Genomic DNA, 72,089 nt, shown 5'->3' on the forward strand with positions numbered 1-72,089 from the left:
TCGAGCCAATCAGTAATTATATGCCCAAAAGGCATATAGATGTTGTCGCCGCTCGGTTCGCTATGGGAAATGATAGACATATAGACACTCGACATAATATCAAAATCTAGACGTCGACGTAACCCATAAAGCATCAAACAGTGATATGGTCGAATTTCTGCCAACGGTTTAGAGGTGATAGGTAGAAGACATTGTGTGACAATTTTGAAAAGAATGTAGTCAGGAGCAGAGAGTCTAAGGGCTGCAAATGTAGGAAAGTCGTCATCTAACTCATCTAAACCATCCAGTCTCGGATGACCAAAGAAGTACTCATAGATTGAGTCAGAAGAGACATTAAGAGGATGAGGTACGGGTTCAGGCAAAACAGGATAGATGGAGAACACCGTCCCCGAACACAAACGACAACCTAAATACCCAAAGAAGGCAATTATGTCGAGATCAATGTTTTGCTTAGCCACTCTTGTTCTATGACTACCATCAGGAGTCTGATGAAGGTTGTTATAGAATTCAGATACTAGATCAAAGTTGATGTCCCTTTCTAGAAAAACCAAAGAATCGAGCTTGTAGTAGGCAATGGTTTCTAAAATAGAGGGACAAGATTCCTGCATGAACTTCTTATCAACAGATCGACAAGGGAGTAATTTGAAAGTCCTCTCCTTAAATGATTTTTCAAATTGTTGGTTGGGGAATCTCCCCGAACTAGCTGGTTGAGGTCGGGAGGTAGCAGGAGCTTTGGACTTGGATTTGGATTTCTCGGTTGGTTCCTTAGAGGTACCCTCACCACTAGTGGGTTTCTTCCTAACCATTTGGACAATGAGAAACAAAGAGAGAGCACCGGCCATGGGCAAACCACCAAACACAAACCACAGTCACCGTAAGAAACATGATAACGTGAACTGCCAAAGACAAGTAGAGATCGAGAGATTACCTCGGTGCCATTTTGACCTTCGGCTTTTAGAAGACGATGGGTCGAGAATACGGGAGGAAGAAGGGGGCGTCGGGGCGTCGGTCGGCTAGGGTTGTGAGAAAGAAGTAGATCGGGAAGAGAGGAGATCAGGAGGATTTAATGAGGGGTAGCGCACAGTGTAATCTGATCGGACGGCTGTCCGATCAGGATCGATTTTAACGCACACAAGAAGGGTCTGATCGGTCCCCTTGACCGATCAGGAAACCCTCTGATCGGTGCTCGGATCGATCAGGGGCCTTCCTGCGAACCATAGAGAGCTGATCGGTCCTTGGACCGATCAGAGATCGAACAGAGAGGTGAATCGTCGCGTGAGATCCTCCTGATCGGTCCCTGGACCGATCAGAGAGTCTCCTGATCGGTCCCTGGACCGATCAGAGAGTCTCCTGATCGGTCGTGAGACCGATCAGTGTCTGATAATTTAGATTTCTGATATCTGAATTCGAGCAACTGATTTCGCAGTCGTTTCTCTCGAGAATTCTGAAAATTCAGAACTTCTCAAATTCAGAATACAGAACCTAAACATCTACGAACAAGAACATTTCCTAATTGCAAGCTCTGAAAGTCCTAACATTCTAGTTTTTTTTTATTAAGTTACAAGTTAGTTTCAGACATTTCAGAGTTTCAAAACCTGAAATATCCAACCCTGTCATGTTTAGTTTCAAATTTGTCAAAATATATCCTAAATTACTATTCTTACATTATCAACTCATCTTATCATTAAAGATACCAATCCAAAGTATCAATCAACACATCAATCATGATTAGATAATTTCTAGACAAAAGTCCAACCAAGATTCCTTGGTTGGAATATATGAGTAAGATCTAGGAGTCAAATACACATGAATTATGTAATGACCTTCCCCATACTCAATTTATGTCTCTCCAACCTACTTATTCAAGGGATGCATAGTACATTTTGAATAAATTGGTTGTTCCTAGCATCTCACCCCATTTCTAGCAAACAAAAACAATTTGTTAAACCTTATCGTTTGTGTGAGATGTCCCCAAATTGCCCAAATCAGTTTCCCAATTACTCTTGTCATTTTAATAGTCCTCATTGATCATGGTGAAGTTCTAATGACCTAAGGAGCCAAACACATTCCCAACTCCCTCCTTAAATGACTAAATTCATTCTCCGGAAGGGGTTTTGTGAAGATATCGGCTAGGTTTGACTTTGACTCCACATATGTGAGCACAATGTCACCCATAGCTACGTGATCTCTAATGAAGTGATGACGCACTTCAATGTGCTTGGTCCTAGAATGATGGACTGGATTTTTAGTTAGGTTGATCGTGCTAATGTTGTCACATAGCACTTGTACACCCTTATAAGAAAGTCCATAATCCTCTAGGGTGTGTATCATCCACAACAACTGTGATACACTCTCTCCCATGGTAATATATTCAGCCTCGGTCGTGGAGAGAGCAACACAATGTTGCTTCCGACTTGACCAACTAACTAAACATGAACCTAAAAATTGGCAACCCCCACTCGTACTTTTCCGATCCAATTTGCACCATAATCGGAGTCGGTATAACCTATCAAGTCAAATGATTCGTACGAGGTACCAAGACCTACTCTAATTGTGCCTTTAAGGTATCTCAGAATTCTCTTAACTGCAATTAAGTGAGATTCCTTGGCACAGACTTGATACCTAGCGCACATGCCCACAGCAAAGAGTATGTCCGGTCGACTAGCTGTGAGATATAGAAGACTACCGATCATGCTTCTATATTGCGTTAGATCAACTGATTTTCCACTCTCGTCATTGTCAAGACGAGTGCTCGTCGCCATAGGAGTGGATACTTCCTTAGAATCACTCATTTTGAATTTCTTAAGCATCTCTTGAGTGTATTTTGCTTGATGGACATAAATGCCATCTCTAGTTTGTTTGATTTCTAGTCCAAGGAAGAATGTCAATTCTCCCACAAGACTCATTTCAAACTCACTTTCCATGTGAGTGATAAATTCATTTAAATAGCCCTTGTTATTTGAGCCACAAATTATGTCATCGACATATACTTGGGCTACAAAAATATTTTCACCATCTCGACGAAGAAATAGTGTTGGGTCTATTTGACCCCTTACAAAACCCTTTTCTAATAGATAAGTCGACAACCTTTCGTACCAAGCTCGAGGTGCTTGTTTTAGCCCATAAAGAGCTTTCTTGAGCTTGAACACGTGGTTTGGAGCTTCGGTATTCACAAACCCCGGTGGTTGTTCAACGTAGACTTCTTCTTTAATGAAACCATTTAAGAAGGCCGATTTAACGTCCATTTGATAGAGCTTGAAACCTCTATGTGCAGCAAAAGCTAGCATTGAACGAATGGACTCCAATCGTGCCACAGGAGCATAGGTCTCATCATAATCGAGGCCTTCAACTTGACTATAGCCCTTGGCTACTAGTCTTGCCTTGTTTCTTACTACCTCTCCCTTTTGGTTTAACTTATTTTTGAAGACCCATTTAGTTCCAATAATGGTGGTCTTCTTAGGTCTAGGAACCAAGTCCCACACTTGGCTTCTTTCAAATTGACCTAACTCGTCTTGCATAGCTATGATCCAATCAGGATCGTGCAATGCCTCATCAATTAATTTTGGTTCAATCTCTGAAATCAAAGCGACTTCATTAGACTCATTTCTGAAGAATGACCTAGTCCTAACCCCTTGTTGAATGTCTCCCACAATTTGGTCTTGGGGATGACTAGAGGCTATCCTAGATTGTCTTGGTGTTGATGGTGCCTCATGAGTGGTCTCACTAGGCACAGGCAAGGACTCAATATCTGGCAAAGGATCAGATTGAGTTCTTTGTTGTCTTTGCTCATCAACATCAGAGTCAACTTCGACTCGTTCTTCATTTTGATCATTCAAACTTAGATTTCTAAGTTCAAATTGAATTTCTCCTATAGCCCTTGATTGATCATTTGAGTTAGGGATTTCTTCAAAAGCTACATCAGAGGACTCTTCAATCAATTTAGTCCTATTGTTGTAGACTCGATAGGCTTTGCTGGTGAGCGAGTACCCAACCAGTATCCCCTCATCAGCCTTGGCCGAAAATTTTCCAAGATGGTCCTTGGTATTTAAAATGAACACCTTACAACCAAACACCCTAAGATGTTTAATTGTAGGCGGTTTCCCAAACCAAAGTTCATGGGGAGTCTTTCCTAAAAACCTATGTATCAGAATTCGGTTTTGCACATAGCAAGCTGTATTCACAGCTTCAGCCCATAAGTAGCTCGGTAGGGAGTACTCATGAAGCATGCTTCGTGCAGCCTCTTGTAAGACTCGGTTCTTTCTCTCCACAACCCCATTTTGCTGTGGGGTCCTTGGAGTAGAGAACTCATGCCTATATCCCTTTTCTTGACAAAACTCTAAAAACCTATGATTTTGAAATTCCCCACCATGATCACTTCTAATGGTTTTAATTGTTGTCGATTTTTCATTTTCAGTTCTTCTACAAAAGGAAATAAAAATATCTATAGTTTGGTCCTTATGTTTCAAGAAGAAAGTCCATGTGTATCTAGTAAAATCATCAACGATTACCAAACAATATCTACTTCCATTCAATGATATTACACTACTGCAATCAAAAAGGTCCATGTGCAATAAATCTAAAGCAATAGATGTACTTACATTGCTTTTACCTTTATGGACAGCTTTTGTTTGCTTACCCTTTTGACATGCATCACATAGTTTGGTCTTGTGGAACTTGATGCTTGGTAAGCCTCGCACTAATCCTTGGTTGGCCAACTTCCAGATGTTCTTCATGTTTACATGTGCCAATCTTCTATGCCATAACCAAGACTCTTCTTCTTTCGACATGAAACACTTAATCAAAGCATTAGTAGCACTTTTAAATGATACTTGATAAATATTGTCAACCCTTGTGCCTACTAGTACCAGTGTCAAGTGTGTCAATGTGTTTAACCAAACATTGACTTGAATGAAATTCAATTGTGTAACCCGTATCACACAATTGACTGACACTTAGGAGATTAAAGGTCATCCCCTTGACTAGAAGGACATTCTTGATATGAAGACATTCGGATATTTGAATGTCTCCAATTCCTACAACCTTAAGGCTACCATTATTACCAAAAGACACATTACCTCTACTTTTGTTTTGAATGGTAGTAAACAGTGATTTGTTCCGTCATGTGCTTGGAGCATCCACTATCAACAAACCAAGTTGATAGATGCTCCCCTCGACCAATGCCTACAATACACGAAAAATAGAGGTTTTAGGTACCCAAATCTTGGGACCTAATGCTTCTACAACGAAGACCTAGGAACCCATGCCTTGGTCATACCTTTCCTAGTTCCATGAACTCTAGAAACATGTGATCTACTATTTTGAGTTCTAGACATTAGAGAAATGAAACTCGACTCCTTGGGTTGATACCCTAACCCGGCTTTGTTGTAAACTGCCCTTTGGACATTTAGAATCATGTCTAGAGTCTTAGAGCTAGTTGAGAATTTCTCAAGCATTTTCTTGAGTTTCTCAACCTCACCCTTTAAGGCCTTGTTCTCATCCTCAAGGACTTCTAGATGTAGGTCATCGACCTCATCTTCCCTAAGGGTCCTTAAGGTTTTTACTTCTTCTTTTAACAATTTATTTTCTGTTTTTGACTTTTTAAGCAATGTAGATAAGTGAGTGATAGTTTTATAACACTTTTCTATATGAGAAGAGGTTACCTCTTCATCATCCGAAGATGATGAAGCCGTGGTTGAAGCGCTTGAGTCATCACTCTCGGATTCTGACTCTTCCCTTGCCATGAGTGCCAATTGCCGAGTGCTCTTTTCCATCTTCTCTTCTTCCTCCGATGAGCTTGATGAGGACTCATCCCAAGTGGCCTTGAGAGCCTTCTTCTTCTTGGCTCTTTCCTCCTTCCTTTTGGCTCGTTCCTCCTTCCTCTTTAGTTTTGGACACTCGCTCCGAATGTGTCCTTTCTTGCTACACTCATAACATGTAATATTAGATTTATCAAAATTTTGATCATTAGTTTTACCTTTTCCTTTGTATCTTCGGCTTCTTCTCATAATCCTTCTTACGAAGTTCGCCATCTCACTTGACGATGACCCACTTTCATCATCAGATTCAGAAGAAGAGGTGGATGAGGAAATCTCCTTTTCCTTCTTCTTTTCCTTCTTCCTTCTTCCATCCTTGCTCTTTGGTCCTGCAAATAAAGCAATACCCTTCTCTTTTGTCCTTTGTTAGCAAGCTCATGAAGTTCCATTTCACAGAAAAATTCATCTAGTTTAACAATGGAAAGATCCTTGGATACCTTGTAGGCATCTACCATGGATGACCACAAGGCATTCCTAGGAAAAGATTTAAGAGCGTACCTTACTAGGTCACGGTTTTCTACCCGTTCATCCACGGAGTGGAGACCATTAATGATCTCCTTGAATCTCCCATGAAGTTCACTCACCGTTTCATTGTCCTTCATGGTTAGATTTTGGAGCTGATTCAAGAATAGGTCCCTCTTGGCAATCCGAGAATCTCGAGTTCCCTCTTGGAGCTCGATGAGTTTGTTCCATAGGTCTCTTGCACTTGAGAACGGACCTACCTTGACGAGTTGATCCTTGGCGATTCCACATTGCAAGGTGACCATAGTCTTGGCATCGGCTTGTGCTTTGCGGAGTTGTTCGGTAGACCACTTTGACGACTCGAGTTCCTTACCTTCTTCATCCTTTGGTGGTGTTAAACCTTCCTTGACTGAGAACCACATGGCTATGTCGGTTTTGAGGTAGTACTCCATGCGGCCCTTCCAATATTGAAAATCTGCTCCTTCGAAGTAAGGTGGACGGTTGGTGCTAAATCCCTCCTTCATGGCCATTGTTTTGCTCTTCGGGTTGTTAAGCCGAAATGAAGAGCACCAGGCTCTGATACCACTTGTTGGGACCTTAGATGGCTAGAGGGGGGTGAATAGCCTCTTTGAAAAACACTAAACACAAATTTCTTCAAGAACTTTGTTAGCACAGCGGAATTAGAAAACTAAAACAAGAAAGCACAGCACACTAACTCAGAGATTTACGAGGTTCGGGGATAACTTGCCCCTACTCCTCGGCGTGTCCGTAAGGTGGACGAATCCTCTTGATCTTTCGGTAGATCACACCCCGGAAGCTATCCGGCTAAAGGATTCTCCTTCTCGGTGGAGTAACCTCTCCATAAAGTCTTTAACAGCAGTAAGAAATTAAGCACAAGACTTACAGTAGTGGCTCAAATGAAATGATCAAAGGAAGCTCACAGCCACAATCAGCGAAGAACAAGCACACTGCTTCAATCTTCCAGAGAGTTTTTCTCCACAGTTTTTCACAGCAAGAGCACACAAAATCCTTGTCACGAGAGCCTCTCCTCTCCACCTTCATATGCCTCTCTGCTCTGTAACGGATCTCTGCCAAACCTACAGCAAATCCCTGCAACCGTCCACGACGTCGCCAATCACACTTCTTCCTTGTCTGATTGTCTCAGCTCCCACCAATGGCATCCTCGTTTCCACTGGTACCTCTGAGCTTGAACCTATCAGCACAAGTCAAGCTGATTTCGACCAAACGGCTGCCAGCATATCGCAAACGAGACGTTGCTACCAAAACTGGTTTGTCCGCAGCGAGACACAGCAAAAGCTTTTTGTTGCCTTCTACTAATGATCCTTAATTTGAATTCACCCAACATCGTAATCTGTAACCTGAAACTTCGAGAAAACTTGCAGCAGATGGTTAGAAACGAAATAGGTAAAAGCAATTGCGAATCAGAAACAATAAGAGAAAGCGCATGCAAAACAAGCCATACTGTGGATCGGTCAGCAGACCGATCCACGCTTCTATTTATCGTCACTGATCGGTCTGGGGACCGATCAGGTGCTTGTCTGATCGGTCCCAAGACCGATCCACCCCTTCACGCAAATCTGGTAACGAAGCCTGATCGGTCCAGGGACCGATCAGGACTCAGCTGGATCGGTCCGTAAGACCGATCAGTATCCACTCAGCGCTACTGAGGATCATCTGATCGGTCCCCGGACCGATCAGTATACACTCAGTGTGCTACTGAGTGTTATCTGATCGGTCCCCGGACCGATCAGTATACACTCAGTGTGCTACTGAGTGTTGCCTGATCGGTCCCCAGACCGATCAGGAAACTGGATCGGTCTGCAGACCGATCAGCCGTGCCATTGTGCCACTGGATCGGTCTGCAGACCGATCCAAAACTGTGAGTCTCGAGTCAAGCTTCCAAGCTTGCTGTCCTCACCCCTGACGGTCCAGAGAGCGTGCTACCGAACCCTCTCCGACCATACATGCCAAGCTTCCACACTTGGACTTCCCAATTGCCTGGTTTCACTCACCAGGACTTTCCCGTGCCAAGCTCCTCGCTTGGACTTTTCCCAATCAGGTCAATCAGGTTAACCAAGTCAACCTTGATTAGTAATTAGTCTGAGTTAATTTAATATCTGATTCAAACTTAAATCAGTGTCAACATCAAAACAACATCCAGGTCAGACTGTATCAACACTTTTGACTTCCTTTTGGCTTTCGATGCTCCGATAGCTCGGGTGATTGCGGCCAACCAGAATAGGGTTCACCCGAACCCAATTCTCGGCCTTTTCCTCGAGCAGGCTTCCGTCCCAACTTCTCATCCCTCGAACGCTGCCCGCGTTCTTCTCGTCCACCGGTGTACTCTTCCGCAGCTCTCTCATCCTTCGGGCGCACCAAGCCCGTCGGCTCCCTTCCCGTGTCGTCCTTCTCGCTAGCTGCGTCTTCTGCTCGACTTCCTGCGCTCCTAAGTTCCTACACACTTAGACATAGGGATGAGATAATTAGCAAGATCTAACCTAACTTGGTTGATCACATTAAAACACTCACGGGGTCCAACAGATAATTATTATCAATCCTAGCATGTATAAGAAAATAACAATTTGAATTACATTCAAATTATTATATACCTCCTTTACCCTTGAAACTCCCCCTTGACTTAAGTTTTTTTCTTCTCTCATTTCTTCAAATGCGCTAGCTTCTTGATTTTCCTTTTCTTAGGGCACTTGGTGTGGTAGTGGACTTTCTCCCCACATGTGAAGCACTCAATGCACATTCTCATCATTTTGGCTTTTCCTACAACCCATATTGGTATCTAAAATAACTTGAGTGAGTTTAACATTTACCTTCTTCTTATCCATTGGACACCTACTCTTGTAGTGCCCTTTCTCATTGCAATCGAAGAAAATAATGTGGTCCTTTGACTTGACTTCAATGGAGATGCTTGCAAGGTTGACTTCCAAGACTTCCTCTTTACTTGTCTTGGATTCTTCTTCAACCCTTGAAGATGTGGATGACACTTCCTCATCTTCCTTCTCCTTGGAAGTTGATCATGCGTCACCTTCTGGTTGCTCCTCTTCCACTTGATCCATTACGTCTCTTTCTTCGAACTTTTCTTCTTCATGTGTAGGCTTAGGTTCTTCACTTAGAACCATCTTTGTCTTGCTCCATAAATCATGAATGTTCTCGCACTCACATACATCACTCATCACGTAATTAGGCAAAATATCAATCAAAATAAATATGACCTTCTCATTTGCCTTTGATTATGATGTTTGCTCCTTGGTCCAATAACGTGGTTAGAGTTTCTTTTCTTTCTTATCTCTTGAAGTTTCAAACGGCTCCTTGACAACTATCATGTTGTCCCAATCCGTCACAAAAAAGTTCTCCATTTTCACCATCCAAAAGGTGATATCCCATAGACTTCCCCCTTCATACTTCGGTGGAACAATCAAACCGGACATCCTTAACTTCCTCGACGGTTAGTTTGACAGAGAGCATCCTCACTCTGATACCACTTGTAGAAGATCTTTGGGCTAGCTAGAAGGGGGGGGTTTAAATAGTCGATTATCCCAAATTGTTCGCTTCCTACATATTTATTAGTGCAACGGAATACTAACTAAATACATATACAAAAGCTAAACTAAAAATCGAAGACAAGAAATGCAAATCACAATGACACATCGATTTACGTAGTTCGGAGATAAATCTTCTACTCCATGGTTGTCCATAAGGTGAGTGATCTCTATCTGTCGATGGATTAATCCTCAGAAACTCCGGCTAGCATAATCCTCCTTGCTGGTGAAGAAATCTCACCACAACTCGATCAAGAACACAAGGATTGCTATGAAGGCTTGGAGACTCTAATTAAGGGTTACCCACCACTAATTTTGTTACCAAAGTCAGCCACCCCAAGCTCCATTATATAGAACTTAGGGAAATCAACAAGCTGATTTTACTGTTACCAGTTGACTAGTGCTGGCCAACGATACTCCACAAAATTCATGATTCCACCAACAACTCTTTACCGGTCGACTGTTATATAGTACCAGTCGACTGTTATATAGTACCAGTCGACTGTTATATAGTACCAGTCGACTAGATACAGTACTAGTCAACTGGCTACAATACCAGTCGACTGGTTTTTACAACCGTCGGGCACAGGAACATTCTGCGTCCTACCTTAGTCGACTGGTAAAACCCTAAACCTAGTGTTTCCCTTTCTGAGTACATTTCTCTCCACTTGAACCCTTACGACTCACTTGACTCTTCCTCGCAGCCTTGAACTCTTTCCTTTAAGCCTCCTTCCTTTGTCTCTCATCCGTCAGATGCATTCAAGCCCACGGCTTGTCCCAATGTCATCCTTCGTGTATGCTTCGAAGTGCGCTTCCCTCGACTTGTCCTTACTGCCTTGTCCATAATCCCTCGGATACTCCAGCCTTCATCGGACCCGAAGCCATTAAGCTAAGTCATATGTGTATGCTACAAATCTACACAACTCAAATACACATATCAAATACAAGGGTAAACCTAACTTAAATCCTTTACCCAAACATCAAAACTATTGGTCACACTGGACCCTCAAGATTGCTTCCAACAATCCCTTATAACCTTGACTTGATTCCTAGATTTAGGACTGATTTCATAGTTATATGTAACTCTATGGTATGAAGTTATGCTTTCCTTGGATTTAGGTTTGTATTTCAAACCTTTCTCACCCTTAGATGACTCTTGTCTACCTAAATCTAGATTTTCCTTCTTATACCCTTTAACTTCATTTGTCATTTTCTTAAGAGTATTTTCTAATTGATCAAATTTTAGCTTCAAAACTTGATTTTCAACTTCTAAGGTATTTATTCTTGATTTTTCATGATCGCCTTGGATATTCTTTTTTCTAGGCATGTGTCTAAAATACTTAGGTTCTTATCTAGATTGTTGGCAACTTTTCTATCCTTAGGTAAGATTATTTTAGCATGATATAATTTATAATTGTACTTATAATTATCATGCTTCTTATCTTCGTGATCATAAGCTCTAAATTCATAAGGCTTCTCTAGCATGTTTTTATCCTGATACAAAGAAATTATATTATTAAATATTACCTTAGAATCTCCCCTTGATTTGAGTTCTCTCATTTGTTCTTAGTCGGATTCCTCCCTCTTGGATATTGATTCCAGTAATGTCCTTGTTAATTGAATGAGAAGTATACAATACTCTCCTTGCCCTTTCATATCACGGGGCCGACCTCTTTTGGATTCTCCCTTGCCATTTGTGTCACTTGATCTTTCATCTTGATTAATTGTAGACACTTACTCTTACAGTGTCCTTTGTTCCTACACTCAAATATACCTTCATATTTTGAACTCTCTTGACTTATTGAGGTGACACAATTTTCTTCTTTATTGGATCCGAATGTTGAAGTTTCATTTTGTTTCGATATTGTTGATCTATCCCCTTCAATTCTTAGAGTGGATGTTTCTTCAATATCTTTCTTGGATGTTGAACACCTCTCAACTTTCGAATCCTCAATCTCTTGAGCCAATGAGTATTCCTCCTTGGACCCATCTTCACTTTTGTGGAGATTGGATCTTCATCAAGCTTGACCAATTTACTTTATAATTCCTTGGTATCTTGATATTTGTCTATCTTACACAAAATATTGTTAGGCAAAATATTAACTAAAAATTTAGTTACATTATCATTTGCCTCAAATTTTTAAATTTTCTCCTCATTCCATTTACTCTTCCAAAAAAAGTTTTCCCTTTGTATCTCTAGAGCTTCAATACCTTTCATTATGTAAACCATTGCTCTACATTTATCATCAAGAAGTTCTCTATTTTTTATTTCCATTGAGCAAACCCTCCTACTCCAAAAGAAGGTGGAATTCGAGTGTCGTATCCAAATTCGTACGTCATTGAACTCCATTTGACTCCTTCAAAATCTGAAGTTTTATCTTCTATCTCTAGCTTTGTGCTCCAATGAAGGTTAGTCTAATGAAGGTTAGTCTCACTCTGATACCACGTGTTAGGACCCGTGCGATTTAGAGAGGGGGTGAATAGCTTTGATTGCTTCATCTTGATTGTGTGCTCGTCGTTTGAATGCGCAGTAGAATACTTGATGCCACATACATAACACCTTAGTTTTACTTGGTATCCACCTCTTAAGGCGAATAATCTTAGGCCTAATCTTAGCGATCTGCCACTATTAAATCTTCTCCTTCTCAGATACCTTCTAGAAGTCGAGAAGCCTCTTATAATTCTTTCACAATCAATACAACATGAAAACAAATATACAAAATTAAATACAATGTAAGTAATAACTTTACAAGAATTTTGCTTTTAATCGTTATTGAATGCCTTTTGTTGGTTTGCAAATGCACTAGTACTTCGTCCTTAAATCTCCAAGAATCAACGTTGAAAATCTCTTCGAAATCCCTCTTTTAAAGCCTTTAGGTCGAAGTTAATTTCCACTTATCAGTCGATTGATTTTATCCATCAGTTGATTGATATGGTCTCTTACACTATTCCTACCGTTGAACAACCTCTAAACTTTTTAAAATCTGTCTGATTTTGTTGATAATTCGAACATCAATTGACTGATTCATCTGAGCAATCGACTGAGTCAAATCTCATAGTCGAATCGACCTGCTTCTATTCAACTCCTGATTGACATTAGTTTATTGATATCAACCATTAGTCGATTTGAACATTCGAATCAACTTGCTTCTGTTTGATTCTGATCTACATCAATCGAGTTGAACACTCAAATTCTAAAGCTTTTGGTTACTTTTTGAAGCCCTCAATTGATTGATCAAACACATCATTTGTTTGATCGACTATTACTGTAACAGTACTATAGCAAAACACTGTTTACTATACTGTTGCAATAAATACTATAGTAATATCATAGCAATCGTATTTTTTGAGGTTTTGTATTCATTAGTCGATCAATACACCATATCAATTGACTAATACTCATATTTCAACCTTATCAAAGTCAAATTTCTCATCTTGTCCGGTATCTAGTTGATCTCAACCTATCAAGACTTCCTTTGTCTGATATCCCATCAACCTTGACCTGTTGAGACTTACGGTTGTCTAACATCTGGTCAATCTTGACTTGCCGAGACTTTCTCGTTGCATAATATCCGGTCAATTTTGACATGGCAGGACTTTCTCGTTGCCTAGCGTTTGGTCAACCTTAACCTACCAGAACTTTATGTCTCATGTCAACTCCCTCTTGAACATCCGATTTTCGATCGTCAAGTGTCTAATCAACTGTGACCCAATTGGACTTTCTTCTTGGGCCAATTTCATGTTAGACTTTTAATTATCAAATGTTCAGTCAATCGTGACCCACTTAGACTTTCTGTCTAGTCAAATATCGGATCAACTTTAACTCTTCCTTAACCAACTAAAATATTGATCGATTAGTAAATATCTCGTCAATGTTGACCTATTTAATTTCTAGACCAATTAATATATTAATGAAATATCAAAACTCAACACAACTCATGTCAATCTGAACTTGCTCAACTTGATCAACCTTATTAGGGACCAATTGCTCCAATAGTTGGGCCAATCAAACTTAAAAGTAAGTTTGATTAGTTGAGTGGGGCAACCTAAATATACTAAATAAGCTATTTAGGCTAGTAAGTTAGACGAGATATTCTAGTTGACCGCATTATAAAGATTGATTTGTTAAATGGTATAAATAAGATGAATCAATAAACTACTTATATAGAGATATTATTTTTTATTGTGGAAATTAGTGCTTGCATCTTTCTTTTAGCATTCCACAGTTCGGTCATGCTGCGTCCCCCATATGGGCGTCTCGCTGTGCGACTGAGAGGGGCTGCGCGACTGAGAGGGGACGCAGCACTGGGGGCCCCACCTCCTCATGTCACGTCATCCTAATTATTCTATATTTATTGGATGTCATTTACTTAGGGGGCGTTTGGTTTAGGGTAATAGGAGTGGGGAATGAGAATGAGAATCATTGATTCCCATTGTTAATGTTTGGATTATAGGAATAGGAATACAAATAAGGGAATGAATCCTTGAAATTGGGTAATGACTCATTCCCATGTACCTCTCCTTCAATGAGCCATTACCCTATTTTCATCAATCAAAATATTCCCTTATTCCAAAAATACCCTTGACTTAAAACTAAAATTTTCTCCATTAATATCAAATATCAAAATTTATTTATTTATTTTTTCTTTCATATCACTTATCTCTCCTTATTCTCTCTCATTATATTTTCTCTCTCATCATAGTTTCTCTCTCATCATTTTATCACACACTTTCTCTCTCCTTAATCTCTCCTATCACACTCTCTTTCCTCTTTTTTTCTCATTACACTTTCTCTCTCATCATACTTTCTCTCTCCTCAATCTCTTCCATCGCACTCTCTTCCTTCTTTTGTTCCTCATCACACTTTCTCTCTCATCACACTTTCTCTCTCCTCAATCTTTCCCATCACACTCTCTTTTCTCTTTTTTCTCATCACACTTTCTCTCTCATCATACTTTCTCTCTCCTAAATCTCTCTTATCACACTTCCTCCTTTTTTCCTCAACACACTTTATCTCTCATCACACTTTCTCTCTCATCATACTTTCTCTCTCCTCAATCTCTCTTATCACACTTACTCCTTTTTTCCTCAACACACTTTCTCTCTTATCATACTTTCTCTCTCCTCAATCTCTCCCATCATATTCACTGTTCTTTTTTCTCTCACCATATTTTCTCTCTCCTCAATCTCTCTCATCACACTCTCTCTCCTCATTTTTTCTCACTATATTTTCTCTCTCTTCATCCTCTTCTATCATACTTTCTCTCACATCATATTTTCTCTCATCATGCTCTCTCCAATCACACTCTTTTTTTTTTCATTTTCTCTCATCACACTTTCTCTCTCTTCATTCTTTCTTATCACACTTTCTCTCTCATAATACTTTCTCTCTCATCATTCTCTTTCATCATATTTTTCTCTCACATTCATCTTTCTCTCACATCTAATTTTTTTCTCTTATTTTCCTTTAAGGGTAAAAAAGGAAACTTTGATTTATTCCGATAGAAGATATACAACTAACCAAACATTGCTTTTAAGAGTGATATTCATGCTCATACCCATTCCCATTCCACAATACAATGATTCTCATTCCGATTCCTATTCCTAGGAAAGAACCAAACGCCCCCTTACTCTTCACTCACATCCAGTTATGCTACTCTGGCTAGTTCCAAACCTAAAATATTGATATCTAAGCTTAAAAATATATATAATATTTAAATTTAATTCGAAGTTAAAAATATAAAATTTTTAATTTCAGTTCGATTCAAAATAAAATTTAGACTTAAGTTTGATTTAAGCCGTTCGAACTTGAGTTCGGTTCGAGAAATTTGAATCTTAATTGAAGCCTATTGAGCATCAAAATTTTATACAGTTCGAGTTTAGGCCGGTGAATAATAGAATAAAATATTGAGTTCGAATTCAATTTGAATTCAATAATTTCAAATGGAATTCATATGCACGCAACAATTATTAGAAAATTCCAAAATGGAATTCATTTGGGTTCGACCCCGAACTCAATCAAACCGACCTTGGACCCACTTAGACCGACCGGTCGGTTATGATCCAACAAACCAAGCCTCATCCTCTATATAAAGAGATCGAGAGGTTCGCTTTAAAAGGCATCTTCCTTTTTCGTCAATCGCACCACGCAGCCATGGACATTCTCCGATGGTCTGCTCCGCCTTTGCCCGCCTTGGGAGGCCGATCGAGAACACCGCAGATCTCAAATCTGGTTATTTCTTCTGTGGATTTATTTGTTTTTTTCTTTGTTGGTCACGATTTCTTCGAATCTCAGTTCCTTCCTCTCCATTTCTTTGTTTAGGGGGCGATGCGAGCTCATCATCTTCGAGGAAACATCGCTGTTAATGTGAGTGGAACCCTTCGTTTCGCCTCTCTATTTTGATGTAATTAGCTTCCGTTTTGCGTAGGCATATTTTTTCTGTGATGATTTGTTCAGGTTGAGTGTGTTTCAGTTGTCGGAGACTTTTTGTTGGTTGGGTTTTGGTTGGTGGTCGAGGGATTGAATAGTTGAGATTTAGGGTTTAGGAGTGGTAGTCTGAGAATAATATTCATACAACTTGTATTGGTTTTTGACAAATCTAATGTTGGTCGGCTGTATGCTCGTGATTGTTCTCTAGTTATAATTTTTTTGAGTAACACTAACAATTACAGTGAAAGTTACATTAATAATTTCATTTGTACTGTAAATAAAAATAGTGGTGAGAGTTATCCTTCTAGTATAAGAAAACAAAAAAACATTCTGGTCAAAAGGGAAAAGGTGAAATGCAGGCGGAAGGAAGGGAAGGAAAGGAAGAACAATGACAGACGGTCTTGCAGCGGCTACAGCTAGTGGCTACAACTCATGGCCATGAGCTTGCAATTGCGGCTTGCTACTAGGACTCGTGGTTAGCGACTTGCTGCCGTGAGTTCCCTGTTGATGATGATGGTTGTTGGTCACTTGAGTTTGTCAAGTACTTGCTAAGAGGAGGATGGAAATTTCTTTCTGCCAGATATCGGGTGGACCAAAAAATAGGAGACAAATTTAGAATCCGTCCATAGATTATTTTTGAGTGCCAACCATTTTTGAGTGAGGTAAATGAGGGATACTGTCTTTGTTTTTGTGTAATCAGCCCTTTCCTTCACACTCCGGAGTAAACAGGCTAAGTGTCGAATGGATGCAACTTTGTTCAACTAATTCCCATCAATGATATACAATCATTGTGATTTTTCGAATTTTGATCATTGCATTCATCTGTGTAGCATGGACATTCCAAATTTTTTTTTTGAAGTGTCGAACAGGACACAGGCAGACACGACATGCAAATACGCATGTCGGATATGGCAAAAACCATGTCATTGACTTTTTTAAAGTTTGACCAGTCGGATAAGGCTAGGACACGGATGGGGACATGTTTCCAGATACGTTTGGGCTCAATTGCAGAAAGTTAAAGGTTGCAAGAGTTAAATTGAAAAATAATAAATTTCTGAGGACTAATTAATAAATAAATTAATTACTGATGAAAGCAGTGTTAGTGATGAGACCGATATGGATGTTTAATTTTTTTACTTGTTTAAGATGGATTTGGTGTTTTATATTTTGTTATGTTTGCTTTTTATTTGTAATGGATATTATGATTGATGTAATATGATTTTCTATTCTAGGATTTTTAATTTTTAATACTATATATAATATTTTTATATTTTTTAATAATTGATGTATCCTAGCCGTAGCGTGTCTTATATTTTCAAAATTTTCCATATCGCCGTATTTGTGTTGTGTCCAATACGATACCCGTACTCGTATCCATGCAACATAGGCATTCATCAATTCCATCCTTTCCAGGTTTCTCTAAAATCTTCTTCAAATACGGATAATGTTGATGCTGAAGTGAAGGATCAGAAGTCTGAGACATATAGCAATGATATGACAAAAGCAATGGGTGCTGGTAATTTTGTCAATTCTGTTATGTTGGAGACTTGTATATTTTGATACTCTTTAGGTGCTAGTTTACCATTTAAAAGGTTGCACTTGTGCAAATGTGTTCAGTGCTGACATATAGGCATGAGCTGGGAATGAACTATAATTTCATATATCCAGGCCTGATAGTTGGTTCCTGTCTACAGGTTTTCTTCTGTTTTGCTTCTTGACTAAACGAATGTTATTTATTTTCTATCTTTGATCTAAGATTGTTGCAATTCAGACTCCACTAGATGTTGACAAACTTCGTAAAATTGGAGTGAGGACTATATTCTGCTTGCAGCAAGACCCAGATCTTGAGTATCCTAATTGTTACATATTGGTCATGACAATCTTTATTCAAAATTAACCTAATACATGATCTTGATGGACTAGTTTTATTTGTAAGGGAGTACAATTTGAAGTCTAAGAATGGAAATTCTTGAAAAATGGGTGCTTCCCAATGTGTAGATCATATGATGCAATTAAATATCATTTTCCCACTTTAATGGAAATCATAATTTCACAACAGTCCCTTTGGGATAATGATATTGCTATGAGTGATTGCAACTCCTCATATGTATGTTACTTTAAATCTTTAACCTACTCTCCACTTAATCTTAGGATGTATGTTCATTTTACCTTTTCACTGATGTCAAGTATATTATTAAGGGCCTTGATAACACTAGCTGTTTCCATGCTGAATTCTAATTCTCAAATTGTCTTGTTTGATGGTACACATCTTTAAGTTCTATTCTTCATTTTTTTTCCCTTCATCTCTTCATCTACTTGATATATCATTACGGTTCTATTGTTCATTTCTTTGACTCATTAATAGTGCTTGAGAAAATTGTATGAAGGCTGTTCATACTATTCTTTAATGCTATCGGAAAGATTTGCCTATACGGCTTGTTTCCTTCATTCATATATGCAGATATTTTGGGGTGGATATTGGTGCCATCCGTGAATATGCCATTGCATGTGGTGATATTGAGCATATTCGGGCTGAAATTAGGTGAGTTTGGATATTGTTATTGATGGAGTCATAGATTAAATTAATATGATTTTAATATAGATGGCTTACAGTGACACATAGGTAATGCAGATCTGTTGTTTATCACCTGCATTAAGATCACAATTATTTTGATACATCTATTGTTGCACAATAGATTTCTACTTCTCATTCCTAGATTCTAATCGGTACTGAAAAGTAATAATTAAGAAGTATTTCGTAGTTCGGAATTTGTAGGAATTATTCTCTTATATTCTATTATTGGTGGTGTCATAGGGATTTTGATGCATTTGATCTAAGGATGAGACTTCCTGCAGTTGTTAGCAAATTATACAAGGCTATTAAGCGCAACCGTGGAGTAACTTACGTTCATTGTACAGCTGGGCTTGGAAGAGCACCTGGTGTTGCGGTAGTAAACAACTCTGTGGATTTCTCATTCTTATCATTCATACTGATCTTTGCTTTTTATAAGGATATGCTAGTTCATGTACTGGTGAGTTATATAAGAAGCTATATCACTAACATTTCAAATCAACAAAATGTTTTTTGATAAGGATATGCTAGCTTATTACATCGACAAATGTTTTTCCCCTCTCTCTATCCTTTTACACCTTCAAATCTAATCGATTCAACTCTTCTAGCCATAAAATTCTCTTATAGCTATAAAATGCATTACTAGTCATTCAAGATGTCCATACCCTCTCAATGAAGTTCCAATCATTTTATTCCCTATTGAAGCTACACCTTACACTCTTTGATATTAATAGCTAATTCCACATAATTGGGGCGCATCCATTTTCATATACTCAATATAAAGATATGCTTTTTATAAGGATATGCTAGCTTGTTACATCAACAAATGCGTTTTTCCCCTCCCTCTATCCTTTACACCTTCAAATCTAATCGATTCAACTCTTCTAGCCATAAAATTCTCTTATAGCTATAAAATGCATTACTAGTCATTCAAGATGTCCATACCCTCTCAATGAAGTTCCAATCATTTTATTCCCTATTGAAGCTACACCTTACACTCTTTGATATTAATAGCTAATTCCACATAATTGGGACGCATCCATTTTCATATACTCAATATAAAGATATGCTTTTTATAAGGATATGCTAGCTTGTTACATCAACAAATGCGTTTTTCCCCTCCCTCTATCCTTTACACCTTCAAATCTAATCGATTCAACTCTTCTAGCCATAAAATGCTCTTATAGCTATAAAATGCATTACTAATCGTTCAAGATGTCCATACCCTCTCAACGAAGTTCCAATCATTTTATTCCCTATTGAAGGTACGCCTAACACTCCTAGATATTAATTGTCAATTCCAAATAATTGGGATGCATCAGTCTTCATATACTCACTAATAGCCAATCCCAAATAATTGGGACAAATGTGGTTTGATGACTGTTTGGGCCATGTGGATCAGTTGTGCTCTCTTTGCCATTCAGGCAGTCACACTGCCCTAGCTTCCTACTTGGACAGTCACACACTAATTGAAAGCTCTAACTCTTAAAAACTAAGCTTATTGATTACAGTTGTTATTAAAATAGTTTTGCATTATGGGGAAATTTAATGTAACTTCTCTCATGTTTGTTAAACTGTAGTTGGCATATATGTTTTGGATTGAAGGCTATAAGCTGAATGAAGGCCATCAACTACTGCAGGTATTATAATAATATTCAGCATTACTTTCTCAAACTTAAGCAGGTGCCTTGATGTATATAACTATCTTTTTTTTTGTTCTGCTTAAAATTTAAGAAACAAAGTCACTTGGTGCTTTAATGTGGATGTAAACTTAAGTGATACCTTGACAAGAAACCAGCTTCACATCATTTAGAAACATAACAAACCTTAGGCACTTTGTTGCAATTTTGGCAATCATTTTTGAGAATATTTGACTTTTGTTTAAACTTGTTGCTAATTTATGTAAATGAAAATTCAGATTGCAGCATTGTGTCACTTTGTCATCTTTCTCATAATATTTTTTTCAGAGTAGGCGAGCATGCTTCCCGAAGTTGGATGCAATAAAAAATGCAACAGTCGATATGGTCAGTGGAATCTCTTTATTTGTAGAAAAAAATATCCTTCATTTAACATGCCTCTTGTTTCCTATATAAATTGTGTGCTCAAATATTTTCTCATCAGATGTATGTAATTATAATTGATTATTTTTGTTTTATTTTACAAATTCCTTTTCTTTAACATGCAGATTTAGCACTAGTTAATACTTAGTAAATTGAATGGGACCATAGATTGTGCTTTAGCTTTTTTATTCTTGATGTTGGTATTTTAACAATACTTCAGTTATTCATATCCTTAACAGATATACTATGTGAGTTTCCTAGGTAGAAAGAATATGTATCTCACTCTTTACAATAGTTGGTGGAATCGACCAATATGCATTGGGATTGGTCGGGTTGGATCAGGATCAGCTCATATCGATCCATTAAGACTATGAAAGTCTTAATTAATTAAGGTCAAATTAATACTAAGTTCAATATTAATAATTGCTAATCAATTGAGATGTAGAAAATCAGCTCAATTAGAGTGAAATGCAATTCACTCAGTTTCTGAATTGCGGTGTTATTTAAAGGTGGATACACTGAAATTGGCGCTTGTTCTCAAGTATTCTTAAGGAGGAAGACAATGACACCCTTTCTGCCTTGTCTTCTTTAAGCTTTGGGTGTTCTTGAGGAGGAAGGCATCATGCAAAGGTGAGAGATTAGATCGTACTAGGGTTGGCATCTATCTTGGATGTTATTGAGGAGGAAGAGTGCCTCATCTTCTCATGCTTTAGTGGTTCTCAAGGAGTCACAAAGAGGAAGATAAAGGTTTTCATGAAGCTTTTGTCTTTGCTTCATGAGGAACAAAATCGTGATTTGCAATTCATGTGAATCCGTGATTCTCATTTCCAATCAAGGTATTATTAATTAATTGGGAGTATTAATTATTTATAATTTTAAATTTAAATGATTATTTCTCTGTATAATTATATATTAACATAATTTTGTCATGATAACACCAAGAACAAGCTCAAATAACTACAAATATTGTCATGATATAATGGTAATGAGTCCATAGCCGCACTCAAAAGCATAGTCACGAAAACTACAATGATTCTACGGTCAAAATAGAAATAACTAAAATTGAATTGCTCTTTTGTTGGTTTTGCCTACAAATCGGATAACCAAAAAAAAATTAAATAAAGAAGGTTCAATGTCAATTCTTATTTTTTTAAAGAAAGAAATTAAAAGAAAGAATGGTTTTTAAATAATTGTCCTAATTTTGTCATAAGGTCAAAATTTCAAATATACCCCATAAATGTAAATAATGGCTTGAAAGGTATATTCGACCTTTTGATAATATTAATTTAAGTGTGTATAGATTTGTTAGCCTGCACACCCGTCTACACGATCGCGGTGACTGAGTGGGCTTTCGAGCTCCCGGATCACTTTTGGGCGCCTGAGTGCTTGAAATTGACTCGAGGCGTCAGAAGCCCACTCAGTCGCCCACGCGTCACACACAGACGGGGTGTGCAGGTTATCGTTTCTCTCTCTCTCTCTCTCTCTCTCTCCCTATGTATGTGTGTGTAGGATTTTGATACCTTCCCCGACCACCCATCCGCGACGCCCATAAGTGATCTGGGTCCCCAAAGTGAGCGCACTTGGGGCACCTAGATCACTTCCTGGTGCCCCGTGCACTCAGTCGCGAACGGGCGGTCAGGCAGGATATCAAATCCCTATATATTTTTGATGGAATGAAACCCTATAGATATCTTATTGTGTATCTCATCGTTTAATATCTTATGCTACTAGTTTGCCATGCTTTATTGTTTGATTCATATTGTTGAGTGTTGTTATTGTTGGGAGTCCAATCTTGACACTTTAAATCAAGTTATTATGTAAATGCATGCTATGAATAAAATCTATAAATTTGTAGTGTAACAAATTAACATAGATCAATCACTCTAATAGTAGTCAAAGTTTGGGTCAACATGTGGTTTGACAAATTGATCTGACCATTGGACTAATGATCCAAATCTCTTTAGTTTTGATTTTCTCTTTGGTTTTTAGGAAAAATGCTTAAAAGAAGTTGTCATTTCAAATTTGATGTGTATGCAAAGTTACTTACAAGTTGATTTGTTAGAGCAATGTTGTGTAATGTGGCTCTTTGTTATTTCATATTGCACTTTGCATGTATGGATCATTTGTTGGGACCTTGATGCTCGGCTAGAGGGGGGTGAATAGCCGATCACCCGCTTCGATCGCTTTCTACAACTTGTTAGTGCACAACGAAATACAAACAACACTAACAAGAAGAAAGCTAATCTACAAGACAATGAACAAGAAGAAAACAGACAAACCTAACATGTTTATGTAATGTGGTTCGGAGATAACTTACTCCTACTCCACAGTTTGTCCGTAAGGTGGACGATCCTGATCTGTCGGTGGATGACTCCCCGGAAAACTCTGACTAGCTCAAACCTCCTCAATGGAGAAACCTCACCACTAGCTTGATCCAAAAACCCTTAGATCACAAGAAGAGCTTGAGCACTCTAATAGACTTTAACAAAGTCTATTTCATCAACCCAAACCAAGCTCCAAAGCCTTGGTTATATAGGCCACGGGTTGGAAAACCCCGCCGCCTTCCACTGATAAGTATACCAGTCGACTACCCTCTATGGAATTCGACCGTTACATGCCAACGGCTCGAAACCAATCAATTGATGAAAACACCAGCCAACTGCTACAGTGACTATCAGTTGACTATTCACAACCATCGGGCATAGAAATATTTTGTGCCCTGGCCCAGACTGGTCCAGTTGCCAGTCGACTAGTAAAATCCTAAACCTAGGATTTTACCCTGAGTACAATATTTCATGCACTCGTCCTTGCTCGCAGAACCCCGACCTTGTCTTCTAGCCTCCTTTAGCAACCTCGCATCCCTTATATGCCTCCCCATCCTGCACGCCTTGCTTTCAGGAGCTTCTTTCAGCTTTGTACTTGTTATCGAGTCTTTCATTGCCAAGAGGCTCCTCACCTCCGGGACTTCAACCTTGCCAAGTCACACTTAGACTTACGTAACCAAGACTACATACTTGGACTTACACTGTCAAGACTCCACTTAGACTTTCACCTTTGCCAAGATCCCACTTAGACTTTGCCTTTGCCAAGATCACACTCGGCCTTTGCTTTTGTTGTACTTGTATCCTGCATACTCATAATGCATATCAAATACAACAATAATCATAACTTAAATCTTTGCCCAAATATCAAAATCTAGGGTCACACAGATTGCTCCAACAAGTTTAGACTTGATAGAAAGAACGAACACATGACGAAAAAGATGAAAAAACATGATCGATATTCTCCCCCTCTATTGATCCCCATTGATTTGTTAGAGCAATGCTGTGTAATGTGGCTCTTTGTTATTTCATATTGCACTTTGCATGTGTGGATCATTATCATCACAAGTTTCATCTTCCATGTAGATTTGTTATATGTGCAATGAGTCGAAATTCAACTCAAGTGGTGTGACCAATTATTGGTGCGACCAATTGAACCAACCAATTTGCGTGAACAAGTGCCTTGATGTGGTGCATTCTAGATCATCCAAGTGATTCAATAGCCTAGGTAAACTTAGATGTGTATAGATAAGCAACAACCCAAACAAATGGTGTTGAATAGTCTATATAAGGCCAAAGAATGGGCTGAATATAATCATTTGAATTCAATTAGGAATTCACAATACAAACAAGCCTTCTCTCGCCCTCTAAGCATCCTTCTTCATTCCTACACATTCCTACAGATGAAATTTCAACCACTGCATTTGTGCACCTGACAAATACTAGCGACATTGTCTCTGAGTCAAAGGGATTGCAAACTCTTCCTCGGTAAGGTAAGTTTTAAAAGAATGGTTCATTGGACCATGAAGGAAATTAGCTAAACCCTGATTGCACACCATTGGTGGAGGCAAATAAAGCCTTAAGCAAAGCATGCGTCCGTTAGGATTGCCGATTCCTACAAGTCGACAAGCCATCATTTCCACCCATCGACAGCAAGAAATTCAACAAGGGATTGCCTTCAGTTGACAAAATCTTTGGAAAACCCCCAAAAAATTGATTGAGCGGTTTCCTTTCTTCGCACTTGAGGTTTAGTGCAACATGAGTAAAAAAGATGAGGTCGAAATGATGGAAGAGAGTAGCGGTTAGCCATATGCAGAATGTGTTGTTAGTAATGTCGTGGTCCCTATCTACAGTAGTTGAATAGCAATCGTGGTCAGTTTTATGGAGTTCTATGTCTAGATTGTGTTACTAGTTTGTCTGGTTTAGTGGGATTATTTAGTGAAAGTGTAGAGAAATGGGAGTAGCATGAACATTTATGCATTCTATAACGTGGAGTGGAAAATAGATAGGAGGATAGGAGTATGTTTCAGCTCTCAATTCTTTCTCTTTTTTCCTCTTATTTGAAGATCATCTTCTATCTTCCTTGAAATGAATCACAATTAGGCTGCTAACATGGGTTGAAAAAGAATGTCATCCGCCACCCAAGGTTCATTAATTTCCTTATTTTTGGGTGTGAGTTTCTGTTGAAGGAAGAGGAAACTTATTGCCACTTCCCAGTGTTGCTGCATCCTTTTGCAGTTCTACATCATGCCTATGCTGAAATCAATGCAAAGCTACTACCACATGTAACCATTGCAATTTGTTTGCAGTTTGCACATAATAGCACTTATCAATATGATGCACTATTAGATTTCATACCATAATTTCTTGCTGGACTACTAATCTTTGTTGCACTATGTTTGTAGCTTACAGGACTATCTAAGAGCCCTGTGACCCTAATGTGGAAAGATGGTGGATGTTCCTCGGTAGAGATTTCTGGACTTGACATTGGATGGGGACAGGTATGCTATTTGCTATGCTTTTTGATAAAATTATTTACAACTATGATTGTGACTTCTTTTGATTTAAATTTGCAATAAGAAAACATATATGATCAATTGATCACACCACTTAATTAAAGTTTGCACAACTTAACAGTTTGAAAGGTATTTTTTTACCATTTTACATTCTTCTGGTCTCTCTTGGTTAAAATAATGTTGTTGCACAACTTATCCTTAAGGTTTCTTAGAGTAGCAATACATAAAGCTAATTAATAGTCTTGAAATTTAGCCATTATTATTATCTTGAATTTTAGCCATTAATAGTCTTTTTTTACCATTTTCCCCAGTATCTATGTGATACTGGAGAAAATTGCAATCTTAATGTCTCTGCAGAACCCTTCGATGCTTTCACCGGACAAAATTCTTGCTGAAGCTATAGCCATTGCCAACATCACGTTACCCTCTTCACGATCTCCAACTAGCTACCCTCCTGCATGCTCATCTCTGATAGTGTCATCTCAGTAAGTCAAGGTGTACCTAGGAAGTGCTTACATATTTAACCCACATAAGGAAACCTAGCAGTTGTATAAAAAGGAACTCAGTTTTCTTAAAGAATTTGGAACTTTTTTTTTTCAAAGAAAAAAAAAAGAGCATCAGCTTTCTCTTTAAAAAGAAAGATAGCATGGTCCCTTATTCTTCAAAGTTGAAAAACTACTAGATACTTAATTTCATCCTCAATTTTTTCCTTGCTCACCTCAGCAGGATTGTTAAATTAAGAAATTACTCTCTCGATGTTTCATTTCAGATTAACTTCTGGAATCCTAACCTTATTTTTTTTTTACTACAACACTTTAATCAAGTTGCTCCATTGGTTGCTACTTTAAAACATTACTTTCTCATTTCTAGCACTTCCTCTCCTTTGGGAATAGATGATATAACTTATTTTCCTTTCCAACATTTCCTCGCTTGAAGTAATTTTATATGTTAGTTCCTTCAATATTTTCTCCTCTTTTATCTCTTTTAAGAGTAAATGCAAAAACTCTAGTTTCTCTTGTTTCAATCAATTCCTACATGCTAACCCAAGCTGTCAATTTCTGCCCCTGTTAGAACATGATAATTTCTGTGCTCCAACTTTAGGAGTGTCAAAACATGAAATTGATACATAGTTTGTCCTAAGTTGCTAGTTTAACTATCAGGTAGCATGTTAGTGTCCTTTATATGTGATGAATGCAATTATTCTCTTTTCAATTAAATAATAGTTGCTATAGAAGGAGCCTTGGCGTAATAGTAAAATTACTGTCGTGTAACTTAGAGGGCACGGGTTCAAGTCTCGGAAAGAGCCTCATGCAAAACATGGTAATACTGCATAATAATAGATCTTCCTTGGGACCTCGTATTGGCGGGAGCTTCGTGCATGGGGCTGTCCTTTTTATAATCAATCCTTGAGCTCTTTCTATTTTGGTAATATATATATGCTCAAATACCAAAATATTTTGTAATCACAATTCTGCATACAAATATTAATTATTTCCTAGTTAAATATTCCATGTATTCTAACATGGCAAAGAGTCCATCAATGCTTTGACCGTGCCTGTGAGGTGGATCAGGTTTCTATTATTGGTTTTGTGGTTAAGATACTGGAGTTAACCACTCTCAATTTGCATATTTTTTGTTTCTATTGTTTGCAGAAATAGTATCAGATTCTTCTTTCCAACTTCATACTAGTATAAAAAGTCACAATTTATTCTGTTTTTGTGACTATAGCCTTAAAAATATCTTTGGACATGTGTGGTTACTGAAATAACCAATAAAAAAATCTTACTATTTTAGAGTTTAGGGAAGGAGTGTGCATGTTGTTTGCAGATGATATTATTTTGGTAGATGAGACACGTGAAGGAGTAAATGCTAAGCTAGAATCTTGAAGGGAAACATTAGAAGGGAAAGGTTTTAAGCTTAGTAAGTTAAAGACAGAATATATGGAATTTAAGTTTAGCAATATTAGAAGTAATGAAACAATTGTTAAGATAGGAGAGGACGAGTTGCCCGGAACCGAGAGATTTAAATATTTAGGATCATTTTTACAAAATAATGGAGGGATTGAGAGAGATGTGTTACATAGAATACAAGCAGGATGGGTGAAATCGTCGAGTGTTTTATGTGACCGTAAAGTACCTCTTAAACTTAAAGGTAAGTTCTATAAAACCGCAGTTTGACCTGCTATGTTATATGGAGCTGAATGTTGGGCTATGACTCGAGCACATGAGCAGAAGATGAGAGTTGTAGAGATGAGGATGTTAAGGTGAATGTGTGGGCATACGAAGATGGACAAAATAAGAAATGAGAGCATTAGAGAGAAAGTCGGAGTTGTATCTATTGAGGAAAAACTCCGAGAGACACGTTTAAGATGGTACGAACATTTACTTAGACGACCAATAAATACTCCAGTTAGGCGATGTGAAACTATGATAAACATGCATATCAAACGAGGAAGAGGAAGACCAAAAAAGACTTAATTAGCAACAATAAAATAAGATAAAATTTATTTAAATATAGATGATGATATAATAGGAGATAGAGCTCAATGGCATAAAAGGATTCATACAGTCGGCCCCACCTAGTGGGAAAATGCTTGGTTGTTGTTGTTAGAGTTAACTATGTGGAGCTTCAAATATGATAAAAGCGAAACAAAATAGTAGGCTTCTCCATTGGATTGGACTCGAGTCTGAATTCACTTTTGATTTGCTCCTCTAGCTTCAACGGCTCCTTATGAAGCTTGGTCAGGCAGGTCCAAAACCCGTAGGCATCCTTGACATTTCCTATCCTACATGTAACTTTGTTAGGTAATAAGTCTGAAATTAATTTTATTACCTTTCTGTTGGCTTCTGTGTTTTGGGTTGATTACCTCAGTGCCATGCCGCCATCGAAGTCGTTCATAAGGATGAAATTTTCCATCTGCATCCTCTACAGATTGAATTCATGCCTCTCGTACCTCTCATATGGTGGTGGTTCGTAGATGCTCTGTCCTTCTTGATGAGACATTAGTGTACGACCGTTGGCGGCCGACTAGAAGAAGGTGAATAGCCCTGACAAATAAAAGGAACTTTTCTCGAATTTACGACTTAATTAATTTTACACTTACATAAATAAAATAAATGACTGAAAGAAAAGATGCACGAAAGGGTTACTTGATTATAACCTGAGAGGTTGTTAATCCAAGGAAGTTGGAGCTCAGTAAACAATCTCCTTCAGGCAGAGAAGTCTCATACAGCAGTTGAAGTATTCAATTACAAAACAAAACAAAACTAGAATGAATCACAAGTGTTGAAGTATTCAATTACAAAACAAAACAAAACTAGAATGAATCACAAGTGTTGTTCTTAACCTCTTGGACTAGGGCTATATTTATAGACTTGGTTGGGGGCGCCTGGAAGGGTTCCAGACGCCTGAAATGGGATAGAATTCTATCCCCGACGTAATGGTTAAACGCCACATCGATTTGGGTAAAGTTTGGATTTCGAGAGCCCGGATAGTCCGGGCGCCTCGGACTGGTTCCAAGAGCCCCAACCAAGTCCGGGCGCCTCAACCTGGTCTGGGTGCTCGGATTAGGAAAGTCAACATAGTTAACTTTTTTCATTCGGGTCTTTCGCTCCGGTTCCACTCGCCTCGGTCCGGGTCTTCCGCTCCGGCTCGGCTCACTTGGGTGATTTGTCCAAAGATGTTGAATAAATCTTACAATTAAAGTAGGTTTGAATGTGCAAGGGTAAGAGATTAGAGAAAACTACAGTTTAATATAATTAAAAAGGTGATCTAAGAAGCTTGAATATTACTAATCATCAAACACTTTATAGAATTCAATGAAGGTTAAGAATTTCTGCATAACTGATCCCAAATAGTTGGGACCGGCAAAAACATGTTGTAGATGTCTTTCAAATATCCATGTTTTCATGGTGTAAGGTTACATAATTACCATTTCAGTGCAAAATGCCTCGTTGGGTGTCTGACATCCCTCATTCAAAGGGTTGTTGTGCTAGGGCAAATGCCTCCTGTGATTTACCTGCCTGTATATTGTCGTGAGACCGACGATACTGGATGCTTGGGGTGAGCAATATCACCTTTTGCTCCAAAAGTCAATCTTGTTGTAACAATCTAGATTTTATTTATCCTGATTGCAAGGCATTCATGCTGAAATTCAAAAGTATATGCACTCGTATATATATTTTTTTATCATGAAAGGATTTCTTTCGCCATCGAATCATTTCTGCTTTTTCAGAAAATTCCTCTGAAGTTTAACAAAGATCAGGGAGCATGGATTCTTGAGAAGGAATTACCTGTGAGTATTCTTTTTTTAGCTAATTCAACTTTATTGAAATTTCCTTAATGGGGTCTTTTGTAATAGAATGTGTTGTGCCTCCATGTTGGTTTCACAATTGCACATTTCCCTATTCTACTCAATCTATTAGACAGGATTCTTCATGACGTACCAATTCTATAGTTATCAGTAGGTGATTACTCCGCTAGTTTACTAGTCTTATTCACAAAATGTTTGAACTAGAATTTCATTGATGCCTTTTTATTACATCATAAACCCAGTCATGATCGAATCTAAACTTCTATGGTTATCTTTATTGACTCATTGTTCAACATCAAGAAATACTTCTTGAAGCATTGCCAATGTTTCAGTGGAATTTGCTTTGGATGTGCATGCCTAAACCTAAAAACATGACTCGATGATATTTGTGATACGAAGTATGGTCAATTATGTTACGATCTAACAGAGTTGGAAATTGATAATGAAATGTCTTTTTTTTCGTGTGTTTGATGTATTGGATCGGTTTCTTGGTTGAACCAAATTGACAATATTATGTTGTGGTTATCTAATTAGGACCAGCTTCTAAACAAACACATGCTGATTTGGATTTTTGTCATAGGAGGGACGTTACGAGTACAAGTATATAGTTGATGGTGAATGGATGTGCAACGAACATGAGTTGTTGACATTTCCAAACAGTGACGGTCAAGTAAACAACTATGTCGAAGTAAGATATTCCACTCTGAATTCTTCCATGATCTCTGGATTCTTGAATTGGTCTATCATCGCGTGTTCTCTATTTGGACTGCAGATTATCAATAGGGACATGAGCACCGAGGCAATGAATTTAACGACCCATTTGAGAAGCAAAGATGCTGACCTTACAAAGGATGAAAGACAGATGATCAGGGAGTTATTTGAACACTTTAACAACTAGCGGCCAATTCATATAGCCTTCTTTTTCCTGAACAAAATTTACTCTCGGTTCTACTTTGTGTTTGAGGATCAATGCCACCTTGAAAGGTTAAGTTTGATCAAAACAACTGCGATAAATATACATCAACAGTTGTATAGGTTTGAAAACTTCTGCTCATTATAAGCACAATAAATTCTTTCACTTGTTGTAAGCAAAGCATTCTGATTTAGATAACACAATCTCTTAAATCTCTATTGCTATGATTGTAAGCTCCGACACTTGTAAGGTCAGGTGTTGCAAGAGAGTGGGGAACCTTGAGTTTAAAAGGATTTATGGAAGAAGAAAAAAACTATAAGATATATAATCCAATGGAGCAAAAAAGATTTTGCTCATAGAACGCCTCTCATCTCTGGCCCCACAATGAGATGAAGGGATGTAAATCACATACTGAACGAACGTGTGATAGAGGATCGTAGGACGAGGAATATTAAGATAATAAGGATGACAACCGATGAAAGTGAACTACATAAGCATGTCACATGAAGGATGACTTGTAAAGGAGCTAAAGGCTTAAGTGCATCAAAGAGATGTATGGCCTGAACGTGAATGTGAATGACTGAGGGATGAAGTTAAACTGCAATGGTAAGACTCCTGTGAAGTGAGTGTTGGGACAAGGGTAGAATTCAATATAGTTGAATTTGACCTTAGAGATGGTTGTAGTTATTGATGTAAAAATGTGATAATGCTCATGTCAAGTATCTCTCATCGTTGGTCCCACGGTGAGATAAAGGAAAATAAAGTATTGAGCAACCTCCAAATGGGAGGGTTATTTGTTGCAGTCATGACCTGAATCCTTGCCTATTAATGCAAGTTTACCATTTGGGTATTATCTCGGCTATGCCCTGTGGGTAGAGATGGTTATAGTCATGGTCAGCAATTGATTGGTGATTGATAAACTCATTACCCCAACATGGCTTTGGAGTTTAGGGGCTAACCAATTGACTAATGATGGGCACGAGCTAGGACAGTCAATTTGGTCGAGGAGCTAGTGAACATAATAGTTATGTTACTGATTGAGTCGATTGATGGTGTCAATCAATTGGTGGTCGATGTGTAAAATAGAAATGAGCTATTGTTGTGCAATCACGGTTGGATCGTGAGGATCAATCGATTGATGACCACAAGTTAGTCAATTGTTAGGTAGTAGCTAGACTTACAAAAGAATTTTAAAGGCTATAAAAGGAGGAGTTGAAGGTGGCTTAAAGGTAAACGAAATAGAGTTGGTTAAACCATATTAGAAACCTTATATTTCTTATGTTCATGCGCTTTTATATTTTTTGTAATCTCTTGTGATGGCATGAGGTTTCTCCACCTATCATAATTGTTCGAGAAGGAGAAAATATAATATTTTCAAGAGTGATCCATTGATATTATAGGTTGTAGAGTAGGAGCCTAAGGGTTATCGAACCATATAAGCCCTATATGTTAGTCAGCAAAAGGTGATAACCCTCACTCTATGGTAAGGGTGTAGCTAGAAAATCTACTGTCCCTAACTTGACTTATCCAATAAATTAAATACTTAATATTTAAACTATAATAATAGACTAATTTATAATCAAGAAACACTTACACATGTAATGTTAACTACAAAATATGACATAGTAACATTGAACAAGATAAAACTACTGAAGTTGTGTCCTGTGGTTTTTCATAGAATAAAACTCATCAATTATTGAATTAGTGTCAATCTTTGTAGTAAATTCTCTTTCAACGTAGACAATCATAGAATCTGCCAAAAACTCTTCTTTTATCTTCGAAGAGACATTTTAAGAAGTTTCATAGCTGAGAATGATTGTTTCGTTGTTGTAGTAGAAACAAGAAGCGTTAAAACAAGACAAATCAGTATGTCAATTAAGTGATAATACTTTCACTTTTCAATCTCTACTAATCGTCGACATAATTCAGAAATGGTAGAGATATTATGAAACATTTTATGATGAATTATATCCAACTTATAATGCTCTAACTGACTTCTCAAATAATGTAGTTCTTGTCTATTGAAATCACCAGGATAAAATTTCTCTGCAAGATTGTAAATATCATCAACATTAAACAACTTAAAGTTGTCTCAAGATTCCAAAGTAGCACTAATTCTAAGAAATTCTACGGCCTCATCATTGAATCTACTATTTAGCTCTCCTACTTGACAATCTATTATAGCATTAAATACATCAAAATAGTAATGGTGCTCAAATGTAATAGAATCTCTTTGCTGGCACAAACGTCATGTAGAAGATCTATAACAAGCATTCATATCTGGTAAATATCATTATTTTCACAAACTGATTACACAATCATTAGAAAAATATCATAACCGTCTCTCTCAAAGAATGAAGTAAAAATTTTGTAATTGAGTCAAGATCCATTGCATTTCATATGTCTAAAGACTTCTCTTGCAAAACTTGATAAAGTAAATATGTTATTCCCATAATCTTGTGCATCAAATATAAAATAAATATGAAATCAAATGATCTGAGCACAATAAAAGAACCCATAGCTTCTCCACGTGTAGAATTCGAAGATGCTTCCTCCACCATATGCTCAAGCACAACAATCACTTATTTGTACATATCTATCATATTACAAATCGACTCAAAATGAAAACTCCAACACGTCTTGCTAGTTTGTTGCAAAGTACCAATGTGATTAAGGCGAGTACCATTGTCAAAAAAAAAAAAGAGAAATGGATGATTAATGAGATATCAACTGATAACTCAATTTGATTAATTAGTGTTAAATTATATGATTAAGTTTAGTACCTATCTCATGAATACCAGTGGCTACCATATTTGCAATTTCAATAGCTTGGGCAAATAACTTAGTGTGACGTTTTGGTGATGCCTTAATAAGATTACAAAATAGAAGTCAATTTTTTTTAAAAAAAAATAGCCAAATGAACTCTCCTTTTCAACCACTGAAGTCTTTATGCAAAACAATGTACATAATATGCTTGTAGAGAATTTCTAAAAAAAAAGAGTTTGTAGCCCGTTTTAGGAGTCATGCATATTGCTAGCTCTATCGTATCCTTGATCCCGAATATCTTTAATATGCAAATGATGTCGCCTAATTACATTACATATTTATGTTTTAAGTGTTACCTAGTAGTATCAGCAACATGCACAATACCAAAGAAGCGCGCTATTAAGAATCCCTCATGATCACCAAATCTCAACACAATAGCCATTTGCTTTTGTCTAGTATGTCAGCCTCATCCACCAAAATACAAAATTTTGCACTCCCAACCTCCTCACGTATTTTTTTCTCACTCTCTCAGTAAGAATATGCAAAATATCTTTTTGAATATCTGGTGACGTATATTTTGCATTTCTTGATGCTTTTTCTAAAATAACATTATTAATATTAACATCTATTTTTATCATAAGCTTTATCATTTCTATAAGATTACCTTGACTTTTAGAAGGTGAAGATTCATCATGTCCTTTCAACGCACATCTTTGCAAATAAAGTCAACGGATACTTTCAATTATGGTTGTAAGTCTCAATCTGTTCTTGTTCGCTTCTTCTAATGTTTGTGTAGTCATCAATTTATCGATGTGACCACTTACATTTATCAAAACACTCATAGATTAAACTGTTGGTGCGGGAAGCATCAAACGATCGAACCTATGTTTTGATAATGGCAAAAGGTTCAAAGTTAAGGTTACTTGTTATCTAACAGGTTTGAATGAGCTTGTAGGAAAAATCTTAAGTGTACTTAGGCAAAAGTCCTAGTGGATTCTAGGCAGGTGGAAACCCCTAGGGGATGGTAACCCTAGGTCCTAGGGGGCGGTAACCTTAGGTGATGGAAAGTCCTAATTGCGGTTAGGCAGGTGGAAAACCCTAAGGGTGGTAACCCTAGGTCCTAGGGGGTGGTAATCCTAGGTCTTAGGGGGTGGTAACCCTAGGCTGAGGAAACCCCTAGGGGGTGGTAACCCTAGGCCCTTGGGGCAGTAACCGTAGGCTGAGAAAAATCCTAGGGGGTAATAATCCTATGTCTTAGGGGGTGGTAACCATAGGCAAAAAGTCCAGTCGGTCTGGAGGACCGATCTGGCAATAGCTAAACTCTCCTGAGAGGAGTAGGTGAGGGCGCGTTCTCCGTTGAGGGAACAGTAGGCGTCGGTTCGACCTAGGATTTTTAGAGGAAATCCAAAGTCAGAACCAGACAGTCCGACGGCTGTCAACTTAATTGTTTAATATTATTTGCTCTATTTGTCTAACTCTATTTTGCAGGAAACTAACAGTTTTGTAGGGTCGGACTCAGCCTTGATCGATCGACTGAATGACCTGATCGATCGACTGAACGACCTGATCGGTCGACTGAACCCCAGTACACAAAGGATCAAAATCCAGCTCTCGGTGAAGGGTTGACCTGAGGGAGCGGTCGATTGAACCTCGGGATCGGTCGATCGAATCGAAGATAAACAGAGACCTGGTCGAGCGAGTTGATCGGATCAGATGAGGCAAAGACCATCGGCTGATCGGTCGACCAAACGCAGGCGCTCTCCAGAGAGGTTGCATCTGGACGGAAGGTCGGGCAAGTTCAGTAGGTTCGATCGACCGAACTAGGGGATCGGTCAACCGATCCGGGTCGAGTCAAGACTTGATCTCGAAGATCAGGGGATTTGAATCAGTCTTGAAGCTGCTATAAAAAGGGGTCTCGGCTAGCTACTTGGAACAACAATTTCTACAAGCAATCTTCAAAGCTGCGCTCTACACTGAAACGACTCAACGACGCTCAGCTGCTATTCCGACAATCGACAACTACTTCCATCATCTTTTGTATTGTCGGTATAATCTTTTAAGTTCAATACTTGCATTTATTTATTTGTAAAGATTCTCAAGTTTATAGGGATTGCCCATTGAAAGCACTCTCACGTGCGGGTCTTGGAGTAAGAGTCGCTATAGGCTCCGAACCAAGTAAATCCTTGGTGTTTGTGCTTTGTTTGTCTCTATCTTATTTCCGCTGCGTATTTACTTTGAGTTTACTCGAAACGAATGAATTAGCCACGAGTGCTATTCACCCCCTAGTGTTTTTTGATCCTACAATTAGTATCAGAGCGGGATCGTTCTGAATCGGTACAACTACCGTTCGAGCATTCTTATTCGTTGCTTTTTCGTCCGTTTTTGTTAAAAAATAAAACCTTACGCCTTTCATTTTTTCCTCCAAAGTTGTTTTTGAAAAATTCATTTTCATCTTTTCACCATTGGTCGATATTAGTGAAATATCGTATTTTCAAACATTTGTAATAATATTTTTTAAATATTTTTTAATATTTTATTAATATTTAGTATTATTATTATTATTATTATTATTATTATTTCCTCAAAATTAGTGAATTGCTATTTTTATTTTTCTCTCACACTACTAATCCTAGACCTATTCTTGGGACAAGTCTAATTGTTTTTGTTGTGTGCTAGATTTATTAAATAAATGGCATACCAAGATGGGTACAGCACCGCACGCCTACCACTCTTGTCCGACGAGAATTTCGAGTACTGGAAAGATCAGATGGAGCACCAACTGAAGACCCAAGTGGAAATATAGATCATAATCCAGATTGGATTTATACTCCCCACTAAAGAAAGTGTGCCCATCACTTGTGACAAGTGGGATGCACAGACAAGGAGAAAAATCGAGACAGATGCAAAAGCAACATGTACTCTCCTATGCGGATTAACAAATTCAGAGCTTGATCGAGTTGGAATGTTCAACAATGCTAAGGAGTTTTGGGAAAAATTGATCAAGCTTCATGAGATGCCTTTAGAGCCAGAAGACCGAGTTGAACTTGAATTCGAATCTGAGTATGAATATCCAAAGTCAACCTCCAAACCAGACTCAGAAGAATCAGATCATACCGATTTCATAGCCCTGATGGACAAAGAAGAGATAGATGAATCTGAGTTCAAATTCGAGATGGCAACAGTCAAGGGGGAGAATCCTATCATGAGATCTAAAAGGTAAAATTGTAAATTCAAATCTTAAATTTCACATAACTTGTTTTAAGTGTAGGGAGAGAGGACACTATAGAAACCAATGCCCTACTTGTAAGATTCGGCCGGCACAATCGGAGGAGAAGGAGAAATTGATCCGGAAAGGGAAGAAGCACATTGAATGCTCCAAGTGCAAACGAATGGGTCATTGCAAAAGACAATGCCCAGAAAGAAGACCCAAGAATCCAGGGGAGAAATCAAGGTTAGTAAATTTACATTATATGAAAATCCATTTTTCGCAACGCATGTCGGTATCCTAACTAATCTTGATTGCACTAGTTTAGATTTCTCTTAAAAATTAGATATGGATGCTAATAATGTAATGAATAAAGTTAATTCAAATCTAAATAAGAATAACTCAAAAATATTTAATAAAAATAAGAAATTAACTCTTAGAAAATTAGAAATACAAAATAATATTTTAAAAGATAAAATTGATAAATTAGAAAAGATTGTTAATAATTTAATCAAATCATAAAATCTAGACTTAGATTACAAGTCTAAGGTGAAATTTAAACTCTACATATCAAGCTATAATCAAGTATCTTTTAATTATGAAACCAATCAATAAATACTAAATTAATCGGTAAACTTAAAACTCAACATAAAAGTTAACCTAAAATTGTAACTTGTTAACTTAACCAATAAATGCTTGATTTGTTTGATCCATGTATAATTACCATGAATATGCATATAAGTAATTAATTGATAAATGTCATTCATGATTACTAATTGCTTAATCTAGATTAGGATAGATAAGAACTTAGGCTTGATTCACACTTGACTAGTTAGACCTAGGATTTTCAAAAAGAAAATTAAATATTCAATTTCTTTGAAAGGCTTTATCTAGAAGTGGTGGATGATCTCATACCCAAGAAGGTCTAGTGCCTCGCTACAGCTTAGAAGTCAATCATTGAAATAAATATTTAATTGGCTAACAGTAAAACCTTAGTCTAACTCAATTATAAATCAATCCTTAGATTGGAATTTAAATTGAAGATTAAATTAATCATCTCACAAAAACTATTAAGGTTCCTTGATTAAAAATCTAGAAAAGGGTGAGATGGTCCTAGATTTAAAATATAAAGCAGTTACTCAAACTCAAATTAATTAATTCAATTAAGTTAACTTAATTAATTTCAAAATCATAATTAAATTATGATTATTTTCAAAATCTTAATTAATTTCACAAGTATAATTAATTTTTAATCATAATTAATTTCAAAAACTTAATTAATTTCGAAATCTAATTAATTTTAAAAATCATAATCAATTACACAAGTATAATTAATTTACAAAATCTTAATTATTTTCAAATGTTCAATTAATCTTCAAAGTTTAATTATATTTCAAAATTATATTTCAAAATCTCAATTTTAGTATTTTCAAAATTTAAATTTAACTTAAATTATTTTTGAAATATACTTCAAGATGATAAATATTTTTCAAAGTTAAAGATAAAATCAACTTAACTCCATCTCACACACACTCAAAAATTCAACATGTTTGATAATATAAAATGAGTGAGATGGAAAATCAGGAAAATAAATAATAATCTTTATGTTTTTTATTTACATGCTTGGACTCTAGGACTCCCAAACCAAAATTACTTAATTAAATTTTTTGACATTAATTAAGGGGGAGTGAAAGAGGAAGTTTAATTTTAAAACTATTTTTGAAAAGAAAAATAAATTATTTTTGAAAAGATAGAAACTAAGTTTTGGATAAAATATTTTTTTAAGTGTTTTTCAAAGAATTCATTTACTAAGTTAAGTTTTAATATTCTTAGCTAAGTGTTTATAAAAAATTTTTAAAGCTAAGTTTTATTAAAATATTCTTAGTGAAGTTTTTATCACAATATTTTTAAAAGCTAAAAGTATTTTTTATCAAAAAACTTTTAAAGCTATGTACTTAGTTAAGTTTTTATCAACTTTTTTTTAGCTAAGAACTTAACTTAGTTTTTATCAATTTTTTTTTTAACTAAGTTTTAATCAAAATCCTTTTTAAGCTGAGTACTTTTAACTAAGCCTTTTTTCAAAACCTTTATAAAGCTAAATATTAAAGCTAAGTTCTTATCAACTTCTTTTTAGAAAGCTAAGTTTTCATTAAGCTAAGTTTTTATAATTTTTTAAGCTAAGTATTTTTCAAGCTTAACTACGCTTTAATGAAAATCTCCTTCAAGCTAAGTACATAAACTATACTTTCTATCAAAACCTTTTCAAATAACTATGCTTTTCATCGAACTCTTTTTTAAAACAAAATCAAACTTTTTAAAATCAAGTTTCTCTCAAATCTTTTTAAAGCTGAGTTTCTCTCAAAATCAAACTTTTTAAAGCAAAGTTTTTTTTTTTCAAAACTTCTATTCAGAAAACTAAGTACTTAAGCTAAGCTTCTATTAAAATCTTTTTAAAAAATATAAGTACTTAACTAAGTTTTGATAAAGCTAAGTATTTGATAAACTATTTTAATGTAATTTTCAAAGAAATCATTTTCTTATCTAAGAATTTTTACAAGGGATTTTTTTAAAGCCAAGCGTTTATCAAACATTTTTTTTAAAAAAAAAACTAGGTGTTTATCAAAATATTTTTCAAAGCAAAGTTTTGTTGAAAAAGCTAAAGTATTTCCAAAGCATTTTTAATTTAGCTCCGTGTTTGGAAAAAGCTAAGCTAGTTTTACAACTAAAGATTAATTAAGTCTTTTTGAAAAATCCAAGTCTTTTTCCACGCTTAAAAATTAGCTAAGTTTTTTTAAATGCTACCTTTCAGGGGAGCTAAAAGTTAAAAAGGATAAATTTCCTATCTTGACATCCTTCTCTCTATTTAGTATTCTTTTTTATCTATGGCAAAGGGAGAGAGAAGATTAAAGTTAAGAAAAAGAGAAAGTTAAGTGGTTAAGGGGGAGCAATAACAAGTTGTACTAAATGCATAACAAGTTGTACTAAATGCAATTTACATTTCTGCTGCATTTCTCTTCCTGATTATCGCTTTATTGTTTTATGTTTTATTTAACTTTTAATTGTGTTGCCATAATCAAAAAGGGGGAGATTGTCGATGCGGGAAGCATCAGACGATCGAATCTGTGTTTTGATAATGGCAAAGGGCTTAAAGTTAAGGTTACTTGTTATCTAACAGGTTTGAATGAGCTTGCAGGAAAAGTCCTAAGTGTACTTAGGCAAAAGTCCTACTGGATTCTAGGCAGGTGGAAAACCCTAGGGGATGGTAACCCTAGGTCCTAGGGGGCGGTAACCCTAGGTCCTAGGGGGCGGTAACCCTAGGCGATGGAAAGTCCTAACTGCGGTTAGGCAGGTGGAAAACTCTAGGGGGTGGTAATCCTAGACTGAGGAAAATCATAGGGGATGGTAACTCTAGGTCCTAGGGGGACGATAACCCTAAGCTAAGGAAAACCCTAGGGGGTGGTAACCCTAGGCGGAAATTCCAGTCAGTCTAGAGGACCGATCTGGCAACAGGTAAACTCTCCTTAGAGGAGTAGGTGAGGATGCATTCCCCGTTGAGGGAACAATAGGCGTCGGTTTGACCTAGGATTTTCGAAGGAAATCCGAAGTTAGAACCGGACAGTCCAACGGCTGTCAACTTAATTGTTTAATATTATTTGCTCTATTTCCCTAACTCTGTTTTACAAGAAACTAATAGTTCCACAGTGTCGGACTTAGCCTTGATCGGTCAATTGAACGACCTGATCGATCAACCGAACCCCAATGCATAAAGGATCAAAATCCAGCTCTCGGTGAAGGGTTGACCAGAGGGATCTGTTGACCGAACCTCGGGATCGATGGACCAAACTGAAGATAGACAAAGACATGGTCGAGCGAGTTGATCGGATCAGATGAGGCAGAGACCATCGGCTGATCGGTCGACCGAACAGAGGGATCAGTCGACCGAACACAAGCGCTATCCAAAGAGGCTGCATTTGGACGGAAGGCCGGGCAAGTTCAGCATGTAAAATACTGGAAAATGGCGAATAATGATAAGGGAATTTTTCAGAATTTTTGGAAAATTTTCTGGAATTTTTCGGAGATCGTATGGACGAGTTTACGGGGATTAAACTGGGCCCTGGGAAAGCCTGTTTGGACTATCCCATTTAAGCGAGGAAAAGTTTGATTTTCTTTTCCTTTTTATTTTCTATTTCTTTTTTTTTCCCCATGCCCGTGTCGTCCCTTCTTCGCTTCCTCTTCTTTTCTTTCCCCGACGGTTTCCCCTTCCCAAATCGTCGACACTTCACCTTCTTCCCCGCGTACAAGACCTCTCGGAGAAGGAAGCCTCGAGCCGATTTCCCCTCTTCTTCTTCTCCATTCATCACCGTCGACCACCAATGGCGAGAAGCTAGATGTCGGCACTGCTAGCCAGTGACGTTGCCGGCTATTGGAGACCTATTACTGTCGGCTGGTCCCCAATGCAGATCTCAGCCTAGGTTTTCAATCTCCTCTCTTCCACGGCAAGCCCTAAATCTCCCGATCTCCTGTTTCCTCCTTGTGTTGCCACAGCCGACGGCGCCGCTTGCAACACCTCCCCTTCAACTGTGCCCTAGCCGACGCCCTTCTCCCCTCTGTGCTACCACCGAACCCAACAACCGGCGACGACTTCACTGCCGGCGTCGCTCGATCGCCGACCACCCCAGTCCGACGCCGATCGTCCTCTACCCTAGCGTCGATAGACGACCGCCTACCCTGTGCTCTAGCACCAGGTTCTGCCGAGCCACCTTCAGGTCCTAGTTTTTCTTCATCCGTGCCCTAGCTTTGATCAGCGTTGTCTACTGCTTCACCCGCCAGATGCAGCCGATCTAGGACCACCGTGGGACCTTGTGCTGCTGACACAGATCTATGGTAAGGTGTCGAATTAAACTTGAATTGGTTTATAGGATTAACTAAATCTTGATTTATCTAGAGTATGGGTCTAGGTACAGCGCTGGTTTGGAGAATTTTAGTTGGATGACAGCAGCTCCATCTGGTATCGGCTACCCTTTCCAGCAACAATTCATGAAGGGCTACGTGTAGAGATTGAGGTGAGTTTTATTCAGCTTTCGGGTTGATGCAGAGTGATGATATATCAGTAGTTAAATTGTTCTAGTTTGATGAGGAGAAGGGGATGTGTAAGGAGGTAGCATCTGATTTTTTTTTATAGAATGAAACCATATCTTATTGTATTTCGTTGGTAGGTGATTTATGAGGGTTATATGATTTAATGATTACTATTCAAAGTATAGAAATGATTATCAGATATGGGGAAGGAGTTAGATGATCCAATTAGGGTTTATAATTGGATGTGGATTTAGGTTAGCTTATCGGAGATTTGATTTAGCTAATTAATTTAGATGTAATTAGCTAAATCTGTATATCATGTATTACAGGACTCTGATTTGCGACGAGTTGCCTTACATGGAATTTCCTTTGGCACGCGTGATATTTGAGGCGGGTACCTTCACTTATCTTTGATAATGTCATGTTGATATGTCTAGTAGGTTATAACCTTTAGTAATGATTATGTTCGTCTTTGCTTCGGTTGGTCACTACCCGATACCTGTTACATGCTTGTTTTGTTTACTTATTATGCACTTCATGTTAGTATCTACCTGATTATACATGCTTATAGGGGTAGTGACACAACCTTGTGTTTATTATGTTTAGGATCTAGGTTTTTATACCTTATCTGGTCTGTGTACCTTTGATTTGGTTCATTGTCCTATGGTACACATTTTATATATATATGGATATTGCTATGCTGTTCAGGATTTTGTCATGCTTAGTGTCATGCATCATTCGCATGATTGCATGCTGCGCGATAGTCTGCTCCATTATTGTTGAGCACATCGCCAGTTTCATCTCTGTCGGTACTCCGCTGGTCCGCTTATGGGTAGCGTGACGCAGCGTGGTAACACGTCAGTTTTGCTCTGTCGGTGCTCCGTTGGTCCGCTCATGGGTAGTGTGATGCAGCGTGGTAGCACGTCAGGGATCCCTCCCCGTCATCGTGTACCGGGAGATGAGAGCATTGTGCTCCCCCACTTATGATTTGGGGTAGGAGGATAGGTGTACTCCGACAGCATCCCGTCCACTCGGTCACTCATCAGGAGCAGTGACGTCAGAGTGCACGGTTGTCACAGCCCTACCCACTCGGTCTCACCATCATGTGTGAGATGGCTGACTGGCGTCAGGGGTGACCAGGACCCATCATTGGCATCATACGCATTTATGCATTTACTGATTGTGTTTGCTGCACTTATATGCTGCATTTGTATGGATGCATATGTTTGACATGCATATAGGATTTATGATACTCTCAGTCTGATGACCTGACTATTCTGATAGGAGGCCCTGGTGAGTACAGTTCTCTTCAGCCTTTTCTATTGTGCATCTTCCAGCTTTTGTCCAGGAGACTGTACTCCATAGTTATTACCATTTGTTATAGTTTATTATACATGTCAACTAGGTATCTGCTGAGTTGTTGAACTCACCCCCGTGAACACTATCTTTTTCAAGTACCAGGTTATTTATAGAGTCGCTTGGAGTATCCTGTCTGCCGGTTCCCACGTCACATCAGGAGACTTGTCGTTCCTATTTATGTTTTATTGGTTTTATGTATCAGTGTATTTAGCCTTGTGCTCCGGTTTTGTTTATGGAGTGTTGTTTTATTGTGTTGTGTAAGCCTAGCCAGCTAGCAGTATTTGTTTTTAGTTTGTATGTGTGTCCGTTGTATTTTCGCTGTGTTTGGTTCTGGTACAGCTGAGTGGGCTGTTAGTTTTACATATAACTACGTGGTGATGTTTTTATTGTATCAGCCGAGTAGGCTACATATAAACTACGTGGTTGTATGTATATTCCAACCGTCTGTGGCTGAGGTATATTGTGCATGTAGAAATGATTCAGATTGTCAGTCGTACAGGGGAGGTGCTGCCGAAATTTCTTCGGACAAGGACTCCCCCGGGGCGTGACACAACAGGTTCGGTCGACCAAACCAGGGGATCGTTCAACCGATTTGGGTCGAGTCAAGGCTTAATCCTGAAGATTAGGGGATCTGGATCAGGCTTGAAGCTGCTATAAAAAGGGGTCTCGGCCAGCTACTTGGAACAAAAATTTCTACAAGCAATTTTCAAAGTTGCGCTCTATGCCGAAACGACTCAACGACGCTCAGCTGTTGTTCCGACAATCTGTAGGTCCCTTTGGAGGCCAGTAAGAGGGGAGGGGTGAATTTCCCTACAAAAATAAACAAAAAACCTTTCTCGGATATTCAACTAATTAACAGACACTTGTAATAAAAAAGAAGAGACTAAATTAAAAGATCATACACAAGAGGGTTTACTTGGTTTGCAATCAGAGGATTGCTAATCCAAGGCAAAGATGGCGCACTATCTGATTCTCCTCTGGGCGGAGTAGCCTCTTACAGCGTTGATAGAACAAAAGAATAGAAAGCACACAAAGAAATGAATTACAAGTGAGTTAAATAATCTGTGCAAACCAGTGCTATATTTATAGCACTGGTCGGGGCGCCCCGAAGGGGTTCCGGGCGCCCTGGGGAGATAAAACTTTATCCCCAATGTTCAGATCGAATTTGACTCGATCTGGTCAACATCTTCGGTCCGGGCACCCCGGAGGGGTCCGGGCGCCCCGGACCCCAAAAGTCAACTCTGGTTGACTTTTTTCGTGCAGTCGCTCTGCTTCGGTTCAGCTCGTCTTGGTCCGGGTCTTCAACTCCGGCTCCGCTAGTTTGGGTGATCTCGGCCATCCGGAATAGGGCTCACCCGAACCCAAGTTTCGGCCTTCTTCTCGAGCAGCCTTCCTTCCCGGTTTCTCGTCCCTCGAACGTCGGCACGTTCTTCTCGTCCACCGGTGTACTCTTCCGCGGTCACCTCGTCCCTCGGGCGCACCGAGCCCGTCGGTTCTCTCCCCGTGCCGTCCTTCTCGCTAGCCGTGTCTTCCGCTCAACTTCCTATGTTCCTAAGCTCTTGCACACTTAAACACAAGGGTTAAACAAACGCAGGACCTAACTTAGCTTGTTTGATCACATCAAAACACATTTTCCATCAGTGCTATCCCGACATATTCTTGAATCTTGGACTCAGATAAAGAAGTGTCGTCCCAAGTAGCTTTTAGGTTCTTGTGCTTCATGGGAATCTTGCCTTTGTCCTTCTTTAGTTCTGGGTACTCTTCTTTTAGGTGTTCTTCCTTTTGACACTGGTAGCAACGCATCCTTCTTCTATTTCTTGGATTTTTTTTATTCTGCATTTCTTTAAATTTATTAGCTCTAAAAAACTTTTTAAAGTTTCTTACCATGTACGCTTCCTGATCATCCTCTGAGTCTGACTCGGGTTCATCCCTTTTAGTTGTGTTTAACGCAATCATCTGGTTTGATTCCTTTGTTCTTGCACATCTGGTTTCATGCAATTCAAGAGTGGAGAACAGTTCTTCCAAACTACTTACCTCCAGGTTTTTCGAAATGTAGTAGGCGTCGACGATTGATGTCCATTCTGAAGTTCTGGGAAACGCATTGAGTGCGTAGCGTGTTGTGTCCCGATTTGTAACTGTTTCTCCGAGGTTCTCGAGACCAGTAACTAGTTCGTTTACCTTCACGTGTAAATTGGCTACCTTCTCACCTTTTTCCAGACGTATGTTCATCAGCTTGTTCCGGAGGATGTCTCTTCTAGCGAGCTTTGCTTCGAACGTGTCTTCGTGGAGTTCCAGGAACTTCTCCCAGAGTTCTTTAGCGGATGAATAGCTTCCGATGCGGTTGACCTCTTGAGGCGGCAACACGCTCAGTAGGTGATATTCCGCACGGCTGTTCGCTACAGACTCATTCTGCTCCTTCTTTGTCCAGTGGCTCTCTTCTTTTTCTTCTCCGTCTTGATTCATCGGAGCTACAAAATCATACTTCATAATAGACCGAATTTCAAAATCAGTTTTTAGGAATACCTCCATACGTCGCTTCCAGTCTGCGAAGTCCCACTCGAATTTTGGTGGAACGATGCTTAGTCCGGCCATCTTGTTGCTTCGATCGACGATTAGTCTTCCTGAAGCGCCTTGCTCTGATACCACTTGTAGGTCCCTTTGGAGGTAGGCAAGAGGGGAGGGGTGAATTGCCCTACAAAAATAAACAAAAAACCTTTCTCGGATATTCAACTAATTAACAGACACTTGTAATAAAAAAGAAAAGACTAAATTTAAAGATCAGGCATAAGAGGGTTTACTTGGTTTGCAATCAGAGGATTGCTAATCCAAGACAAAGATGGCGCACTATCTGATTCTCCTCTGGGCGGAGTAGCCTCTTATAGCGTTGACAGAACAAAAGAATAGAAAGCACAGAAAGAAATGAATTACAAGTGAGTTAAATAATCTGTGCAAACCAGTGCTATATTTATAGCACTGGTCGAGGCGCCCTGAAGGGGTTCCGAGCGCCCTAGGGGGATAAAACTTTATCCGCTAACGTTCAGATCGAGTTTGACTCGATCTGGTCAACATCTTCGGTCCGGGCGCCCCGGACCCCAAAAGTCAACTTTAGTTGACTTTTTCCATCCAGTCGCTCTGCTTCGGTTCAGCTCGTCTCGGTTCGGCTCTTCAACTCCGGCTCCGCTAGTTTGGGTGATCTCGGTCATCCGGAATAGGGCTCACCCGAACCCAAGTTCCGGCCTTCTCCTCGAGCAGCCTTCCTTCCCGGTTTCTCATCCCTCGAACACCGCGCACGTTCTTCTCGTCCACAGGTGTACTCTTCCGCGGTCACCTCGTCCCTCGGATGCACCGAGCCCGTCGGCTCTCTCCCCGTGCTGTCCTTCTCGCTAGCCGCGTCTTCCGCTCGACTTCCTGTGTTCTTAAGCTCCTGCACACTTAGACACAAGGGTTAAACAAACGCAGGACCTAACTTAGCTTGTTTGATCACATCAAAACACCTTGGGATTCCAACACAATCGACGATTACTGTTGGGACTTTTGGGTCGCAAAAATCACTTTTTACGTTGCGGAAACCCCGAAGTCTTGCCACCGGATCCGTGCAAAGATTAAAATAAATTCATGTACATGTTTGTTATCCTAGATTTACCTTAGATCTACATGATAAGGGATATACCTTTGAAGCGAAGCCCTTCGCAAATCCCGCTCGTCCAAGGTTCTTCGGATCTCAAGTGTGTTCAAGTGTACACACCTCTAGAAGTATCCACACGGGACAAGAGATGGAAGAAAAACACCTAGAGTGTGCTAGCACTCTTGGATGTTTCGGCCAAGGATGATGAGAGGGAGAGAAGAGAAGAGAGGAGGAAGAAGAAGGAATAAATTAGCACACAATGCTCTTGATTCCTCAATTAAAGTGGTCGACCACTTATTGGAAGGTTATAAACCTCCATGGAATATCAAGAGTCAAGGCTCTTGATCTCCCTCATTAGGTGGCACACCTTGATGATGTGGAACACCATGATTGGTCGGCCCATGCCAAGTGGTTTTGGTCAAGTCAAACTTGACCAATGAAGTGGCATTTGGTCAAGTCAAACTTGACCTTTCACCTTCCCTCTCAAGTCAAGTCAAACTTGACTCATTTATCTCCCATGGTTGATCAAATCCAACCATAGATTCAAGTCAATTTGATTTAATTAATCTCTATTCATTAAATTAAATTGATTCAATGAGTCATAATCTAAATTAGACTCATTGGACACATGAATCAAATTGAGTCCAACTCAGTTAGTTTAATTTAGATTACTCTTAATCCAATTTGGTTCATCACATGAACCTAATCCTCTTGGTTCATCATATGAACATATTTTCCATCTAATTACCCTTGTGTGTGACCCTATAGGTTCTTGTAACGTTGGCAATGCTCCTAAACCCATTTAGAAGCATAAGTAATGAGCGGTATCTAGCAACACATCATTACTACCCAAGTTACAAGAATGTTGAGATCTAACATCACCTTTTGACTACTAATTGTGACTCTCACAATATGTAACAATGTCCTTCTATTCTTGACATCTAGATTGATCAATGTGAGGCATAGACCGTGTCATCCTCTAATCAATCTAAATCTTGAACTCCAAGTAGACTCACTCTAATCAAATGAGCTCAATATCTCATATTGACTCATTTGGGCATGACCATGCACTTAGTAGTCTCACTCTATCAAGAATAATGATGTCACTCCCATCATATAGGAGGAATAGATCTCATCTACATCACTCACATCCCTCCGCATAATTTGTTACATACCCAGTAATCGCCTTTATGGTCCACCCAGTTACGGGTGACGTTTGACGAAGCCAAAATATGCAACTCCTTCTGTAGGGAACCATGGTGACTTCAGGTCCAAGGACTAATAGTCATACTAATAGCCACATAAGAAAGTATATGACACTCATATAATGATCCATGATACTTTCTCATGGCGGGTCATTCAGTATACATTCTCCAATGCATACCCATGTGTCAACTTGATATCTCTATATCCATGACTTGTGAGATCAAGTCATCGAGTTGACCTACATGCTAGTCTCGTCGCATTAATATTGTCCCTGAATGTTAATACTTGACTAGGAATAATTAAGAGTAGTGTTCTCTATATCATCTCACTATCGATTCAACCAATCGATTGATATAGATAAGAACTTTCTACTCAAAGATGCTATTATACTTAGTTATTTGGCACCAATACAATAAGTATAATGACCATAAAGAAATGTCTTTATTTATATACAAGAATATGATACAACGAGTCCATACAATAATCATCATATGATTGGCTCTAGGGCTCTAACTAACAATCTCCCACTAGCACTAGTGTCAATCAGTGTAGGGTCTAATACCCAATGACCTAGTGTGACCATCATGCTTTCTCTGTGCCAAAGCCTTGGTCAAGGGATCAACTATGTTAGCCTCTGTGGGTAATCTACAAATCTTCACATCTCCTCTAACGATGATCTCTCGAATAAGATGGAAGCACCGTAGTATGTGTTTGGTCCACTGGTGTGAGCGAGGTTCCTTAGCCTGTGCAATTGCTCCATTGTTGTCACAATAGAGCTCAATAGGATCTGCAACGCTAGGAACCACCCCAAGCTCAGTAATGAACTTGCGGATCCAAACTGCCTCCTTGGATGCTTCTGATGCAGCAATATACTCGGTCTCTGTTGTAGAATCAGCAACTGTGTCCTGCTTCAAACTCTTCCAGCTCACAGCACCACTATTCAAGCAAAACACGAACCCAGACTGCGATCTATAGTCATCCTGGTCAGTTTGGAAGCTGTCATCTGTTAGCAATTCGAGCCGTAAAAATCACTTTTTGCGTTACAGAAACCCCGAATGCTAGCCATGGATCTGTGCGAAAAATTAAAAAAAAATCTTGTACTTATTTCCTACTCTAGATTGATCTACTTTAGATCTACATGGTGAGTGTTATACCTTTGAAGCGAGCCCTTCGCAAATCCCGCTCGTCCAAGGTCCTTCGGATCTTGAGTGTGTTCAAGCGTACACACCTCTAGTAGTATGTACACGAACAAGAAGTGTTCTCTAACACTCAAGGATGGAGAAGAGAGCACCACAAGTGTGCTAGCACTCCCTAGGGCACTCGGATGGGATTGGAAGAAGAAAGGAGGGGAAAAGAAGAGAGGATACACTCCTCTAAAACTCTCTATGTGACTTTCACTTACCTTTCTTCTTGGATTAAACTCACTCACCTTATTCTCCCTTGCTTGAAACTCTCGGCCAAGAAGAGAATGAGAACAAGAATGAGCTAAGGAGGAAGAAGACAACAACCATCACACCCAAATCAATGCCAATGAATCTCATATTCATTTGGCCAGCCACACATGGAATGTCAATAAATTACATTCAATGTTAATGAATCTTGCATTCATATGGCCGGCCACACATGGAATGCCAATAAATTACATTCAATGCCAATGAATCTTGCATTCATATGGCCGGCCACACATGGACATTCCATGCCTCTTGCTCTCCCTTGATGATGTGGAGATGATGTGGCAAGAATGTATTTGTTGGTCATGCCATGTAGGATGAATCATCCTTCATGAAGTGGCATTTAGTCAAGTCAAACTTGATGTTTCAACTTCCCATTTGGTCAAGTCAAACTTGACCACACATCTTCCTTGTTGAGTTAAATCCAATCTTTGATTCAAGTCAATTTCAATTTAATGAATCACAATTCATTAATATAAACTGACTCAATGAATCAACTATAAATTAGACTTATTCAACAATTGAATCCAATTGAGTCTAACCCAATAAGTCTAATTCGGATTACTGTTAATCCAATTTTGGTTCATATGAACCTAATCCAATTGGTTCATCATATGAACCTAATCTCCATCCACTCATTCTTTGTGTGTGACCCAATAGGTTCTTATAACGTTGACAATGTTTCTAAATCTTATTTAGAAACATAAACAATGAGCGGCATCTAGCAACACATCATTGCTACCCAAGTTACAAGAATGTTGAGATCCAACATCACATTGTGACTATTAATTGTGACTCTTCACAATATATGACAAGTGTCCTTCTATTCTTGATATCTAGATTGATCAATTTGAGGCATAGACGATGTCATCATCTGATCAATCTAAATCTTGAACTCCAAGTAGACTCACTATAATCAAATGAGCTCAATATCTCATATTGACTCACTTGGGCATGGTCATGCACTTAGTAGTCTCACTCTATCAAAAATAAGGATGTCACTCCCGTTATATAGGAGGGATGGATCCCATCTACATCACTCACATCCCTCTGCATAATTTGTTACATACCCAGGATTGCCTTTATAGTCCACCCAGTTACGGGTGACGTTTGACGAAGCCAAAGTATGTAACTCCTTATGTAAGGAACCATGGTGACTTCAGGTCCAAGGACTAATAGTCATACTAATAGCCACATGATAAAATATATGACACTCATATAACGATCCATGATACTTTCTCATGGTGGGTCATTCAGTATACATTCTCCAATGCATACCCATGTGTCAACTTGATATCTCTATATCCATGACTTGTGAGATCAAGTCATCGAGTTGACCTACATGCTAGTCTCATCGCATTAACATTGTCCCTGAATGTTAATGCTTGACTAAGAATGATTAAGAGTAGTGTTCTTTATACCATCTCACTATCGATTCAACCAATCGATTGATATAGATAAGAACCTTCTACTCAAGGACGCTATTATACTTAGTTATTTGGCACCAATACAAGTAAGTATAATAACCAAAACAAATGCCTTTATATACATAAGAATATGATACAATGAGTCCATACAACAATCATCATATGATTGGCTCTAGGGCTCTAACTAACAGCATCACTGTAACCCTTTACAGCTAGCTCGTCATCGCCTCCATATATCAAGAAATATTCTTTAGTTCTTCTCAAATACTTAAGAATATTCTTGACCGCTATCCAGTGACACTCACCTAGATCTGATTGGTATCGGCTCGTCATACTCAAAGCATACGGAACATCAGGACGAGTATATAGCATGGCGTACATGATAGATCCTATGGCTGAAGCATAAGAGATCTTATCCATGCGGTCTCTCTCCTCTCTAGAAGAGGGACTTTGTGTCTTCGAATGACTCATACCATGTGACATCGGCAGAAATCCTTTCTTGGAATTCTGCATGGCAAACCCTAGTAATACCTTGTCAACATATGTACTCTGACTTAGGCCAAGCAATCTCTTAGATCTATCTCTATAGATCTTTATGCCTAGAATGCAGGTTGCTTCACCTAAGTCCTTCATTGAGAAACAATTCCTCAGCCAAGTCTTGACAGACTGGAGCAAAGGAATGTCATTCCCAATGAGTAGTATGTCATCCACATACAATACAAGGAAGACAACTGTGTTCTCAACAATCTTCTTGTAGACACAAGGTTCATCTTCATTCTTTATGAAACCAAACTTTTTGATTGCATCATCGAATCGAAGATTCCAGCTCCGAGAAGCTTGCTTTAGTCCATAAATGGACTTATGCAGCTTGCATACTCTGCCTGTATGCTGTGGATCTACAAAACCTCAGGTTGTGTCATGTACACATCTTCGAGCAAGTTTCCATTCAGAAACGTGGTTTTGACATCCATCTGCCAGATCTCATAATCGTGGTATGCTACAATAGCAAGCATGATCCGAATGGACTTAAACATCGCTACTGGAGAAAAAATTTCATCATAGTCAATACCATGAATTTGCTTGAAACCTTTAGCTAGCAGACGACCCTTATATATAAGTCCATCCATGTCAGTCTTTCTCTTAAAGACCCACTTACATCCAATGGGTTTGACGCCTTCAGGTGGTTCAACCAAAGTCCATACTTGGTTGGTGTACATGGATTCCATCTCGGATCTCATGGCCTCTAGCCATTTCTCAGAATTTGGTCTCATCACAGCTTCCTGATAGGAGGTAGGCTCATTCTCAACGAGCATAACGTCATCATGGTCAAACAAGAGAAATGAGTATCTCTCAGGATGACGACGTACCCTATCAGACCTGCGAAGAGGTATGTCTACTTGAACTGGTTATTGTTTCTCAACTCCTTGTGGAGCAATCTCATCATCCACAACACTTTGTGGTTCCAGTTCAACTTCCATCAAGGCTTCAGTGCTATAGTCCATATCCTGAACTTCTTCAAGATTGAACGTACTCCCACTAGTTTTTCTAGAAACAAAGTCCCTTTCTAGAAAAACCCCAGTCTTAGACACAACTACTTTGTGTTGACTAGGAATGTAGAAGTAATATCTCTTCGTTTCCTTGGGATATCCTATGAAATAGCACTTATCAGATTTGGGTCCCAGTTTGTCCGAGACTTGACGTCGAACGTAAGTCTCACAACCCCAAATCCTCATAAAAGATACCTGGGCATCTCTCCCAGCCCATATCCTATATGGTGTCTTTATCACAACCTTGGATGGAACACGGTTGAGTATGAAGGTTGTTGTGTCAGGAGCATAGCCCCAAATAGATATAGGAAGATCTGTGTGACTCATCATAGACTGTACCATATCTAATAGGGTACGATTCCTCCTTTCGGATACACCATTCCACTGTGGTGTTTCAGGAGGAGTGAGTTGGGATAGAATCTCACACTCAGCTAGATAGTCACGAAACTCATGGCTAAGGTATTCACCACCTCGATCTGATCAAAGTATCTTAATACTCTTGCCAAGCTGGTTTTGTACCTTATTCTTGAACGCTTTGAACTTTTCAAAGGATTTAGACTTATGTGTCATCAAATACACATAACCATATCTACTGAAGTCATCAGTAAATGTAATGAAGTACCTATAACCACCTCTGGCAGCGACATTGAAAGGACCACATACATTTCTATGTATAAGTCCTAACAAGTCAGTCACTTTCTCGCTGTGTCCACTAAAGGGAGTCTTGATCATCTTGCCCAGTAGGCATGACTCGCATGTCTCATATGATTCAAAATCAAATGAGTCCAGCAAACCATCTTTATGGAGTTGGGATAAGCGCTTGTCATTTATATGACCTAAGCGACAATGCCAGAGATAGGTTTGATTCATTTCATTTGATTTGAACCTTTTGGTATTTATGTTATAGATGGGGTTCTCTAAATCTAGAATATAGAGTCCGTTCATCAGAGGTGTACTACAATAGAACATATTGTTTAAATAGACAGAACAACATTTGTTCTTTATGATAAACGAAAAGCCTTTCTTGTCCAAACAAGAAATTGAAATTATGTTCTTAGTAAGAGTAGGCACATAATAACATTCATCTAATTCTAGTACAAGCCCAGAGGGCAGAGATAGAAAGTAAGTCCCTACAGCAACAGCAGCAACCCGTGCTCCATTGCCTACTCGTAGGTCCACCTCACCCTTCGTCAATGCCCTGCTATTTCTCAGCGCCTGCACATTAGTACAAATGTGAGAAGCACATCCGATATCTAATACCCATGATGCAGAAATAGATAGATTGACTTCTATAACATATATACCTGAAGTGGAAGTCTCACTTCTCTTCTTCTTAAGATCTTCCAGGTAAACTTTGCAGTTCCTCTTCCAGTGCCCGATCTGACCATAGTGGAAGGAAGTAGCATCCTTGGCAACCCCTCCTTTAGGTTTCAGTGTCTTGCCTTTGCCCTTGGCTTGGGACTTTCCCTTACCTTTAGGGTTGCCCTTGCCTTTATGCTTTTGCACCATCAAAATGGAGTTAGGCTTCACCTTCTTAAGGTTAAGCTCAGCAGTTCGTAACATGCTTAGCAGTTCAGGTAGTGGCTTGTCAATTTCATTCATGTTGTAGTTCATGATGAATTGACTGTAACTCTCTGGCAAGGATTGCAAGACCAAGTCAATGGCCAGCTCTTGGCCATGTGGGAATCCCAACCTCTGTAGGTTTTCTATGTACCCAATCATCTTGAGCACATAGGATCCTACGGGAGTCCCATCTTGCATCTTGCACTGAAACAGTGCCTTGGAGATCTCAAATCTCTCGTGCCTTGCTTGTCCTTGATATAGTTGACGAAGATGTTCAACCATATCATAAGCATTCATCAACTCGTGTTGCTTCTGAAGCTCAGAGTTCATGGTTGCGAGCATGAGACATGACACATCTAATGCGTCATCTTAATGCTTCTTATAAGCATCTCTGTCAGCTCGCGTGGCAGTGGCAGGAGGTGCCTCGGGAATGGGCTGCTCCAGGACGTACAATTTTTTTTTCTTGAGTGAGAACTATTCTCAAATTCCTGTACCAGTCTAGGAAATTAGCTCCATTGAGCTTGTCCTTATCAAGGACAGAAAGCAGAGAGAAGATGTTCGTGTTTGTCGACATGACAATCTACAACAGAAAAATACAGAAAATAAATATCATATTCCACTAATCATTTAATTAAGCCTTTAATTAAATGATACTCCCACTGAATTATAGAATTTTTGTAGAATTTAGTCATGGATGTGGTCAAACCACACTCACTAGATTCTAACCAACTAGCTATAATTCTTGCGGGACAAGATCCACATCATACTACGCCTTGAGTTAGCTTTGGCTAAATCGCCCAAGACTTAGTATGATCGGTAGGTAACTAATTACCAATTACATCTCTATGCAACTCTTGTTTATAGGATCAAGATCCGCATGTATATTAAAACTTGAGTTAGCTTTGGCTAAATCGCCCAAGAGTTAATATAAATGTGATTTTGACCTATCTTCCAACCATTGAAAAATGGCTATAGTTAAACCCGATCCAATTGAGTTAACTAGTTTTACTCCATCTAATTGAGTTTGTACTCACCCAAGCTTTGATAGGCAGGACCAAGATTGTCCCTCCACACCCTACCAAGATAATATGTGTTGCTTTGCTTTGGCAGATTCAACAACAACATGTGATCGAGGTAGTGATGGGTATCAAAACGTGGTAGGCATTTCGAGTTGACGCGATTAAGATCTAATCTAATCGTTAATGTGTATCATATACGCGATTAAGATCTAATCCAATCGTTAAGATGTATCATATACGCGATTAAAATCTAATCTAATCGTTAAGGCACTAATTAATTACTCTACTCTAGCATGCATCACATACACACAAGCAATTAATTAAATTTTGATTAGGTCATGGCCCTACTACGATCTTCTCAAGCCAATGAGAAGATCAGACGGTCAACCTAGGGTCAACATCTTCTTCAAGCTCCTCCCTTTGACCGCCATGTGTTGCTCGCACCCTCCTTGTAACTTCATCTCGAGTGGACCTTCCACCACTTCATTTTTTTTTACATTACAAATTTGAAACTCGAGTTACATTCGAGTTTAAAATCTATTTACAACAAGAATTAAATTAGAAAGGCACGACGCGTAGGTCGCGTATCAAATACAACACGCACAATCACACAAAAATGGCACACAGGCCTATGAATTACAACACATATTTCCAATCAAATTGGGTTCTTTGGGCCATGACCATCACAAAATTATACATAATTCTAAATTATGTAATTTTCATAAATTTCTATAATTTTATTACTATTTTTTTTACAATTTTAAAAGTTCCAACTTCCCGGCGGTCCCGTTTAACGGTTTTCGGGCGCAATCGCGGGACAATGTCCCTTGTGGGGTTAGGGGCAGCACCCCTTCTCGTGAAATAAGTCTCACGAGTGTCCCACGATGATCTAATAGCGCCTTAAGCCGCTGTCCCAAAATATTTTGGATGAGACCTTGCCGTTTCGGAAGGTGTTTCTCAGTAGTCGAAGCCTACAAGTGTCCAAACACTTGTTGCTTCACCTCTACGAGAAAAATACTCATAAAATACATAAAAATAGCAAATTTATAGAAACTTACAGATCTTATATTTTTCATAAAAATACAAAATGAAACAAGTACATGCTTCGCACGTGGCTTTGATACCACTGTTGGGACTTTCGGGCCGCAAAAACCATTTTTTGCGTTGCAGAAACCCCGAAGTGTTGCCACCGGATCCGTGCGAAGATTAAAATAAATTCATGTGCATGTTTGTTATCCTAGATCTACCTTAAATCTACATGATAAGGGATATACCTTTGAAGTGAAGCCCTTCGCAAATCTCGCTCGTCCAAGGTTCTTCGGATCTCAAGTGTGTTCAAGTGTACACACCTCTAGAAGTATCCACACGGGACAAGAGATGGAAGAAAAACACCTAGAGTGTGCTAGCACTCTTGGATGTTTTGGCCAAGGAGGATGAGAGGGAGAGAAGAGACGAGAGGAGGAAGAAGAAGGAATCAATTAGCACACAATGCTCTTGATTCCTTAATTAAAGTGGCTGGCCACTTATTGGAAGGTTATAAACCTCCATGGAATATCAAGAGTCAAGGCTCTTGATCTCCCTCATTAGGTGGCACACCTTGATGATGTGGAACACCATGATTGGTCGGCCCATGCCAAGTGGTTTTGGTCAAGTCAAACTTGACCAATGAAGTGGCATTTGGTCAAGTCAAACTTGACCCTTCACCTTCCCTCTCAAGTCAAGTCAAACTTGACCCATTTATCTCCCATGGTTGATCAAATCCAACCATAGATTCAAGTCAATTTGATTTAATGAATCTCTATTCATTAAATTAAATTGATTCAATGAGTCATAATCTAAATTAGACTCATTGGACACATGAATCAAATTGAGTCCAACTCAATTAGTTTAATTTGGATTACTCTTAATCCAATTTGATTCATCACATGAACCTAATCTTCTTGGTTCATCATATGAACCTATTCTCCATCTAATTGCCCTTTGTATGTGACTCTATAGGTTCTTGTAACGTTGGCAATACTCCTAAACCCATTTAGAAGCATAAGTAATGAGCGGTATCTAACAACACATCATTACTACCCAAGTTACAAGAATGTTGAGATCCAACATTACCTTGTGACTACTAATTATGACTCCTCACAATATATGACAAGTGTCCTTCTATCCTAGACATCTAGATTGATCAATATGAGGCATAGACCGTGTCATCCTCTAATCAATCTAAATCTTGAACTCCAAGTAGACTCACTCAATCAAATGAGCTCAATATCTCATAGTGACTCATTTGGGCATGGTCATGCACTTAGTTGTCTCACTCTATCAAGAATATCGATGTCACTCCCGTCATATAGGAGGGATAGATCCCATCTACATCACTCACATCCCTCCACATAATTTGTTACATACCCAGTGATCACCTTTATGGTCCACCCAGTTACGGGTGATGTTTGACGAAGCCAAAGTATGCAACTCCTTCTGTAGGGAACCATGGTGACTTCAGGTCCAAAGACTAATAGTCATACTAATAGTCACATGAGAAAGTATATGACACTCATATAACGATCCATGATATTTTCTCATGGTGGGTCATTCAGTATACATTCTCCAATGCACACATGTGTCAACTTGATATCTCTATATCCATGACTTGTGAGATCAAGTCATCAGTTGACCTACATGCTAGTCTCGTCGCATTAACATTGTCCCTGAATGTTAATACTTGACTAGGAATGATTAAGAGTAGTGTTCTCTATATCATCTCACTATCGATTCAACCAATCGATTGATATAAATAAGAACCTTCTACTCAAGGACGTCATTATACTTAGTTATTTAGCACCAATACAAGTATAATGACCATAAAGAAATGTCTTTATTTATATACAAGAATATGATACAACGAGTCCATACAACAATCATCATATGATTGGCTCTAGGGCTCTAACTAACAATTAATTCCATCATCTTTTGTATTATCGGTATAATCTTTTAAGTTCAATATTTATATTTACTTATTTGTATAGATTCTCGAGCTTATAGTGATGGCCCATCGAAAGCACTATCATGTGCGGGCCTTGGAGTATGAGTCATCATAGACTCCAAACCAAGTAAATCCTTGGTGTTTGTGCTTTGTTTATCTCTCTCTTATTTCTGCTATGTATTTACTTTGAGTTTACTCGAAACAAACGAATTAGCCACGAGAACTATTCACCCCCCTCTTGCGCTTTTTGATCCTACATGAATGACATTATTATGTGGTGAAGTGGGACTCCATGTATGCATCAATAAAGCACATCTCTTCCCATCATTAACTCTTTTCTAACCTCTGAAATCATCAACTGTAAGTGCAGAATATCGAGTCATTTTTCTTGGAAAAGGAAACATCATAGGAAGTAAAAGGGCACATCTTTATTAGGAGAGTATGAAGGTCCCTGCGTCTGGCAAGAGAGGGGTGAATTGCCCTGAAAAAAAAAATATGCCCTTCTCGAAACTTACGACTTTGATTAAAACAAACACTTTAATAAAAGAAACTAAAATGCATAAAATAAGTACGAGACACAAATGATTTACTTAGTTTGCAATCGGGGAGGTTGCTAATCCAAGACAAATGAAACTCAACTAATCAACTCTCTCTTCGACATAAGTCGGAGGTGAAGAAGCCTCGTACAGAACTTTGAAAACACAGACTTTGAAGAACAAAGTGAAATAACTCGAATATAGAAATTGTTGTTCCAATGAAGAAGACCATGACTCTATTTATAGTCCACTGGTCGAAACTAGTTGTTTGCTGAAAAAACGTGATCCGAGCGCTCGGACCCTCTCTGGGCGCCCCTAGTGGAGCAAACTCTATCTCCACGCAATGGCTATGCAATGGCAAAGAGATAGGAATTTATCCACTCCGAGCGCCCAAACCCGCTCCAGGCGCTCGGACTGCTGTTGACGTGGACCCAGCGATGATCCATAGCAACAGGAACCTCTTCAGCACCAAAACTAGTCTATGCGCCCTGACCAACTAGTCCGAGCTCTTGGACCAACTAGTTTGGATGCTCGGATCGGTCAGCCTGGTGCTGACCGTCTGGCTCCTTCTCTGATCGTTGGCTTTGTCTCCAGTCGCTTGGGTGATGCTCCAACCTTCCAGAGTTGAGTTCACCTGAATCCAACTCCGACCTTCTCCTCAAGCCGGCTTTCGTTCTGGCTTCTCGTCCCTAGAAAGTGCCGCATGCGCCCTTCTCGCTCCGCTGGCGTACTCTTCTACAGCTTCTCATCTCTCGTATGCATTGAGCCTGTCAACTCGATTCTCGTGTCTTCCTTCACATTTACCACATCTTCCACTCGATTTCTTGTGTTTCTAAACTCCTGCACACTTAGACACAAAGATCAAATATACAAGACTTAACTTGACTTGGTTGACCACATCAAAATCAACACGAAGTACTTACAATCTTTCCCTTTTTGATGTGATCAACCCAAGTCCCAGGTTAAGTTAGGGATAAACAAAACAAAAAAAAAGTAAAATAATAGAAAAATAATTGCAATTAATAAACATGTTATACAATTAATAAATATGCAAAATTAAAACACTTAATATGCAAAAAATAATAATAATAATAATAATAATAATAATAATAATAATAATAATAATAATAATAATAATAATAATAATAATGTACCTTCCTCTAGACTTAATATATAATTCTTGTTGTTTGATCACATTAAAAATAGGATTATATTCTGAAAATTAATTTGAAAGAAATTTTAAGGGATATTTCGAAAATATGGAATTTTTGCTATTTAAATACCAGTTTTGTAAGAAATAATTTTAAAATTTTTTTAATTGTTAAAAAATTCTGAAAATTTTTATCATAGTTAAACATACTTATTCAAAATAGTGATAAGAATTTTACTAATAAATAAAATTATTATTAGTAGTAATGAATTATTTTACACAGATAAATAAATTTGAAAAAAATACTTAATAAATAGATTTTGAACTCTAAATTCTTGCAACTTTTTCTAAGTATGTAAAACATAAATTATCTTTAGAAAAATTAAATTTTTGAAAATTGACTTTTTGAGAATTTTTAATATTAAAAATTAATATTCGATAAACAATTTGTAGAAAATTGATTAGCGGTCAAAAAATTTTCAAAAAAAAATATTTTTTGATAGAGAATATAATATTTTATCAAAAAAATAATATTTACAAAAATTAAATCTGTAAAATAATTTTAATTTTAAAAATATGATTTTTGTTGAAAAAATTCATAAAAAATAATATGGTGGTCAAGGATTTTGAAAATTTTCCTACCGATAAGTGATAAAATGTTTTTTCACAGAAAAATTAAGATCTAATTAATTTCAAAGAGAAATGTTACACAATAATTTATTTAAAAAATTAGACAATTTTAAGCATGCAAATAAACTATTAAGGCATATTAAAATTAACACATACATGAAAATTTAACATAAGCATAATTTTGGAATCCAATATAGGTTCCTACTTACTAAATTAATCAAATACTTTAGAGGAATAAATTTTTTTATTATTTTTTTAATTTGGCCCTTGTAATATTTGAAATGTCAATTTAGCCCTTGATAGTTCCTAGAATTTTGAAATTAATTTTTTTCCAAGTCTGATCCCTTAATTTTTCATTTTCAATTTTTAACTTGCCAAAATCTTCTAATCGACAAGATTTTAGTAAAGTTAATTTTAATTATACATTTCTTTTTTAAAATTTTCATTTTCAATTTCTAACTAACAAGAATTTTTCGAAAGCATTTTTATAAATTTATATAATTTGTTAAGAGGTAAAGATCGTACCTGACTTACTTTGTCGATCTTGTTATCAGATGCTCCCCATGTAATATTGCTTCCTTCTAAAGTGGCTCCCCCTTCGTTAATACTCCCGATTCTTATTTTGGATGAACTCACTTCGTCGTCTTCTTGGTGACTTGCCATAAGTGCAAGTCCGGCATAGGCTTCAATTTTTGATTCTGATAGCAATGTTTCATCCCACGTCGCCTTTATATTTTCGTGCTTCGTTCGAGTCAATCATTTGTTCTTTTCCTTGTCCTTCAGTTTTAGGCAGTGATCATTTATATGCCCTTCTTGGCAGTTATAACACCACACCTTTCGTTTGCTTCGTGAATGTTTCTTAGCCTGTGACTTATTGAATTTGTTAGTTTTAAGAAATTTACCAAATTTTCTTATCATAAATGTGGCTTCATGTTCGTCAAGTGACTTGACTGAATTTGGTTCACTTTTCTAGTTAGCCTTCAGTGCTACGTTATGAGATGTCTTTTCGGCTTTATTCTTTGAGCTTGCACATCTCGATTTGTGAAGTTCAAACGTAGAAAACAAATTTTCTAAGATACTCACCTCGAGATCCTTAGAAATGTAGAACGAGTCGACTATCGATGTTCACTCTAGTGTTCTGGAAATACATTTAAAGCATACCTTAATTAATCTCAATTTGTTACATTTTCTCTGAGATTTGTGAGTCTAGTGATCAGTTCTTTGATCCTCAAGTGTAGATGTGCGGATGTTTCGCCTTCTTCCATTTGGAGGTTGTTGATATGGTTCCGGAGTATATTTCATCTTGTGAGTTTCGCTTCCGAGGTCCTTTCGTACAGTTCCAAGAATTGTTCCCAGAGGTATTTGGCTGACTCGTAGGCTCCGATCCGGTTAACTTCTTGTGGTGGTAAAATGTTCGGCGGATGGAATTCTACCTTGTCGTTTGCTATGAAGTTGGCTTGCCCCTTCTTCGCCACTGATTTCTTCTTTGTTGGCTCCTTTCTGATCCTTAGGTACTACAAAGTCATATTTCATTATTAAAAGTAAATCGAAATCTATTTTGAAAAATATCTTCATCTTCTTTTTCCAAGTCACAAACTCTCCCTCGAACTTAGGTGGGTAGATGCTTGGTCCAACCATTTCTTGTGTGCTTTGGTCGGCAGTTAATCCTTCTAAAGCATCCTCGCTCTGATACCAATTGAAAGTCCCGTGCGGCCAGCAAGAGGGGGTGAATTACCATGAAAAAAACAACTATACCTTTCAAGAAACTTACAACTTTGATTAAAATAAACACTTTAATAAAAGAAACTAAAATGTGTAAAATAAGTACGAGACACAAATGATTTACATAGTTTGCAATCGGAGAGGTTGTTGATTCAAGGTAAATGAAGCTCAACTAATCAACTGTTTCTTTAACACAAGTCGGAGGCGGAGAAGCCTCGTACAAAACTTTGAAAGCGCGAACTTTGAAGAACAGAATGAAATAACTCGAATACAGAAAGTATTGTTCCAATGAAGAAGACCAAGGCTCTCTTTATAGCCCACTGGTCGGAGCACGGTCTAGGTGCCCTGACCCGCTCCGGGTGCCCAGACCACTGCTAATGTGAACCCAGCGATGATCCACAGCAAAGAGCGGCTCTTCGGCACCAAAATTGGTCTGGGCACCCAGACGGTCCAAGCGCCTGAATCGGTCAGCTTCGTGTTGACCGTTCGATGCCTTCTCCGGTCGTTGGCTTTATCTCTAGTCACTTGGGTGATGCTCCGGCCTTCCAGAGTTGAGCTTACTCGAATCCAACTTTGGCCTTCTCCTCGATCAGGCTTCCGTTCTGACTTCTTGTCCCTCGGAAGCGTCACGCATCCTTCTCGCTCCACCAGCGTACTCTTCTGCAACTTCTCATCCCTCGGATGGACCGAGTCCGTTTACTTGATTCTCGTACTATCCTTCTTGTCTACTGCATCTTCCGCTCAACTTCTTGTGTTCCTAACCTCATGCACACTTAGACACAAGAATCAAATACACAGGACCTAACTTGACTTGGTTGACCGCATCAAAACCAACACGGGGTACTTACAGAGTACTCCAACCAAGGAAATTGCTCAAACCAATATTTTGAAATTGTTGATATTGTTCTCCTAATTTGGTTTGCAGTTACTCCATAACAGGTTGATATGACCCTCTTAAGATATAAGCTTGTCTGATTTCATCTCTTTCATTGACTAGGCATTATCATATTGGAGTACGCATGGCTGGATCTAGTTGAACATAAACACTAACATCACTATCAACTCTTTGATACTTGGCAGGAAGTTCTTCATCATGGTTTGAGATCTCAACATTAGTTGGGGAATGCTCCTCTCCTGTCGATGTACTAGCTTTTAGTTTAAAATATGAAATTATATTCTTCATCTTGCCTCCTTGAGCTTCCATTAGAAAAACCAATCTATCATATACAACTAATGAGAAAGGACCAACATATAATATACAAATTGATGAACATCCAAATAAATACTAAACACACAAACAAAAGATAATCTCAGTAATAGTCTAAGAATTCAACAAAAATAATTAATTAATTATATATTTTTTACCTTATTCATACTATCTTAGTTTTAATTGTGTTAAAAAAAGAAAGAAAGCATCAATATATAAATTTTTATTTTTTACCAGATTAAAAAACTACTAATATCATTTGTGCAATCTAAAACAATCTCATGTATGTTACAAATGATTGATTCTAATGAAAACTACTAATCATTTATCTCCACCCCACCCATGCTTATCGATTGATAGAATAAATAAAGGCAGGGTTCCAAACCAAGATCGGTCTAGAAAAAAGGGTTGGATATATACTTATCATTTACTCTAATCATCCCAGAAGTCTTCCGGAGCCGACCCTAATTAATGAACTAGCTTCTGGGTTTAAAACAAGGAAAAAACAAATCTAGATGTCTCTAATTGGATTCCATCCAATGGATGCGTACCTTGAGATCAATCGAGAGTCAATCTAGGATCCAAGATTATGCCATATAGCATGTTGGATGGTTGGGCAAGAAAGAATATTTTTGAATGAATCATGACCCACACCCCCATTCCACGCACCTCTAATGGCTAGTGGTTGGGCAGATAACCAAATTGTGCCTCTCGATTTGTGTATCTGAGAAGACTAGTAAATTGATCGGTTATTTGAGCTTTCTATGTTTTATTGAGCTAAAAGAAATTTAATGGGTTAAAAATTATAATAGCTTAAAGGCCAAAATAATTTTCCTAGGACTTAAGCCTAATAAAAAATAAAACTCAATACATATTACTAACTTTAAAAAAAAAAATTGGGTTAGAGCCCAACCCAACCTTTGGGGTGGCTCCATCCCTGCCCTAGGGGCCCCTCTAGGACTACCCCATGTGATTTGAAAAAAAGATAAATCACAGGAAGCTTTGCCCAGTATAATGACCCTTTGTATGTGGTCAGATGACTTGCATTATATTTCAACATACTGAAAATCTATTCCATGATTTATTATAGTAATACCACATGCAAGTACCAATTATGTAAGCTTGTGGGAGCAACCCCATGTGTTAGTGATTATGTAAGTAGTTGATTGTTCGTTTCGTAGCAAGAGTATATGATCATCACTTGCAGCTTAGTGCTTTTTATTTACCCCTCTAATTTGGTTGTCTCTTCTCCCACAGTTAAAAATTTTCAGTGAGTTGAGAGTTAACTAGATCATTAACTATGATCATCCTAATAGTTAATTCTTTGCTTAAGTTAAATACTACCTTCTCTTAAGTACAAGTCTCTTAACTCTCAACTCACTTAAAAGTTTTAGGTCTTGATTATGGATTCCATGTTCTTTTACGATTCTCAACTCACTTAAAAGTTTTATGTCTTGGTTGTCGATTCATGTTACTTTGATATTCTCAACTCACTTAAAAGTTTTAGGTGTTGGTTGTTGGTTCCACGTACGTTACTTTGATGGTTCATTTTGTGTTCGTCTTTACTGTTTCAATTTGGTTTTTCTTTAATACTTGTCACTTGATATTTGTTTCTATTTCATTGATTTTCACTTTTATATTTTAAATGTAATTTTAAAGTTGTGCGTGCATGCAAAACCTTTCCTTTTACCTATATATTTATATATTCGATTTCTTTTCTTTTTTATTATTATTATTATTATTATTATTATTTTTAATATGATTTTGTTGTTACAATCTTGGCTTTGTATCATTTTGTATTAGTAATTGTCGCTATAAGGGATATTCCCCATCATCGATGGTGATTTATACCCTGGGAGTGTCACCAAGAGCTCATCATGAGGTCTAGGGATGATAATTTTTCCCGTAAATTTGGGGCTCCGTGGAGAAAATTCGAAATGGAGATGGAGATCTTCGATTTTTTGGGGATGGGACGGGTTGGGGCGGGTATGGGAATACTATCCCCATTCTCGAACCCGTCCCGAATATTATTATTATTAATATTAATAAATAATAATATAATTTTTTAAAAAAATATTAATAATAGTGTTAATATTAATATTAAAATTTTTGAAAATATTATTAATAATAATATTATTGATATTGATATTAATATTAATATTATCATTAATAATTATTATTAAATAATAATAATATAAATTAAATTTAGAAATGGGACGGGATAGGGAATCCCCGAACCCATGTGTTCGGATTCGGGGAATCTCCAAATTCAAAAAAATGAAAACAGGATGAAAATAAGAATGGTAAACTCACCTCCACTCCGCCCCGTTACCATCTCTATTGAGGCCACAGCCTCAAACCTCGTCCGTGACGCTCGTGACCTCATGCCTCGCAACATCACCGTTGGTTGTCGAGTAACCTGGAAGTAGTCAAAGCGAGAAGGAAGGACGAATGGAAGTGTTACGTTCGATTTTAGATTGACGAGATAACATATCAAATTTAATCAACGGATGTATTTAAAATTCGTTCATTGATACAGTTTAAAATAAGTAAACAACCGAAAGTGCCTTAGCTGATCTAGAATCCATACTTTATATGATTTGCGCCTCTAAGTAAACATGACACGAGAGTTATCTGTTTTTTATCGAACCATGTAGATAAGATTATGAAATTATTAAATCAGCTCTTTTATTTTCTTGTTGACTCCACAAGTCATCCGAGTTGGTATGTGGTGGGATACTTACCACATGAGGTTATGGGGTTAAAACTAAGGGTAGTCGGGGCATAAATCCCCGGTCCTGTGCAACTCACCCCACCTGCCACATGCTCGCTCAGGATGCTGTGATTTACCTCCCTCGTGATGGCCTTGGGTCGGGTGCGGCGGGGGCGCTGGGGGCGAGCGATTTCGCCTTTTACCACATGAAATTATTAAATCGTGTAGGGTAATTTCAAAATTACTAAATCACGTACCCATTTTCTATTTTACCCTATCAGTCGAATGATTTTCATTATCAGTCAAATCGATTTTGCTCTATGTCGAAACATCAAAATTCTAAGCAAATCAGTTGACTAATTTATTATTCTTTTTATCAAAGTCGATTTTATGTCAAATCAGTTGATGAACCAAACGATCTCGGATTGACATGAAACTAGTTCTTATGTGTTCGGTTATCTCTCCTAATTATATTTATGCCATTAAACGTCGATTTGACTTAATATCTTAAGAGCAATGATTTTTTGAACACGAACATGTTTGAAAAAATCAATTCATGTTAAAAATTATTATTTTCAATATATTGGGTCAAATTAGTATTTGAAGGCATGGATATAATCAGAAGAAGTAGACGAACATATAAAGACTAATTCATGTCAATTCAAGGTCATTTGGTCCATCTATCAATTTTGTCCAAAATTGATTAATAAACCAAATGACCTTGGATTGATATGAAACTAGTTCTTATGTGTTCGTCCATCTCTCTTGATTATATTCATATCCTCAAATATCAATTTGACCTAATATATTGAGAACAATTATTTTTTGAGCATGAATTAAAATTTTCAAATATATCTGTATTCACAAAATTATTGTTCTCAATATATTAGGTCAAATTGATATTTAAGAACATGGATATAATCAGAAGAGGTAGACTAACACATAAAAATTAGTTTCATATCAATTCAAGGTCATTTGGTCCATGAGTCGATTTTGTCCAAAATCGACTGATGAACCAAACAATCTCAGATTTACATAAAACTAGTTTATATGTGTTCATCTACCTCTCTTGATTATATACATGCCCTTAAACATCAATTTGACCCAATATATTGAGAGCAATGATTTTTTTAACATGAATATATTTGAAAATTTTAATTCATGTTCAAAAAATTATTGCTTTTAATATATTAGATCGAATTGATGTTTGAGAGCATGGATATAATTAAGATACTAGTCAAACACATAGGAACTATTTTCATGTCAATCTGAAGTCATTTGGTCCATCATCCAGTTTGAGGCAAAATCGGTTGATGGACATATTTGTGTTTAAAAATTTATTACTCTCAATATATTGAGTTAAATTGATGTTTGAGAACATAGATATAATCAAAAGAGATAGATGAACACATAGGAACTAGTTTCATATAAATCAAATAACTTTAGATTGATATAAAACTAATGTTTATGTGTTCATCTACCTTTTCTGATTATACTTATGTCCTCAAAAACTAATTTAACCTAATATATTGAGATCAGTTATTTTTTGAATATAAATAATTTTTTTCAAATATATTCGTGTTCAAAAAATCACTGCTCTTAATATATTGAGTCAAATTAACATTTAAGAGTATGGATATAATTAGGAGAGATAGTTAAATATATAGAAACTAATTTCATATTAATCTGAGATTGTTTGGTCCATCAATCAATATGATCTAAAATTGACTTTGATAAAAAAAAAATCAGTATTTATTTAGAATTTTGACATTTCATCACAAAGTAAAATTAATTTGACTGATAAAAAAATTAATCGACTTGATTTAATAATTTTAAATTATCCTATCTGATCTAAGTAATTTTAAAAACTTAACTATATGATTCAATAAATAGCCGTAGAGTTATTTGGTACAAAATGATACCACATTAATTTATGTTATGAATTGAGTTATATGTTGTCGATTCCTATTTATGTGGTTAGATTGACTAAGTACAAACAAGTATATACCCTTTTGATAATTTTAAAATAGGATTTTTTAAAAAAATAATTCAGATTTTTAAGTTTCGTCCGATTAATCCTAAAGGCAGAGAAGAACCATCTTAAGGGTTGTCCTGAGCTATACAAAGATTTTTTTTATTGCATATTGTAAAATAATTTTTATAAAAAATGTTTCATATTTATTACATATTAATTTTTTTTTTATAAAAATATTGTTTACTTAGTCCATCCCTTCCCCATCTAAAGCTCAGCTCACCATTTTTTCTTGGATCTATCCAGCTCAGAAGTAAATAACCTTGTCTTCTGGTTTATCTATTCGGCAAATTTAGAATACAATTTTAAATTACATTAAAAATTAATCTTTAAAATATTCATCTATATTAAAATTTAAATTACCATCTTCTTATTTATTCTGTTTTATCATTGTACCACGCGCGGAAGGTTGCCCTTTTGATAAAATCGATAAAAAAAAATTCTTTTAATTTATTATCAAAAAAAAAATATTTAGTCATCCTAAGATTTTTCGTTGAAAACTCTATTCTAGTTTACTTGAAAGTTTGAATTATCTCCTACGGTTAACATTTCGACATAGATTAAACAAAGATACTGGTAATATTTGTAAAATAAAAAAAAAAGAATTAATGAGAATAATAAAATTTAATATGTTGTCCCACTATCTTGAGTTTATTAAATTAAACTCTTGGCTATTGTTTCAGTCAATAAAGTTTCAGTTATGGTGCCCTAAAGTCAAATTGTATGAACATTTTATATTAAAAAATAAAAACTCGGCTACACCATTCATTTAAAACTCTTATCAAGAGCTACGTGGCAAGTTGTCATGTTTGAAAAATATTACACCACGTTTCTTCTGCTGAGAGCATCCGTAACGAGGTATTAAATAGGTCACTAACGAAAAAATAATAATACTGATGAAATTATTGATGGAAAAAAATATCGATAATCATCGATAGAAAATAAATTCTACTAGTATAATTATAGATTACTAATAGAATAAATTTTTCATCTGTATTTATCAATAGAAATGTTTATCTCCATTGGTAAATCTATTTTTAGAGCACCCGATCCTTTTTTTTTCACGCGCGCTCGCTGCTCTCCTCCCCTCCAATCCTGATCTCCAGGCCTCTCCTCTGATCCAGATCTCCGGTGATTCGGTACGTCTCCTCTTTCTCCCTCTTTCCTGCTCCTCCCGACATCGACAGTGACTAGCGGCCGGCACAGCACTCGCCTGGCGGCTATGCCGGCCACTAGCCCGCGATTGGTGGCTGTGCAGGTCACCAACCCGCGATTGCCGGCTGTGCCGGTCGCCAGCATGCGGCTACGGCGACCGCCAGCACGCGCCTGGCGGGTGTTATGGCGCCAATAGCGGCCAACAGCACGTGGTTGGCTTCTTTGTCGACTGTCGGTGCGTAGGTTGGGCGACCATCGGCTTGTTCCTTTTGAATTTATCTTAGCATATCATATTTTTTTATTAATTTTCTCTAAATTTTATTTCTTTTGCAGTATACTACATTTGTTCCTCTTCTCCGGTTGACTACACATATTCAGGTATAATTTATATGATTGAATTTAGATGTAGGTTAAGTTAGTATTTTGATATATAACATGATATAGTCATATATATGGTGATTTTAGTGTTGGTAGATACTACATGTTTAATATATGGAAAAACAATTTAGATTTGTTTTGGTTCACTAAGTTTAAATGTTCAATAGAAAATGAACGTTATGTGTGATCTAATATGTTATGTTGTTAAATGGAAACTACTCACACTATATTATATTTGATTACTTTAATTAATGTTAAATTAAATTGTAAAAGTTTAATAGTGTTTTAAATTGTATTATTATTAGGTGACAATGTCTATGAACAAAGTATGAATGTATAATCGATTAGAACAAGGATTTATTAGAGATGATTTTATTTCTAAAGTAAAATAATTTGTGAACTTCGTTAAGAGTCATCCAGAATGTATAAATGGTGTCGAGTTACGGTGTCCGTACAATCATAAAAAATATCAAATAGAGCTTTCCGTGATGAGGATACCGTTAAAGTACATATATGTAGAAATTATTTTGTGCTAAATTATTACAATTGGTACTGTCATAGAGAGTCTTATTTGTATGAACCAATTGGGTCTTCTGGTGGTTCTTCATCTGGTACAACTTTTATTGTGCCTGAATCATCAACTTATGATATTGGAATACAATCAATGGTTCACGATGCAATGAATGATGCAGTTGATTATTCCAATATCAACGAAATACCAACACCTGAATATCAATAACTATATGAAATGTTAAAGGCTAGTGAAAGAGAAGTATGAGAAGACATTCCCTCTAGTCATTCGCAATTATCAGCTACTGTAAGGTTATTGAATATGAAAGCAAAAAATCATTTTTCAGAAAGATGTTACGATGACATATGTCAATTGATGTCAGAGTTTCTCCCTGCTGACAACATAATGACGAATATTTTTTATAGTACAAAGAAATTGGTTAGAGGTTTAGGTTTGCCTATAGAGAAGATTGATTATTGTATAAATAACTGCATGATCTTTTGGAATGAAGACAACGAACTGAGTGAATACAAAATTTATAGTCACCCTTGTTATAAGCATCGTACTCGCATACCAAGGAAGAAGAAGAAAAATATTGCTTGGAAAGTGATGTATTACTTTTCTTTGACTGCTAGACTTCAACGCTTATATGCATCTAGTGCTACAGCTTATTACATGACGTGGCATCATGAACATGAGCATGAAGGAGGAATTATGTGTCATCCTTGTGATTCCCCTGCACGGAAACATTTTGATACTGTATTTCTCTCCTTTGCAATAGAACCACGTAATGTGAGATTGAGACTTTCTACAGATGGATTTCAACTATTTGGTCTGTCGGGACAGCAATATTCATCTTGGTCAATTATATTAACACCATACAATTTATTACCATTGATATGCATGAAAGATGAATTTATATTCCTTACTGTGCTTATTCTTGGTCCAACCAATCCTAAAGAGAAGATAGATATTTTTTTACAGCCGCTAATTACCGAATTAAATGATTTGTGGAATATAAGATCAGTGACTTATGATGTTGCAAGTAAAACTAATTTTAGATTGCATGTTATATTATTATAGATGATCAATGATTTTTCAGCATACTCAATGTTATCAGGATGGAGCACGGTTCGTATATTAGCTTGTCCACACTGTATGACAGATTCCGATGCATTTCATTACCTTGTAATGGGAAAGTATCTTAGTTTGATAATCACCGTAAATTTTTACTTGTTGATCACCTTTTTAGGCGAAATAAAAAAAATCCTAAAAAGCGTGGTAGTCAGAAAACCTCCTTTAACAGTCCATATTTTAGGTGAAGAAATCATTGAACAAATAGACAATTATAGATTTCTACCAGTATCTCAACCTGGTTCCGATGACTTAAATAAATACATTGTTAGGATGTGCAAATGTGGTTGGAAGAAAAAGAGTATTTTTTTAGAGTTGTCATATTGGAAGTATCTACTTATTCGACATAATTTAGATGTCATGCATGTTAAGAAAAATTTCTTCGATAATATATTCAACACTGCGATGAATGTGCCTGGAAGAACTAAAGACATTGCAAAATCACGTGAGGAATTAAAAGAACTAATCAACAGACCAGAGTTGCATCAGGATGAAACAATCAATAGATTTCCAAAGGCTTGTTATATATTACACAAAGACGGTAAACAGGTTTTATGTAGTTGGTTGAAAGAAATAAAATTCTCATATGGGTATGCCTCAAATATGGCTCGATGGGTGGATATAAACAGGTTAAAGATGTTTGAAATGAAGAGTCATGACTGTCATGTATTCATGCAAAGACTTATTTTAGTATCTTTCCATGATTTACTTCCTCATAAT

General features: G+C 37.6%; 1 protein-coding gene across 1 annotated transcript; it reads left to right on the forward strand.

The window, feature by feature from the left end:
* Positions 1-15,972: 15,972 nt before the first annotated feature.
* LOC122023853 (phosphoglucan phosphatase DSP4, amyloplastic-like) lies at positions 15,973-31,154 on the forward strand. The gene is made up of 13 exons (XM_042582240.1): positions 15,973-16,082; positions 16,173-16,217; positions 17,694-17,796; positions 17,898-17,974; positions 18,052-18,128; positions 18,742-18,822; positions 19,096-19,228; positions 20,433-20,492; positions 20,820-20,876; positions 25,639-25,734; positions 29,984-30,043; positions 30,642-30,749; positions 30,834-31,154. Exons 1-13 carry the CDS (start codon positions 16,005-16,007, stop codon positions 30,957-30,959), a joined length of 1,101 nt encoding a protein of 366 aa, XP_042438174.1. The 5' UTR covers positions 15,973-16,004; the 3' UTR covers positions 30,960-31,154.
* Positions 31,155-72,089: the final 40,935 nt, after the last annotated feature.

The sequence above is a fragment of the Zingiber officinale genome, chromosome 9B (assembly GCF_018446385.1).
Source record: "Zingiber officinale cultivar Zhangliang chromosome 9B, Zo_v1.1, whole genome shotgun sequence".
NCBI classification, from domain to species: domain Eukaryota; kingdom Viridiplantae; phylum Streptophyta; class Magnoliopsida; order Zingiberales; family Zingiberaceae; genus Zingiber; species Zingiber officinale.

Coding starts and splice junctions, on each gene's coding strand:
- LOC122023853 (XM_042582240.1), top strand. CDS start 16,005: ATGGACATTCTCCGATGGTCTGCTCCGCCTTTGCCCGCCTTGGGAGGC. Junction 30,044..30,641: donor TTCTTGAGAAGGAATTACCT/GTGAGTATTCTT, acceptor TTTTTGTCATAG/GAGGGACGTTACGAGTACAA. Junction 30,750..30,833: donor AAGTAAACAACTATGTCGAA/GTAAGATATTCC, acceptor TTTGGACTGCAG/ATTATCAATAGGGACATGAG.